Source organism: Tripterygium wilfordii, chromosome 17 (assembly GCF_013401445.1).
Source record: "Tripterygium wilfordii isolate XIE 37 chromosome 17, ASM1340144v1, whole genome shotgun sequence".
NCBI classification, from domain to species: Eukaryota; Viridiplantae; Streptophyta; class Magnoliopsida; order Celastrales; family Celastraceae; genus Tripterygium; species Tripterygium wilfordii.
In genome coordinates this window covers 11207826-11278779 of record NC_052248.1, presented here as the reverse complement: position 1 = coordinate 11278779, position 70954 = coordinate 11207826, and the positions used below count along the sequence as shown (strand labels likewise).

General features: G+C 36.3%; 9 protein-coding genes and 2 long non-coding RNA genes across 12 annotated transcripts in view; 3 read left to right on the top strand and 8 right to left on the bottom strand.

Annotated features, from left to right (window-relative positions):
• LOC119983043 overlaps positions 1-420 on the bottom strand; it is a 2946-nt gene extending 2526 nt beyond the window's left edge. For both annotated transcript variants that reach the window (XR_005464539.1, XR_005464540.1), the window contains exon 1: positions 129-420. This is a non-coding gene — a long non-coding RNA (uncharacterized LOC119983043). The remainder of the gene's footprint in view (positions 1-128) is intronic.
• A 673-nt stretch (positions 421-1093) lies between these two features.
• Positions 1094-2033, bottom strand: LOC119981936 (anti-H(O) lectin 1-like). The gene is made up of 2 exons (XM_038825074.1): positions 1577-2033; positions 1094-1473 (listed from the first exon to the last, which is right to left on the bottom strand). The coding sequence occupies exons 1-2, from the start codon at positions 2031-2033 to the stop codon at positions 1094-1096; spliced, it is 837 nt and encodes a 278-aa protein (XP_038681002.1).
• Positions 2034-7589: 5556 nt separating this feature from the next.
• LOC119981935 (lectin-like) lies at positions 7590-8211 on the top strand. The gene is made up of 2 exons (XM_038825073.1): positions 7590-8016; positions 8117-8211. Exons 1-2 carry the CDS (start codon positions 7590-7592, stop codon positions 8209-8211), a joined length of 522 nt encoding a protein of 173 aa, XP_038681001.1.
• Positions 8212-11779: 3568 nt separating this feature from the next.
• On the bottom strand, positions 11780-12689 carry LOC119981934 (agglutinin-2-like). The gene is made up of 2 exons (XM_038825072.1): positions 12263-12689; positions 11780-12108 (listed from the first exon to the last, which is right to left on the bottom strand). Exons 1-2 carry the CDS (start codon positions 12687-12689, stop codon positions 11780-11782), a joined length of 756 nt encoding a protein of 251 aa, XP_038681000.1.
• Positions 12690-14356: 1667 nt separating this feature from the next.
• On the bottom strand, positions 14357-15295 carry LOC119981933 (anti-H(O) lectin 1-like). The gene is made up of 2 exons (XM_038825070.1): positions 14839-15295; positions 14357-14736 (listed from the first exon to the last, which is right to left on the bottom strand). Exons 1-2 carry the CDS (start codon positions 15293-15295, stop codon positions 14357-14359), a joined length of 837 nt encoding a protein of 278 aa, XP_038680998.1.
• A 5522-nt stretch (positions 15296-20817) lies between these two features.
• LOC119981932 (anti-H(O) lectin 1-like) lies at positions 20818-21475 on the top strand. Its single transcript, XM_038825069.1, has 2 exons — positions 20818-21280; positions 21381-21475. The coding sequence occupies exons 1-2, from the start codon at positions 20818-20820 to the stop codon at positions 21473-21475; spliced, it is 558 nt and encodes a 185-aa protein (XP_038680997.1).
• A 3612-nt stretch (positions 21476-25087) lies between these two features.
• LOC119981931 (anti-H(O) lectin 1-like) lies at positions 25088-35445 on the bottom strand. The gene is made up of 4 exons (XM_038825068.1): positions 35232-35445; positions 28492-28725; positions 25571-25663; positions 25088-25467 (listed from the first exon to the last, which is right to left on the bottom strand). The coding sequence occupies exons 1-4, from the start codon at positions 35443-35445 to the stop codon at positions 25088-25090; spliced, it is 921 nt and encodes a 306-aa protein (XP_038680996.1).
• Positions 35446-41169: 5724 nt separating this feature from the next.
• Positions 41170-42115, top strand: LOC119981929 (lectin beta-1 and beta-2 chains-like). Its single transcript, XM_038825067.1, has 2 exons — positions 41170-41632; positions 41733-42115. Exons 1-2 carry the CDS (start codon positions 41170-41172, stop codon positions 42113-42115), a joined length of 846 nt encoding a protein of 281 aa, XP_038680995.1.
• Positions 42116-45456: 3341 nt separating this feature from the next.
• LOC119981928 (seed lectin alpha chain-like) lies at positions 45457-46366 on the bottom strand. The gene is made up of 2 exons (XM_038825066.1): positions 45940-46366; positions 45457-45836 (listed from the first exon to the last, which is right to left on the bottom strand). The coding sequence occupies exons 1-2, from the start codon at positions 46364-46366 to the stop codon at positions 45457-45459; spliced, it is 807 nt and encodes a 268-aa protein (XP_038680994.1).
• Positions 46367-48715: 2349 nt separating this feature from the next.
• On the bottom strand, positions 48716-49411 carry LOC119981927 (anti-H(O) lectin 1-like). Its single transcript, XM_038825065.1, has 2 exons — positions 49198-49411; positions 48716-49095 (listed from the first exon to the last, which is right to left on the bottom strand). The coding sequence occupies exons 1-2, from the start codon at positions 49409-49411 to the stop codon at positions 48716-48718; spliced, it is 594 nt and encodes a 197-aa protein (XP_038680993.1).
• A 15392-nt stretch (positions 49412-64803) lies between these two features.
• LOC119982891 lies at positions 64804-66683 on the bottom strand. Its single transcript, XR_005464525.1, has 3 exons — positions 66384-66683; positions 65970-66072; positions 64804-65203 (listed from the first exon to the last, which is right to left on the bottom strand). It is a non-coding gene; the product is annotated as an uncharacterized LOC119982891 (long non-coding RNA).
• Between the last annotated feature and the right edge of the window lie 4271 nt (positions 66684-70954).

The following is a 70954-nucleotide window of genomic DNA, read 5'->3' as shown; positions in this document are numbered from 1 at the left end:
ATACCCTACACTTGGGGTAAGTACACACACACTTTGGTGTCAGTCACACATCAATTCACACGCATGTAGCACTTCCCATCTTGTACAGGTCAAAACAAATTCAGAGTTTAATTGATCCCAGAACTTACCCGAACCAAGTAGCACATGAAATCCAACTTTAGCTTTGACCATCCAAGTTTCCTTGTACAAGCACAAATTAACGTAGACAATCTCTCCCCAACCTTCAATCTAAATTTCTTTCGCAAACCGAACTTAAGCTTTGTAGACCCACTTTCAAAGCCTCCCAAAACAATCTTCTTTCTTCATTACCTAGGCAACCATGAGAGAATCTATGCGATTTACACTCCACTACTCTCCTTGTTTCACGTCTTCCCTTTAGATTCTTCTTCTCCCCCTGTTTAGTTCTCTCTACCTTATCACTTGTCTTTCTAGATTCTTCTTGTAACTTCCCGTAAAGCCAAAGCTTGTTAAAAGGCTAGCTGAAATTGACTTGGGCTAAGCCCACCTTCTACATCTTGAAGCTTATATGTTTAGGACAACTTAGTATGGGCCAAGCTACATCCCATATTGGGTCTTAATGAAAGACTTTGGTCCAAATGACTTACATTTGTCTTACATTTCCTCTACAAATATACATAAATATATATATTTTATATATATTTTTTTTAAAAAAAACACCGGATATTACATGCAACTAGTAAGAACGTCCAACTCATGACTTTGTCACAAGTCAGCATAATTTAGAAATGATATTTTCAGCCATTCCAAACCATTTAGGTCCAAAAACAATTTCTTCCTCGATCTGCCTTTGATAAACAAAAAATCTATTTCCATCACACGAACACATTCTGAATATATTTATAGTTTCTATTCAAATACACAGAGTCATCCACGAAAGAAATTGTAAAAATGAATAGTAGGACGTCACCATTCCTTATTGCATCTTATATTTTTTGAATGGATTACATTGTCTTCCTCATTTATTTTTGCAAGTTTAAGAAATTAAAATTTGCATGGAATTTGACAGCCTTGACTATTGTGTGATGTATATCCCAAGAAGAGTACTACATCACACTGGTTGTGCATATTCTCCTCATTTATTGATTGGAAATGATGCTAAATTCCAGTTGAGAATCTGATGACGCTCAGTGAGAAGCCCTGTTGATGCTGTGAATCCCACATAGATGAAGCTTGGCAGGGTATTTGGGATGTCAATAGGCACCTCAAGAAAAGTCTCACCTATTGGATCAGATGCATATCCAACGTGAACTCTAATGGACTTTGTCCTCCCATCCAATACTATTAGAACCTTGATGTCTCTTCCACTTTTCAGGTCAATTCCGGTATCATTGAGACTCCTAGCTTGAATCGGATGTATTACACTTTTTGTGACAACCGCAATGTGATTTGCATCCAAATCACCTGTATTCTTGTAAGTGTCAAACTCCACAGCTAATTGACCACCAGCATGGCCTGCATTTACCTCAAAATGTATTGGTTTAGTTGAACATATAATGTATGTATGAATGTTTTATCATATAATAAAGATAGGAACCATAGCTTCACATTATATTACCGTCTTGTGCTGGTTCCATTATTCCAAGATAGGAACCAAAGCTGTCAGCTGGCGAGGGACTACTGTTGGGTGCCATAATAAATGTTAGTCCATCTGCAGATTCGGTTGAATAAGGGGAGGTAAGAATCCTGAACGTGAACGTAGAATAGATATATGCTGGCCACGCAAACACAGGGTATTTGTATAGAACCCTGCCAACTTGATTTAGTTGCATGGTTGGATTGCCTGGACGTGGCTCTGGGGTTAGGCTTAAGTAGCCGTCGCGACTGGTTACTGAACCCGTGCAAGTTAAGTTACCATCACTGCAACTTGTTGGGGTGAATGAAGGGAAGTTGAAACGGGTGATTGTAGGGAATGGAAAAGATACTGGGCTAGAAGAGGCTTGGTCACTGGTAACTGACACTGGGCTAGAAGAAGCTTGGTTAAGAAAAGCGAAGAGAAACAAGAACAGAAACATGGTTGGGTAGTTATATTTATGTGTGAGACTACTTCACTTATAAGTTATAACTCATTGCAAGCAATCAGACTTGCTCAACTATATATAGTGTGGTTTGATGATAGTAGTCGATGAAGTTTATGCTGCATTGTTGAAGGAAAATTAAGTCAGCTTCAACAAGAAAAAAGTTGACTCTGTAATCAGTGTACTTTACAAAGTTTTTGTTTCTATTTGCCATCTGGATTCGAAGATTACAGTTGTTATGTAATAACCCTAGTTTCCAATATTCTTGTTTGTATTAATTTCCTATCTGGATCTGAATTTTCTCTCTATTGAGTTATCCTAACAGCTCAAGATCTTGTATTCTCAGATTGGCTTTCTTGAGACTCACGAAGATTAAAGACAAAAGGTATAGTCCAGAAAGAACAATACATATCAATCTGTCTTTTCTAGTTTCACTAGTTATGCCTACAAATGGTAGCTAACATACTTCTATTGTGCTCTCAACAATAGCATGGTTCATGTTACGAATCCCACATCTAAAATATGTGAGGATTCCATTGGTTTATAAGAGCAAGCCCATCTCCTTACAATCAATTAGGCATTTTCTCCTTACTTGCAAGTGTACAAGTTGCACAAATAATAAAGTGATGAATAGAGTATTGTTCCCACGAGAATCTATTGACAATTCAATCAAATACTAATTATGGCTAATCCTACACTATTCGGAGAATCGACGTTTGAGTTTTTTTGTTAGCTAACACAAAAACAATAAATTTAACAAATAGCTAAACAATTGACAAGAGAAATTAAGCAATCCAACAATCAAATTAATTACACAAAAACAATAAATTTAACAGATAACTAAACAATTAACAAGAGAAATTAAGCAATCCAACAATCAAACCAATTACTGAGTAATTAATTCAAGAGAGCAAACACTAGGGCACCTAATGTCACCACCACCTATCCAATTAAACTACATTGGTTCGTTAATCCCTAATTCACAATTCAATTGTTGACAACCGATTTCCCTTCCTATTGAATGCTCCATTCCTGATTACACCAAAAGTGTTTTCAATACCAATCCCTATTATTCCTAGCAATCGGATTTAAATATCAAAAACCCATTAAGTATAGTGAATAATCGTGTAGCAATTGCATAAGTTATTTACCTATATTCCTATGGTTCATGCAATCTATGTCATCTATGGTGAGTGCAACCCTAGGTATCTCCTTCCGGTCTCAACCTAGGCAGAACATCATTGGAATGGTGATGAGGCATTCAAAAGCATTAACAGCATTCATAGATAATCAACAATTAAAGAGGAAATTAAGAACGACAAACCAAGTTCATTAAATATTCAAAGTGGGGCTTCATTAGGACCCTAGCTAGAGGATTAGTTCCTTATATCATCCAAATACATAATCAACCCACAATAGCAATCATAATTACAAAAAATAGGGAGAGATACTATAAAATCCCTAAAATCCTCCTCCTCTTCCTTGCTCCTATGCTGCCTTCCAATAGTTCTCAAAACCCTAACCTCCAAGAATGAGGCACAAACCTAATTTCGACCCTTTTATAGTACTCCCCAAAACCCATAGTCGTTTTTATAACAAGCTTGTGTTGTTTTGGAATGTACCCACTTGAGTTTGGGGGTATTAATTTTCGTGAAGTTTGAAGTGCATAATCGTGAACAAGGAGAAGTGTGAACGATCGGTAATATCCTTTGATCCATTGGAAAAGTCACTAGGATGCAGCTGCAACTTTGAAAATCAAGGCCCGATCGATCGAAAATGGGGCACGATCGATTGAGAAAGTCACTGTTTCCAAAATTTTTCATTTTCGTTCATTTTGGATCCCTTCTTTCTGGTTCGCGTCTTTATACTTGAAAATGCACAAATGAGACTAATTAGGCAAAATCTATCCTTAATCGGCTCAAAATGACACAAAGATCAATGAAAAGGGTGCACAATTGTATGTATATAATTTGCACATCACACACACGTGAAGAGAATTATAGTAGAAGTACAAATGAGATGTATAAAACAATTTGAATGTATCTGCCCTCCCTAAACCCCCACTAAGGCAATAGGGACTGGAGCTACAAGGGGTCTTGGAGATATTGTGTCGAAAACTTTGCCTATAATTCGGAGTTGATTACAACATCTGGATAAAAGGAGTTGAAATTGTTAAATAAAGTGCCTCATATTGGAAGTATTACTTATGTGAGTTGATTATTTTTAGTATGGGGGTTATAATTATATTTTGGGTACCCGGATAACTTGCTATAAAAGGGGGAAACCCTAGTCGCAATTGTACCACTGAAATTGTCTTATTGAAAACAGTCGTAAATTCCGTGGATGTAGGCACTCTTACCGAACCACGTAAATCTTGTGTTCTTCTTCTTTCTCTTCCCTGCTTTAATTGCTCTCCTTGTTTATTGCCCTATTATCTGTTGTTTATGAAGGACCTGATTCACAGCAGAAGTCGTGTATGAAGAATCAGACATGCACACTACCTATTTACCACTCCAGCATCATTATACTCTTTATTATTTATACTGGCAGACTCCTATTACTCCTATGATATCAATTATCACAAGTTAATTATGTTATCCTAGAACTATATAGGTTGCTGGTCTAGCACTAGTAATAATATTGCAATAAACCATAATCAGGTGGCTCAAGCCTTGTGCAAGACTGCGAGTGAAATTTCTACAGTTATGATAATCATGTAACTATTGTGGCTTCTCAGTTAAAATGTTTTTCCATTTCTACATAGTTTCTTCCATTTTTGGCCTCAAAAACAGATGTTTCGAAGGGTTTCAGACCCTTTTTGCATATTTTGGTATTTTCGGTGTGTTTTTAGGATTTTCCTTATTGGTTGCTTTATTATATTATTTTCCTTTTATACTTATGTCACAATTAGGGTTACGATTTATTATATAAGGTATTGTAACCTCCTTTGAGATGTAACTTTGAAATAAAATAAACATACCGTTTCAGGATTTCTCTGAGTTTACTTGTTCTTCAAGGTATTGACGATGATCATACCTTTTACCAGTTTCCATTTTTATGATGGAGTATGACGGTTCTCGGTGTAGAGAGTTGTGACTGTCGATGAAGATGGTGGTATATGTGAACACCAATATAGGTACTAAAAAATAACTCAATTTAATCCTTGCAATTTAAGAAAAAGGTTGTTGAGTATAGTGAGAAGCAAGGGTATGTCCCGCAGAGGATTGGAATATAATTACAAATAAAATCTAATTGTGACTCGAGCTAAACAGTTAATTCAGAATAATTGGTAAGAATTAGAAAACATTTTTGATTCTCATAAGAGAAAGAGTAAAGGGAAAGTTATCCACCACTAACAATCATGTACTGCTGCAACCTTCATTTGTATTTCTTAATTCACGAATGACGATGTTTAAGATAAAACAATGGCATGTTGATTTTATCTTATTGCTCTCTCTTAATTTGTATGTCATGTGCATGGCATGTACTCCTTAACTTAGTTCTTAAGATGCAATCTAGAATGGCATGTTCATAGATTCAACACTCGAGAATCATTAAGCACAAAGAAGGCAAACATCACTAAATTCATAAGATGTGTCATGCATCTTATATCACCTAGAAATCAATTCACATGAATTAGAGCTATCTTATTCATTGGCTACTTGAGACTTTATGAAGATAAGGGTGATCAAGCGTATCGTCCTAGCAATATAATCCTAAAACATGCATCTAAGCGTGCACTCAAAGAAACATATATCAGATTTCATCAACAAGTAATATAGTGAAAAGATTTTCATTCGATCTCAAGAAATAAAATTAAAGGTAAACAAAGCATCAGTACAGTCATATTCGGGCTTCAACCAGCCCCTTAACTGAAGGAAAATTAGCCACACATCATCTGTTTTGAAGACTAAAATACATAAGAGAAAGAGGAAACCAAATAGTATATCTCGCCTTGCTTGCTGTTGGTTTCACCTTCTCTCCTCTATTCGTTCGTGTGTGTCCTCTTTGATGACTGTTACATCCCTTTTATAATTCAACAATAGGGCCCCATCGACTGAGACTTTTCAGACAATATAGGAATTAAGTTCAATTATCACAAGGAAGTGTTTCTCCTAATAGATATAGAACTTGACTACCAATACACTTCTCCTTATGGAAACTGAACTTAAACTGACTGAGAGAGTTGTCATTGACTTCTAACACAAGATTCGAGTGCCCCGTAATCTCCCAAGATTTGTTCCGTGTCTTGAATACCAAGAATAGTAACTTGAGGTATCAAATCTTCTAAATTCGCATATAATTTCTGCACTGAACCACTGATGCTAAAACTGATGCAACTTCCTCTAGGAAACTCCAAATCATGAACCGTAAAATTCTATGGAAACTATACTTCTAGATCTTTCCAACGGTATACCATCAGTTATCCAGTTCTTCCAGAGAACATCCAGTTTATTATGTGAAGTTGACAAATCTATTTAGGAACCTGACTTCGCTTCAAAATTATGAACATATTCATCTTCTATCATTTCACCATATTTTTGCCTATTTAGCTCTCAATCACTGTTAGGGACATATTTCTTCAAAACTTACCCAAAACACATCAAAACCAACCAATTTCGCAAAGGAAACTAGTGCAAAGTATTGGGATAAGGGATGCAAAATGTGCATAAATATGTGTTATCAGTATAGCGAAAACTATGCAATTTTTTTATCAAGGTGGAGATTGTTGGAATTGATCAATAAAATTGGACTCTAGTTTGATTAGAATTAGTAATTCGAGTTTAACTACAATTAGATTTTCTACAACCTTATACATATAAGACGTTTTTAGGGTTGTAACTAAGTTACTACTGTTTTGTTTTCTCTAAACATGGGTTAGAGAGGCGGCTACACCTAGTGAGAGAGAGGGCAAGGTGCGGAAACTTTGTGATTTATCTTTTGGTGTAATTGGGTTTTGGGTATGAGACAATGAGAGATTCAAGATGTAGGGTATTAGAGATATAGGCTGGATTGGTGGCATATGATAATCTCTTGAGCTCCTGGGTATTTTTAGATTTCTTGGTGAGAGAAAAATCTCGATGTGTAGTTGTATAAATTTTTTACATAGTGAAAATTTCTCTTGATTATCTTTTGGCAACACCTGTGATTTTTTTCTTTGGTTTTAAAGTTTTCCATGTAAATTCTTGTCTTGTTGAATGTTGTTATTCTCAATTTAAATTTCTCTACTGTCGTATGATAATGTCTTAGTCTTACAAGATGGACTTTACCTTCTGTCTTTATATCTTTGTGAGTCTCGCATACGTCAATTTACAAATACAATGTGGCCATGGAGATGTTAATACAACCCAACAACATAATCTTGTAAGATACGCTAACTACAGAGCCAACTTTTTCTTGTTGAAGGTGACTTAATTTTCCTTCAACAATGCAGCTAGCATAAATTTCATCGACTACTATCATCAAACCCCACTATATATAGTGGAGTATGTACGATTGCTTGCTATGAGTTATAAGCGAAGTAGTCTCACATATAAATATACCCAACCAACCATGTTTCTGTTTCTGTTTCTCTTTGCTTTTCTTAATCAAGCTTCTTCATTCACCCAAGCTCCCTTTCCAGTCCCTCAAATCACCACTGGTTTCAGCTTTCCTTCATTCACCCCAGCAAGTTGCAGTGATGGTAACTTAACTTGCACGGGTTCAGCTACCAGTTACGACGACTACTTAAGCCTAACCCCAGAGCCACAACCAGGTTATCCAACCTTGCAACGAAATCAAGTTGGCAGGGTTCTATACAAATACCCTTTGTTTGCGTGGCCAGCACGTTTCTATACTAGGTTCACGTTCAGGATTCTTACCTCCCCTTATTCAACCGAATCTGCAGATGGACTAACATTTATTATGGCACCCAATAGTAGTCCCTCGCCAGCTGACAGCTTTGGTTCCTATCTTGGAATAATGGATCCAGCACAAGACGGTAATATAATGTGAAGCTATGGTTCCTATCTTTACTATTGATGTAATATCGATACATACATTATATACAACTAAACCAATTAATTTTGAGCTAAATGCAGGTCGCGCTGCTGATCAATTAGCAGTGGAATTTGACACTTACAAGAATACATTTGATTTGGATGGCAATCATGTATCGATTGACACAAAAGTGTGATAAACCCAATTTCTACTACGAGTCTCAATGAAACCGAAATTGACCTGAAAAGTGGAAAAGACATCAAGGTCTCAGTAATATTGAATGGCGGAACAAATTCACTTACAATTTACGTTGGATATGCATCAAAACTAAGCCGTCGGGTTCTTCTTAACAGCTTCAACAGGGTATCTCACTGGAAGCCATCAGATTCTCAGCTGGAGGTTATCATCATATCCAATACCCAAGAAATGAGGAGAATCAATCAGCAAACCAGTATGATGTAGTGCTTCATGCATGGGATATACATCACATTATACTACTGAAGGCTTCAAATTCTATGCAAATTTTCAAAATTTCAAAATAAATGAGGGAGGCTATGTAATCCATTCATATATCAGGTGCAATAAGGAATGGTGATGCCCTATTCTTCTTTTAGTCTTTGCCATGAAATATAGACACGTAATTTATTTTCCACTGGCTGGACTACACCGACTAAGAGACCCGGAAGCCAAACAATTTCTGGGGAAGATTTGGAAACCATATATATCTTGTTTCTTGGCCTTCTAAGAAGTTTGAGCATAACCTCAAAAAATACACCAATCAGTAGTTTCTAGGCAATTACTGATTGCCAAACAACAAAGGCAACGTCAGGGCGATCAATAATCAAATAAACTAAACTCCCAACTAATTTGTGGTAAAGAATGAGGTCAAAAAGAATATCCCCTCCTTCCTTACGCAACTTGAGATTCACCTCCATATGTGTACCAACAGGCGTAGCATCTGAAAAACCTGCTATGTTTATAGTATCTGTACTTATGTTGATTCAAAGAAGTAACCTTCGGAGTTAGATGAACTTCCAAATAGTGTTTTACATACCAATTTGGACCGGTCGGTTCAAGCGATTGAATTGGGTACTGTTCAGTTAATTGGTATGATTCAATTTAAATATAGGATTAAACCATGACAGTCAAAAGGCGATTGAACCTGACGGCTTTACCATTATTGATTCGGTGTTAAACCCGTTTTATACACATTTTTTTTAAAGAAAATTTAATTTTTCAAAACCAAAATTAACTTTTTCCGTTTATAGATAAATAAAAATAAAAAATTATCTAATACCCGAAGTCTCCAAAAAGAGTCCTCAAGTGGATTTTTTAAACACTTCGATGAGAACCTAAGACATTATTTATAAGAGTTGTGGTTGTACCTCAAGTGGAGTTTTTTAACAAAGGCTTTGATGAGAACCTAAGACTAGACTTTATTTATAAGAGACGTGGTTGTACCTCAAGTAGATTTTTTTAACAATGGCTTTGATGTGAACCTAAGACTTTATTTATAAGAGCCGTGGTTGTAAATTTCTTTCAATTTTTCAATGAGAGATGTTTGTTGTATGGGTTGAAAAAATATGTGAAAAATACTATTAATGAGAATTAAACTTGGACACTCAATTAGGAAATCATAAGTTTAAACCATTAAAGCAACATGATTTTTGTTACTGTTATCCTCTGCAATATAAATAGATATATTTGTGACGCTCGACCGATTGAACCGGCTATATCACATACCAGTAGCATCACCGGTATAATTCCAATACCACTATCTAAAATAGTGCTTCCAAAATCCAAAAAATATATGTATGGACCACGAAAATTATATTGTCGCTTCCCGGTTAAAAATATTTTCCATTTTTTTTTTCAGCATAGTTTCTTGGAAACAATGTGAAAACAATGTGGAAACAATGTAGTAAGACAATATCCTACTGGGATGCTCTACCTCAAATGGATACGGTTCCTTATTAAGCTGTCCGAATGGATAGTGTAACTAATTATATTGATAGTGTAATTAGTTAAGTTGGTGTGTAATAAGAAGTCAGAGCATAAAATCCCATAAAAATTCTATCTAAAATTAATTTCAATCCATACCAGTGGATTCACAATGACATTATTACAACTTACATGAAAACAAAAACGAAAATCTCAAACACCCATGAAAGGAGAGCTCTTCAATTCTTGCAACTATAAGCACCAACATAAATTAAAACTATTTAGTCCCTCTTTGTCATCAAACTCATTGAGACATTTTTCAATTCTTTTTCACAGAAATGGTTGTGCAAATGCAGAAAATTTTCAATTCTTTTTCCTTGAACAATCTCACGATCCTAGTCCAACAACTCTGTCTAATATTTCTTCGTGGAATATTTGCTTCTATTCTCCAACCAACTCACTGGGTCCATCCCAACTCAGCTTGGCTCGCTTACTAGACTCCGAGTTTTGAGAATTGGTGACAATGGATTTCCGGCAAACCATCGACTAGTGATGAAAGGCTGGGTTTACTCCTAGGGTCGGACGTTTCCATTGGTGATTAGATTGGTGGCTGACGGTGGAGATCCGTCGTTGGCCATGAGAGAGAAAAAGAGAATGTCGTTTGTTGTGAGAGAGAGGGGAGAGGGCGAGAGAGAGGATATAGTGATTTTACTTTTAGGGATAAGTGGTGGCAGGTTTTGGTATTTTTTGAAAAAAAATGAATTTGAAATTGCCTTGTTAGCATGCCTATGTGGCATGACACATAGTCATTTTAAGCTAAATGCAGGTCGTGCTGATAATCAATTAGTGGGTGGAGTTCGACACTTACAAGAATACAAATGATTTGGATGCAGATCACATTGCGATTGTCACAAAAGTGTAATACATCCGATTCAAGTTAGGAGTCTCAATGATACCGGAATTGACCTGAAAAGTGGAAGAGATATCAAGGTTCTAATAGTATTGGATAGCAAGACAAGTTCCCTTAGAGTGCACGTTGGATATGCATCTAATCCAATAGGTAAGACTTTTGTTGAGGTGCATATTGACATCCCAAATACCTTGCCAAACTTCATCTATTCGGTATCTACAGCATGAACATGGTTTCTCACTAAGCGCCATCAGATTCTCAAATGGAGGTTATCGTCATTTCCAATCAATAAATGAGGAGAATCAATGTGCAACCAGTGTGATGTGCTTACTTCCAGGGATATACAATGCACAATAGTAAATGCTTTGAAATTCTATGCAATTTTTAAATTCTTAAGCTTTTGCAAAAATAAATGAGGAAGGCTATATAATCCATTCATATATCAAGTGAAATAAGGAATGGTGATGTCCTACTCTTCTTCATGCATAATTTATTTATTGTGTGAGCAGAACAAAATTGGTGCATATCATATTATTTTAATAAATGAGAATTTGATGGATTAATATTGGAAAGAAAATCAAATTGCCCCCCATTCAAATGTTTGCAAGAGAACCTCACTCCATGCCCTCCTGTGGAGAAAAATCAAACAAATGAATGTCATCATCATTTTCACCCATACTTATCCAAACAACAAACACATTTTGCACCAAACATCTCTATAAACAAACACTTTTCGCACCAAACATCTCCTTATAAACGTCATCATCGTGTCGTGTAAGACTTTACATAGTCTTCCTCATTTATTTTTGGAAGTTTAAGAAATTAAAATTTGCATAGAATTTGAAAGCCTTGACTATTGTGTGATGCATATCCCAAGAAGAGTACTACATCACACTGGTTGTGCATATTCTCCTCATTTATTGATTGGAAATGATGCTAAATTCCAGTTGAGAATCTGATGGCGCTCAGTGAGAAGCCCTGTTGATGCCGTGAATCCCACATAGATGAAGCTTGGCAGGGTATTTGGGATGTCAATAGGCACCTCAAGAAAAGTCTCACCTATTGGATCAGATGCATATCCAACGTGAACTCTAATGGACTTTGTCCTCCCATCCAATACTATTAGAACCTTGATGTCTCTTCCACTTTTCAGGTCAATTCCGGTATCATTGAGACTCCTAGCTTGAATCGGATGTATTACACTTTTTGTGACAACCGCAATGTGATTTGCATCCAAATTACCTGTATTCTAGTAAGTGTCAAACTCCACAGCTAATTGACCACCAGCATGGCCTGCATTTACCTCAAAATGTATTGGTTTAGTTGAACATATAATGTATGTATGAATGTTATATCATATAATAAAGATAGGAACCATAGCTTCACATTATATTACCGTCTTGTGCTGGATCCATTATTCCAAGATAGGAACCATAGCTGTCAGATGGCGAGGGACTACTGTCTGGTGCCATAATAAATGTTAGTCCGTCTGCAGATTCAGTTGAATAAGGGGAGGTAAGAATCCTGAACGTGAATTTAGTGAGGATCACCGCTGGCCACGCAAGCAAAGGGTATTTGTATAGAACCCTGCCAACTTGATTTAGTGGTAAGGTTGGATAACCTGGTTGTGGCTCTGGGGTTAGGCTTAAGTAGCCGTCATGACTGGTAACTGAACCCGTGCAAGTTAAGTTACCATCACTGCAACTTGCTGGAGTGAATGAAGGAAAGCTGAAACCAGTGGTGATTTGAGGGAATGGAGAAGGAGCTGGGGTGAATGAAGAAGCTTGGTTAAGAAAAGCAAAGAGAAACAGAAACAGAAACATGTTTGGGAGGTTATATTTGTATGTGAGACTACTTCACTTACAACTCATAGCAAGAAATCGGACTTACTCAACTATATATAGTGGGGTTTGATGATAGTAGTCGATGAAGTTTATACTGCATTGTTGGAGGAAAATTAAGTCACCTACAACAAGAAAAACAAAAAGTTAGCTTAACTTTGTGGTTAGCGTACTTAACAATATTTTTGTTCGCATTTCCCATCTGGATCCAATTATCCAAATATATATTATGCTATTGAGTTACATAATTAACATCTCCAAGACCTCATTGTATTCGTAGATTAACCTTTGTGAGACTCAGAAAGATATAAAGACACAAGGTAAAGTCCATACACCAAAAGAAACATAGTTTCACATGTTTTACAAGAAACTAAGCAGAAATGGCACCATGACAGGCCTGCGTCTAAACAAATATTCTTTATGGTCTTTTGTATTATGTATTGTTTCTCTCTCTTATGAATCAAATCCTCTCTGACACCAAGAATTCTGTTAATTTTGAAGAGAACTAGTACTTATCTACACAAGATTGAAGAGCCTTAATTAGTCGATAATTAAGGCTATCGATAATACATCAGCAGTTCCGTAAAAGCTATCGATAATTGAACCACAACATATAAAGAATAAGCCAACTGTAGTCTGTAGCTGTCTCATGTCCTCTAATTAAATTTTTTTTATGTAGTGTTGTTCAATATTATTGAACTCATGTAGAAAGTAAATGAGAAATGTAATCATTGTCATATTAATTCATATATATTCAAGGGCATTTTCACAAGTACTCTTGGAACACACCAAAGCCACAAGTCCCATAGTCGAAAAACAAGGGTATGTGTCTGCAAGTATATAGCTATAGCTTTTGAGTTCAGATGGGTCACCATCCATATGTGTCCGAAAGTATATTTTAGGGTCATGTAATGTGGGTTCACCCTCAATCTAATTTGTTTAACAAGTACAGTATCAAATTTCAAAGAGTCTTCAGTCTTCAACACACTAGTTCTATATTAGTCACTTCATACATTCCTTTCTATGCTTGACTTGCAAGGGAGGACTAGTAGTGATGCTTAAATCTCGGCCGACCTACCACAGTGTCAGTGGGGTGGCAAAAAATCGGTTTTGGGTCGGACAACATCACATGTTTATGAAATATTTACCTGTCCAGACCCTAACTCAGATTGGGTTTCGGACCACACCCAGATTGGTTTAAATCCATACAAGTAAATCATACAATAACTTAATCCGTGTTAGGGCCTGAACAACTAAACTGGACAAGATTTATATGTTTGGACCCGGACCTGATTTTGGACAAAAATTTTATGTTTAGACCCAGATTTTAGACATATAACTTATTTCCAAACTTGGTTTCATCCAGATTGGATAAATTTGATCATCCGGATCGGACAGTGTTTTGTCACTCCTATCCACTCATAATCGTTAGGGTTGCCAATGTTGATGTTGGAAAATAAATGGCAAGGACTATAAGAAGAGTACACCATTCCTTATTGCATCTGATATTTGAATGGATTACATAGTCTTCCTCATTTATTTTTGCAAGCTTAAGAATATAAAATTTGCATATAATTTGAAAGCCTTCGCTATTGTGTGATGTATATCCCCAAAGGAGTAAAACATCACACCGGTTGCGCAGATTCTCCTTATGAATTGATTGGAAATGATGTTAACTTCCAGTTGAGAATCTGATGGCGCTCAGTGAGATGCCCTGTTGATGCTGTAAAACCCACAAAGATGAAGCTTGGCAGGGTATTTGGGATGTCAATAGGCACCTCAAGAAAAGTCTCACCTATTGGATCAGATGCATATCCAATGTGAACTCTAATGGACTTTGTACTCCCATCCAATACTATTAGAACCTTGATATCTCTTCCACTTTTCAGGTCAATTCCGGTATCATTGAGACTCCTAACTTGAATTGGATATATAACACTTTTTGTGTCAATCGATACATGATTGCCATCGAAATCAAATGTATTCTTGTAAGTGTCAAATTCCACCGCTAATTGATCAGCAGCGCGACCTGCATTTAGCTCAAAATTAATTGGTTTAGTTGTATATATAATGTATGTATCGATATTACATCAATAGTAAAGATAGGAACCATAGCTTCACATTATATTACCGTCTTGTGCTGGATCCATTATTCCAAGATAGGAACCAAAGCTGTCAGCTGGCGAGGGACTACTGTTGGGTGCCATAATAAATGTTAGTCCATCTGCAGATTCGGTTGAATAAGGGGAGGTAAGAATCCTGAACGTGAACGTAGAATAGATATATGCTGGCCACGCAAACACAGGGTATTTGTATAGAACCCTGCCAACTTGATTTAGTTGCATGGTTGGATTGCCTGGACGTGGCTCTGGGGTTAGGCTTAAGTAGCCGTCGCGACTGGTTACTGAACCCGTGCAAGTTAAGTTACCATCACTGCAACTTGTTGGGGTGAATGAAGGGAAGTTGAAACGGGTGATTGTAGGGAATGGAAAAGATACTGGGCTAGAAGAAGCTTGGTCACTGGTAACTGACACTGGGCTAGAAGAAGCTTGGTTAAGAAAAGCGAAGAGAAACAAGAACAGAAACATGGTTGGGTGGTTATATTTATGTGTGAGACTACTTCACTTATAAGTTATAACTCATTGCAAGCAATCAGACTTGCTCAACTATATATAGTGTGGTTTGATGATAGTAGTCGATGAAGTTTATGCTGCATTGTTGAAGGAAAATTAAGTCACCTTCAACAAGAAAAAAGTTGACTCTGTAATCAGTGTACTTTACAAAGTTTTTGTTTCTATTTGCCATCTGGATTCGAAGATTACAGTTGTTATGTAATAACCCTAGTTTCCAATATTCTTGTTTGTATTAATTTCCTATCTGGATCTGAATTTTCTCTCTATCGAGTTATCCTAACAGCTCAAGATCTTGTATTCTCAGATTGGCTTTCTTGAGACTCACGAAGATTAAAGACAAAAGGTATAGTCCAGAAAGAACAATACATATCAATCTGTCTTTTCTAGTTTCACTAGTTATGCCTACAAATGGTAGCTAACATACTTCTATTGTGCTCTCAACAATAGCATGGTTCATGTTACGAATCCCACATCTAAAATATGTGAGGATTCCATTGGTTTATAAGAGCAAGCCCATCTCCTTACAATCAATTAGGCATTTTCTCCTTACTTGCAAGTGTACAAGTTGCACAAATAATAAAGTGATGAATAGAGTATTGTTCCCACAAGAATCTATTGACAATTCAATCAAATACTAATTATGGCTAATCCTACACTATTCGGAGAATCGACGTTTGAGTTTTTTTGTTAGCTAACACAAAAACAATAAATTTAACAAATAACTAAACAATTGACAAGAGAAATTAAGCAATCCAACAATCAAATTAATTACACAAAAACAATAAATTGAACAAATAACTAAACAATTAACAAGAGAAATTAAGCAATCCAACAATCAAACCAATTACTGAGTAATTAATTCAAGAGAGCAAACACTAGGGCACCTAATGTCACCACCACCTATCCAATTAAACTACATTGGTTCGTTAATCCCTAATTCACAATTCAATTTTTGACAATCGATTTCCCTTCCTATTGAATGCTCCATTCCTGATTACACCGAAAGTGTTTTCAATACCAATCCCTATTATTCCTAACAATCGGATTTAAATATCAAAAACCCATTAAGTATAGTGAATAATCGTGTAGCAATTGCATAGGTTATTCACCTATATTCCTATGGTTCATGCAATCTATGTCATATATGGTGAGTGCAACCCTAGGTATCTCCTTCCGGTCTCAACCTAGGCAGAACATCATTGGAATGGTGATGAAGCATTCACAAGCATTAACAACATTCATAGATAATCAACAATTAAAGAGGAAATTAAGAACGACAAACCAAGTTCATTAAATATTCAAAGTGGGGCTTCATTAGGACCCTAGCTAGAGGATTAGTTCTTTATATCATCCAAATACATAATCAAACCCACAATAGCAGTCATAATTACAAAAAATAGAGAGAGATACTATAAAATCCCTAAAATCTTCCTCCTCTTCCTTGCTCCTATGTTGCCTTCCAATAGTTCTCAAAACCCTAACCTCCAAGAATGAGGCACAAACCTAATTTCTACCCTTTTATACTCCCCAAAACCCCATAGTCGTTTTTATAACAAGCTTGTGTTGTTTTGGAATGCACCCACTTGAGTTTGGGGGTATTAATTTTCGTGAAGTTTGAAGTGCATAATCGCGAACTGGGAGAAGTGTGAACGATCGGTAATCTCCTTTGATCGATTGGAAAAGTCACGAGGATGCAGCTGCAACTTTGAAAATCAAGGCCCGATTGATCGAAAATGGGGCATGATCGATTGAGAAAGTCACTGTTTCCAAAATTTTCCATTTTCGTCTCATTTTGGATCCCTTCTTTCTGGTTCACGTCTTTATACTTGAAAATGCACAAATGAGACTAATTAGGCAAAATCTATCCTTAATCGGCTCAAAATGACACAAAGATCAATGAAAAGGGTGCACAATTGTATGTATATAATTTGCACATCACACACACGTGAAGAGAATTATAGTAGAAGTACAAATGAGATGTATAAAACAATTTGAATGTATCTGCCCTCCCTAAACCCCACTAAGGCAACAGGGACTGGAGCTACAAGGGGTCTTGGAGATATTGTGTCGAAAACTTTGCCTGTAATTCGGAGTTGATTACAACATCTGGATAAAAGGAGTTGAAGTTGTTAAATAAAGTGCCTCGTATCGGAAGTATTACTTAACACTTAAGAGTTAGCAAAGGGGAAGTTGTGCGAGATGGGAGCAAGCATACCAGTCAAACGTTTGCATGATATAGTATTACTGATGTGAGTTGATTATTTTTAGTATGGGGGTTATAATTATATTTTGGGTACCCGGATAACTTGCTATAAAAGGGGGAAACCCTAGTCGCAATTGTACCACTGAAATTGTCTTATTGAAAACAGCCGTAAATTCCGTGGATGTAGGCACTCTTATTGAACCACGTAAATCTTGTGTTCTTCTTCTTTCTCTTCCCTTCTTTAATTGTTCTCCTTGTTTGTTGCCCTATTATCTGTTGTTTATGAAGGACCTGATTCACAGCAAAAGTCGTGTATGAAGAATCAGACATGCACACTACCTATTTACCACTCCAGCATCATGATACTCTTTATTATTTATACTCGCAGACTCCTATTACTCCTATGATATCAATTATCACAAGTTAATTATGTTATCCTAGAACTATATAGGCTGCTGGTCTAGCACCAGTAATAATATTGCAATAAACCATAATCAGGTGGCTCAAGCCTTGTGCAAGACTGCAAGTGAAATTTCTACAGTTATGATAATCAGGTAACTATTGTGGCTTCTCGGTTAAAAATTTCTTCCATTTCTACATAGTTTCTTCCATTTTTGGCCTCAAAAACAGATGTTTCGATGGGTTTCGGACCCTTTTTTTGCATATTTTGGTATTTTCGGTGTGTTTTTAGGATTTTCCTTATTGGTTGCTTTATTATATTATTTTCCTTTTCTACTTATGTGGCAATTAGGGTTACGATTTATTATGTAACGTATTGTATCCTCCTTTGAGATGTAACTTTGAAATAAAATAAACATACCGTTTCAGGATTTCTCTGAGTTTACTTGTTCTTCAAGGTATTGACGATGATCATACCTTTCACCAGTTTCCATTTTTATGGTGGAGTATGACGGTTCTCGGTGTAGAGAGTTGTGACTGTCAATGAAGATGGTGGTATATGTTCAGCTATTTTTGAACACTAATATAGGTACTGAAAAATAACTCAATTTAATCCTTGCAACTTAAGAAAAGGTTGTTGAGTATAGTGAGATGCAACGGTATGTCCCGCAGAGGATTGGAATATAATTACAAATAAAATCTAATTGTGACTCGAGCTAAACAGTTAATTCAGAATAATTGGTAAGAACTAGAAAACATTTTTGATTCTCATAAGAGAAAGACTCAAGGGAAAGTTATCCACCACTAACAATCATGTACTGCTGCAATCTTCATTTGTGTTTTTTAATTCCCGAACGACGATGTTTAAGATAAAACAATGACATGTTGATTTTATCTTATTGCTCTCTCTTAATTTGTATGTCATGTGCATGGCATGTACTCCTTAACTTAGTTCTTAAGATGCAATCTAGAATGGCATGTTCATAGATTCAACACTCAAGAATCATTAAGCACAAAAAAGGCAAACATCACTAAATTCATAAGATGTGTCATGCATCTTATATCACCTAGAAATCAATCCACATGAATTAGAGCTATCTTATTCACTGGCTACTTGAGACTTTATGAAGATAAGGGTGATCAAGCATATCATCCTAGCAATATAATCCTAAAACATGCATCTAAGCGTGCACTCAAAGAAACATATCTCAGATTTCATCAACAAATAATATAGTGAAAAGATTTTCACTCGATCTCAAGAAATAAGATGAAAGGTAAACAAAGCATCAATACAGTCATATTCGGGCTTCAACCAGCCCCTTAACTAAAGGAAAATTAGCCACACATCATCTGTTTTGAATACTAAAATACATAAGAGAAAGAGAAAACCAAATAGTATATCTCGCTTGCTTGCTGCTGGTTTCACCTTCTCTCCTCTATTCGTTCGTGTGTGTCCTCTTTGATGACTTTTACATCCCTTTTATAATTCAACAATAGGGTGCCACCAACTGTGACTTTTGAGACAATATAGGAATTAAGTTCAATTAACACAAGGAAGTGTTTCTCCTAATTGATATATAGAACTTGACTGCCAATACACTTCTCCTTATGGAAACTAAACTTAAACTGACTGAGAGCATTGTCATTGACTTCTAACACAAGATTCGAGTACCCCGTAATCTCCCAAGATTTATTTTGTGTCTTGAATACCAAGAATAGTAACTTGAGGTATCAAATCTTCTAAATTCACATATAATTTCTGCACTGAACCACTGATGCTAAAACTGATGCAACTTCCTCTAAGAAACTCCAAATCATGAACCGTAAAATTCTATGGAAACTATACTTCTAGATCTTTCCAACGATATACCACCCGTTATCCAGTTCTTCCAGAGCACATCCATTTTATTATGTGAAGTTGACAAATCTGTTTAGGAACCTGACTTGGCTTCAAAATTGTGAACATATTCATCTTTTATCATTACACCATATTTTTGCCTATTTAGCTCTCAATCACCGTTAGGGATGTATTTATTCAAAACTTTCCCAAAACACATCAAAACAACCAATTTCGCTAAGGAAACTAGTGTAAAGTATAGGGATAAGGGATGCAGAATGTGCATAAATATGTGTTATCAGTATAGCGAAAGCTATGCAATTTTTTTATCAAGGTGGAGATTGTTGGAATTGATCAATAAAATTGGACTCTAGTTTGATTAGAATTAGTAATTCGAGTTTAACTACAATTAGATTTTCTACAACCTTATACATATAAGACGTTTTTAGGGTTGTAACTAAGTTACTATTGTTTTGTTTTCTCTAAACATGGGTTAGAGAGGCGGCTACACCTAGTGAGAGAGAGGGCAAGGTGCGGAAACTTTGTGATTTATCTTTTGGTGTAATTGGGTTTTGGGTATGGGACAATGAGAGATTCAAGATGTAGGGTATTAGAGATATAGACTGGATTGGTGGCATATGATAATCTCTTGAGCTCTTGGGTATTTTTAGATGTCTTGTTGATTGTTGTTATTCTCAATTTAAATTTCTCTATTGTCGTATGATAATGTCTTAGTCTTACAAGATGGACTTTACCTTCTGTCTTTATATCTTTGTGAGTCTGGCAAACGTCAATTTACAAATACAATGTGGCCATGGAGATGTTAATACAACCCAACAACATAATCTTGTAAGATACGCTAACTACAGAGCCAACTTTTTCTTGTTGAAGGTGACTTAATTTTCCTTCAACAATGCAGCTAGCATAAATTTCATTGACTACTATCATCAAACACCACTATATATAGTGGAGTAAAGCCGATTGCTTGCTATGAGTTATAAGTGAAGTAGTCTCACACATAAATATAACCAACCAACCATGTTTGTGTTTCTGTTTCTCTTTGCTTTTCTTAACCAAGCTTCTTCTAGTCCAGTTTCAGTTTCAGTTACCAGTGACCAAGCTTCTTCTAGCCCAGTATCTTTTCCATTCCCTACAATCACCCGTTTCAACTTCCCTTCATTCACCCCAACAAGTTGCATTGATGGTAACTTAACTTGCACGGGTTCAGCTACCAGTTACGACGACTACTTAAGCCTAACCCCAGAGCCACAACCAGGCAATCCAACCTTGCAACTAAATCAAGTTGGCAGGGTTCTATACAAATACCCTTTGTTTGCGTGGCCAGCACGTTTCTATACTAGGTTCACGTTCAGGATTCTTACCTCCCCTTATTCAACCGAATCTACAGATGGACTAACATTTATTGTGGCACCCAATAGTAGTCCCTCGCCAGCTGACAGCTTTGGTTCCTATCTTGGAATAATGGATCCAGCACAAGACGGTAATATAATGTGAAGCTATGGTTCCTATCTTTACTATTGATGTAATATCGATACATACATTATATACAACTAAACCAATTAATTTTGAGCTAAATGCAGGTCGCGCTGCTGATCAATTAGCAGTGGAATTTGACACTTACAAGAATACATTTGATTTGGATGGCAATCATGTATCGATTGACACAAAAGTGTGATAAACCCAATTTCTACTAGGAGTCTCAATGAAACCGGAATTGACCTGAAAAGTGGAAAAGACATCAAGGTCTCAATAATATTGAATGGCGGAACAAATTCACTTACAATTTACGTTGGATATGCATCAAAACTAAGCCGTCGGGTTCTTCTTAACGTGCCTATTGACATCCCACATACCCTGCCAAGCTTCATATATGTGGGATTCACAGCTTCAACAGGGTATCTCACTGGAAGCCATCAGATTCTCAGCTGGAGGTTATCATCATATCCAATACCCAAGAAATGAGGAGAATCAATCAGCAAACTAGTGTGATGTAGTGCTTCATGCATGGGATATACATCACATAATACTACTTAAGGCTTTCAAATTCTATGCAAATTTTCAAAATTTCAAAATAAATGATGGAGGCTATGTAATCCATTCATATATCAGGTGCAATAAGGAATGGTGATGCCCTATTCTTCTTTTAGTCTTTGCCATGAAATATAGACACGTAATTTATTTTCCACTGGCTGGACTACACCGACTAAGAGACCCGGAAGCCAAACAATTTCTGGGGAAGATTTGGAAACCATATATATCTTGTTTCTTGGCCTTCTAAGAAGTTTGAGCATAACCTCAAAAAATACACCAATCAGTAGTTTCTAGGCAACTACTGATTGCCAAACAACAAAGGCAACGTCAGGGCAATCAATAATCAAATAAACTAAACTCCCAACTAATTTGTGGTAAAGAATGAGGTCAAAAAGAATATCCCCTCCTTCCTTACGCAACTTGAGATTCACTTCCATATGTGTACCAACAGGCGTAGCATCTGAAAAACCTGCTATGTTTATAATATCTGTACTTATGTTGATTCAAAGAAGTACCCTTCGGAGTTAGATGAACTTCCAAATAGTGTTTTACATACCAATTTGGACCGGTCGGTTCAAGCGATTGAATTGGGTACTGTTCAGTTAATTGGTACGATTCAATTTAAAATATAGGATTAAACCATGACAGTCAAAAGGCGATTGAACCTGACGGCTTTACCATTATTGATTCGGTGTTAAACCCGTTTTATACACATTTTTTTTAAAGAAAATTTAATTTTTCAAAACCAAAATTGACTTTTTTCGTTTATAGATAAATAAAAATAAAAATAAAAAATTATCTAATACCCGAAGTCTCCAAAAAGAGTCCTCAAGTGGATTTTTTAAACACTTTGATGAGAACCTAAGACATTATTTATAAGAGTTGTGGTTGTACCTCAAGTGGAATTTTTTAACAATGGCTTTGATGAGAACCTAAGACTAGACTTTATTTATAAGAGACGTGGTTGTACCTCAAGTAGATTTTTTTAACAATGGCTTTGATGTGAACCTAAGACTTTATTTATAAGAGCCGTGGTTGCAAATTTCTTTTAATTTTTCAATGAGAGATGTTTGTTGTATGGGTTAAAAAAATATGTGAAAAATAATATTAATGAGAATTGAACTTGGACACTCAATTAGGAAATCATAAGTTTAAACCATTAAAGCAACATGATTTTTGTTACTGTTATCCTCTACAAATAAATAGATATATTTGTGATGCTCGACCGATTGAACCGGCTATATCACATACCAGTCGCATCACCGATATAATTCCAATACCACTATCTAAAATAGTGCTTCCAAACCGAAAAAATATATGTATGGACCACGAAAATTATATTGTCGCTTCCCGGTTAAAAATATCTTCCATTTTTTTTTCAGCATAGTTTCTTGGAAACAATGTGGAAACAATGTAGTAAGACAATATCCTACTGGGATGCTCTACCTCAAATGGATACGGTTCCTTATTAAGTTGTCCGAATGGATAGTGTAACTAATTATATTGATAGTGTAATTAGTTAAAGTAGGTGTGTAATAAGAAGTCAGAGCATAAAATCCCATAAAAATTCCATCTAAAATTAATTTCAATCCATACCAGTGGATTCACAATGACATTATTACAACTTACATGAAAACAAAAACGAAAATCTCAAACACCCATGAAAGGAGAGCTCTTCAATTCTTGCAACTATAAGCACCAACATAAATTAAAACTATTTAGTCCCTCTTTGTCATCAAACTCATTGAGACATTTTTCAATTCTTTTCACAGAAATGGTTGTGCAAATGCAGACATTTTTCAATTCTTTTTCCTTGAACAATCTCACGGTCCTAGTCCAACAACTCTGTCTAATATTTCTTCGTGGAATATTTGCTTCTATTCTCCAACCAACTCACTGGGTCCATCCCAACTCAGCTTGGCTCGCTTACTAGACTCCGAGTTTTGAGAATTAGTGACAATGAATTTCCGACAAACCATCTACTAGTGATGAAAGGCTGGGTTTACTCCTAGGGTCGGACGTTTCCATTGGTGATTAGATTGGTGGCCGACGGTGGAGATCCGTCGTTGGCCATGAGAGAGAAAAAGAGAATGTCGTTTGTTGTGAGAGAGAGGGGAGAGGGCGAGAGAGAGGATATAGTGATTTTACTTTTAGGGATAAGTGGTGGCAGGTTTTGGTATTTTTTGAAAAAAAATGAATTTGAAATTGCCTTGTTAGCATGCCTATGTGGCATGACACATAGTCATTTTAAGCTAAATGCAGGTCGTGCTGATAATCAATTAGTGGGTGGAGTTCGACACTTACAAGAATACAAAAATGGATGCAGATCACATTGCGATTGTCACAAAAGTGTAATACATCCGATTCAAGTTAGGAGTCTCAATGATACCGGAATTGACCGGAAAAGTGGAAGAGATATCAAGGTTCTAATAGTATTGGATAGCAAGACAAGTTCCCTTAGAGTGCACGTTGGATATGCATCTAATCCAATAGGTAAGACTTTTGTTGAGGTGCATATTGACATCCCAAATACCTTGCCAAACTTCATCTATTCGGTATCTACAACATGAACAGGGTTTCTCACTAAGCGCCATCAGATTCTCAACTGGAGGTTATCATCATTTCCAATCAATAAATGAGGAGAATCAATGTGCAACCAGTGTGATGTGCTTACTTCCAGGGATATACATTGCACAATAGTAAATGCTTTGAAATTCTATGCAATTTTTAAATTCTTAAGCTTTTGCAAAAATAAATGAGAAAGGCTATATAATCCATTCATATATCAAGTGAAATAAGGAATGGTGATGTCCTACTCTTCTTCATGGATAATTTATTTATTGTGTGAGCAGAACAAAATTGGTGCATATCATATTATTTTAATAAATAAGAATTTGATGGATTAATATTGGAAAGAAAATCAAATCGCCCCCCATTCAAATGTTTGCAAGAGAACCTCACTCCATGCCCTCCAGTGGAGCAAAATCAAACAAATGAATGTCATCATCATTTTCACCCATACTTATCCAAACAACAAACACATTTTGCACCAAACATCTCTATAAACAAACACTTTTCGCACCAAACATCTCCTTATAAACATCATCATCGTGTCGTGTCAGACTTTACATAGTCTTCCTCATTTATTTTTGGAAGTTTAAGAAATTAAAATTTGCATAGAATTTGAAAGCCTTGACTATTGTGTGATGCATATCCCAAGAAGAGTACTACATCACACTGGTTGTGCATATTCTCCTCATTTATTGATTGGAAATGATGCTAAATTCCAGTTGAGAATCTGATGGCGCTCAGTGAGAAGCCCTGTTGATGCTGTGAATCCCACATAGATGAAGCTTGGCAGGGTATTTGGGATGTCAATAGGCACCTCAAGAAAAGTCTCACCTATTGGATCAAATGCATATCCAACGTGAACTCTAATGGACTTTGTCCTCCCATCCAATACTATTAGAACCTTGATGTCTCTTCCACTTTTCAGGTCAATTCCGGTATCATTGAGACTCCTAGCTTCAATCGGATGTATTACACTTTTTGTGACAACCGCAATGTGATTTGCATCCAAATCACCTGTATTCTTGTAAGTGTCAAACTCCACAGCTAATTGACCACCAGCATGGCCTGCATTTACCTCAAAATGTATTGGTTTAGTTGAACATATAATGTATGTATGAATGTTATATCATATAATAAAGATAGGAACCATAGCTTCACATTATATTACCGTCTTGTGCTGGATCCATTATTCCAAGATAGGAACCATAGCTGTCAGATGGCGAGGGACTACTGTCTGGTGCCATAATAAATGTTAGTCCGTCTGCAGATTCAGTTGAATAAGGGGAGGTAAGAATCCTGAACGTGAATTTAGTGAGGATCACCGCTGGCCACGCAAGCAAAGGGTATTTGTATAGAACCCTGCCAACTTGATTTAGTGGTAAGGTTGGATAACTTGGTTGTGGCTCTGGGGTTAGGCTTAAGTAGCCGTCGTGACTGGTAACTGAACCCGTGCAAGTTAAGTTACCATCACTGCAACTTGCTGGGGTGAATGAAGGAAAGCTGAAACCAGTGGTGATTTGAGGGAATGGAGAAGGAGCTGGGGTGAATGAAGAAGCTTGGTTAAGAAAAGCAAAGAGAAACAGAAACAGAAACATGTTTGGGAGGTTATATTTGTATGTGAGACTACTTCACTTACAACTCATAGCAAGAAATCGGACTTACTCAACTATATATAGTGGGGTTTGATGATAGTAGTCGATGAAGTTTATACTGCATTGTTGGAGGAAAATTAAGTCACCTACAACAAGAAAAACAAAAAGTTGGCTTAACTTTGTGGTTAGCGTACTTAACAATATTTTTGTTCGCATTTCCCATCTGGATCCAATTACCCAAATATATATTATGCTATTGAGTTACATAATTAACATCTCCAAGACCTCATTGTATTCGTAGATTAACCTTTGTGAGACTCAGAAAGATATAAAGACACAAGGTAAAGTCCATACACCAAAAGAAACATAGCTTCACATGTTTTACAAGAAACTAAGCAGAAATGGCACCATGACAGGCCTGCGTCTAAACAAATATTCTTTCTGGTCTTTTGTATTATGTATTGTTTCTCTCTCTTATGAATCAAATCCTCTCTGACACCAAGAATTCTGTTAATTTTAAAGAGAACTAGTACTTATCTACACAAGATTGAAGAGCCTTAATTAGTCGATAATTAAGGCTATCGATAATACATCAGCAGTTCCGTAAAAGCTATCGATAATTGAACCACAACATATATAAAGAATAAGCCAACTGTAGTCTGTAGCTGTCTCATGTCCTCTAATTAAATTTTTTTTATTTAGTGTTGTTCAATATTATTGAACTCATGTAGAAAGTAAATGAGAAATGTAATCATTGTCATATTAATTCATATATATTCAAGGGCATTTTCACAAGTACTCGTGGAACACACCCAAGCCACAAGTCCCATATTCGACAAACAAGGGTATGTGTCTGCAAGTATATAGCTATAGCTTTTGAGTTCAGATGGGTCACCATCCATATGTGTCCGAAAGTATATTTTAGGGTCATGTAATGTGGGTTCACCCTCAATCTAATTTGTTTAACAAGTACAGTATCAAATTTCAAAGAGTCTTCAGTCTTCAACACACTAGTTCTATATTAGTCACTTCATACATTCCTTTCTATGCTTGACTTGCAAGGGAGGACTAGTAGTGATGCTTAAATCTCGGCCGACCTACCACAGTGTCAGTGGGGTGGCAAAAAATCGGTTTTGGGTCGGACAACATCACATGTTTATGAAATATTTACCTGTCCAGACCCTAACTCAGATTGGGTTTCGGACCACACCCAGATTGGTTTAAATCCAGACAAGTAAATCATACAATAACTTAATCCGTGTTAGGGCCTGAACAACTAAACTGGACAAGATTTATATGTTTGGACCCGGACCCGATTTTAAATTGGACAAAAATTTTATGTTTAGACCCAGATTTTAGACATATAACTTATTTCTGAACTTGGTTTCATCCAGATTGGATAAATTTGATCATCCTGATCGGACAGTGTTTTGTCACTCCTATCCACTCATAATCGTTAGGGTTGCCAATGTAGATGATTTAGAGGATGAAAGTATTGGTTATGCAACCTCGAAAAAAAACAAAGGAGAAAAAAAAGGCTGAGATACAAATATAGGCTTTCAACATCAGCAGAAGAGAAGATTATGACTTGCTTTCGTCAAATCTTGTTGTTCTTTTCATTCTCTTCGTTTACTTTTGTTTCAAAATGTCAATAAAAATAACTACATGCAATCAGAAGATTATGACTTACTTTCTTCAAATCTTGTTGTTCTTTTAATTCTCTTTGTTTACTATTGTTTCAAAATGTCAATAAAAATACCTACATGCAATGATAAACGTTATAATGTTGCTGTTTTAAAAATTAATATTTTGACTGACTTTCTTCAGCAGAAGAGACGATTATGACTTATTTTCTTCAAATTTTACTCATTTAATTCTCTTTGTTTACATTTTTTTTCACAATATCAATAATAATACTTACATGCAATGACAAACGTTATAATGTTATTGTTTTGAAAAGTAATATTTTGATTTATAGCGTTGAGGCTTATACATGTTCGTCGTATTGTGATGACAGTTGAATAAGTAGAGTAATGATTTTGGTCATTATAGCTACCAATAGGCTGCAAGCTATTTTTTTTAGACAATTTGTTGAGTAATAATTAATTTAAATAAAAAAGATTGACAATCTTTTGAAAGTCAGTGTCGATGTTGGAAAATAAATGGCAAGGACTATAAGAAGAGTACACCATTCCTTATTGCATCTGATATTTGAATGGATTACATAGTCTTCCTCATTTATTTTTGCAAGCTTAAGAATTTAAAATTTGCATATAATTTGAAAGCCTTCGCTATTGTGTGATGTATATCCCAAAAGGAGTAAAACATCACACCGGTTGCGCAGATTCTCCTTATGAATTGATTGGAAATGATGTTAACTTCCAGTTGAGAATCTGATGGCGCTCAGTGAGATGCCCTGTTGATGCTGTAAAACCCACAAAGATGAAGCTTGGCAGGGTATTTGGGATGTCAATAGGCACCTCAAGAAAAGTCTCACCTATTGGATCAGATGCATATCCAATGTGAACTCTAATGGACTTTGTACTCCCATCCAATACTATTAGAACCTTGATATCTCTTCCACTTTTCAGGTCAATTCCGGTATCATTGAGACTCCTAACTTGAATTGGATGTATAACACTTTTTGTGTCAATCGATACATGATTGCCATCGAAATCAAATGTATTCTTGTAAGTGTCAAATTCCACCGCTAATTGATCAGCAGCGCGACCTGCATTTAGCTCAAAATTAATTGGTTTAGTTGTATATATAATGTATGTATCGATATTACATCAATAGAGTTAGGCCCACGCCATCAATGTGGTATCGGAGCAGGTTTGCTAAAACATAGGATTAACACCCTTATTAGCATTTTTATGACTTACACAAATTTGCATGTTGAGGCCGAAAGCCTTTCTATGGATATTCCACCTATCTTTGATCGTGACTATCCATTTTGGAAGAATAGAATGAGAATATTTATTAAATCTAGAGGCATAGACGTATGGAGGGTAGTAAAGGATGGTCCTCATTGTCCTAGTAGGAGTAGAGGAGATGAATGGACAAATAAGGACATTGAATTAATGTGCTTAAATGTTTATGCTATTAATCTCTTTCATATCTCTCTTAGTAGGTGTGGACTTGACCACATTTCCGGATGTACAAATGCAAAGCAAATTTGGGAAATGATGGAAAGAAAGTATGAAAGGTCAAATGGCAATGTGTGCCTAGAGACCACAGTGGAGGAGACCTCTAGTGATAAAGAGGAAGAAATCAAGGCTAACCTTTGCTTGGTGGCAAAGGAAGAAGAGTTATCATCCATTCCGGATGATATGGTAAATGATTCTACACTACCCACTTATGATGAATTGAGTAATGTGTATGATGAATTATGTGATGCTCATGGTGACTTAATTTCTAAATACAAGCATGCTACAAAAGAAATATCTAGGCTTGTGAAAATTGAGAAATCACATGTGGATGGGATTAATGACTTGAATGATAAGTATGTTGATCTAAATGCAAAGCATGATAATATATATTTATCTCTTGATGCTTTGATGAAAGAAAATGAAAATCTTAGAAATGAATTATCTATGCATGCTTCTAGTGGTAACATGGCAAATTGTAATACTTCAAAGATTCATGATTTGGATGCCTTGCATGCTAGAGTGAATGAGTTAGAACAAGAGTTGAGAACACAGGATGAGCATGAATGTATAATTTTGAACAACTCTACTTCTTTGCAACTTGAGCTTGATGATGTGAAAGAAAAGTATAGGATGTTAGAAATTCAATTTTCTAAATTCTCTATGAGTTCATCAAAGCTTGATGAGTTGCTTGCCTCTCAAAGACACTACCTTGATAAGAGTGGACTTGGATTTGATCCTACGAAACTCAAAGAAACCTTGAGTAGTGTTAGTACCATAGCCAAGCCTTCAAAAGGCAAGGCCAAGCTAGCTCATCCCATGGGTGAGACTAGTACCTCTAGGGAAACTCATCCTAGACTAAGGAGAGTTCACCTAAGGAGGTCGTGGGTGCCAAAGGGTTTGTGTGATATTGATGTGAAAGCATATGTGAAGAATTCTTTTAATATTAATGTATATGCAATTGTGGCCACTAACCCTAAAGGATCCAAGGTTTGGATACCTAAAACGTCTTGATCACACTTTATTTAGATGTGCTATGTATTAGTTTGGGATACTAGGCTTTATTGATTTGTTTCTCTTTAAAAAAAAAAAAAAAAAAATTGAATGCTAGTACCTAAATGAAGGGGCTGCCCAAATATGATTTTTAATGATTGTCATTGAAAACGATTTTATTAGGTTATATGATGCTTGGATGTTTTATGAGAGTTATGAATTTATACTATTTTTAATCTTTATTGAAAAAGATTGCAAATTAAGCATGAAATGCATGATATGTATGACAAAGGTTGAATATGAGGAAATCATTGAACAAATTATTTTCGTAATTTTTGTATGAAGAGAAAACCTAAAGTTATCCACTTTAGGAGTTTTAATTTAAAGATGCTTTTTCTTGAATACAAAAGAAAATCTAGAGAAGTTTGATGATAAAAGTGATATTTGTATTCTTCTTGATTACTTATCTCTTTCTAGTGCACACAATGCTTTTGATGCTAAGCCTAGAATGGTTAAGGAAAGTGTTTGTGTTAATTTTTATGATATAACCACACTTGAGGTCAATGTGCTTGTAGAGAAATAATTTTCAGATTTGAAGGACCTTGGACATCCCAAGGAGTTAATCTCAAATGGTACCCGTGGGGTACTTATCTTGGATGAGGATGCACCATTGGTGAAGAGCTCAAAAGAAGATGAAGATCTCAAATGATGAAGCAACACCAATTGGTGAGGAAAGTGTGCAACCCTTGGGGGAGCAACTTTAAATCAAGGAAAATATATTCAAAACATGGACAAGCACAAACACTCTAAGGAAGGAACAAATATTAAAAGAATATCATCAAGATGCTCAAACAAAAAGCTAGGAGGATTTCGACGGTCATTTCTTAAACCTTTAAACTCCTTTGCATTATTTTTGTTAGATGCTTAACTTTAACTCAATTGCATTTGGAATGTTTGATTTTGGATGATATATGCCTTAGACATGATTAAATGATGATGATACGTGCATTAAGTTTGAATGAAGCATCATGGGTGCATATTTGCTTAATTGGTATCTCTTGTTGTTTTTTTTATTGGAATACATTGATGATATGTGGTATGCATATTTTCTCAAATATTCATTGGTATGCATGATTGAAGGGGGAGCATGCCCTAAGTCTAGAAATTCATGTTTTATCATTAATTGAAAAAGATAGAACGTATGTTAAGTTTCTTAAGTGAACTTGTTGCATCTCTATAATTTGGAAGCAATATGTGGAATACATGACTTCTAGTGTGCTTTTATTACTATTCATAAACGCATGTATTTGGTTGGTGTGAACTCCTCTCCCTATTCCCTCTTGATTGATTACATTATGGGGAAGAGATAATGATTAGAAAAGATGCATTAAAATGACATATTCTAAATTGGCATACTTTCATGTGATATTTAGTAACGAAACATACTTATCTTGTATCAAGCATGGTGCATCCTTAAACTAGTACTTGAACTGACATATGAAATGGTTTATAGACCAAAGTTTAAGAGGGAGTGCATTTGCCATGTTTTGGTGAGAAGTATGTATGCTACTATACTTGAAGTGAGGGGGAGCTAATATGAACATTACTTTGTACTCGATCTATAGCTCACTTCATTTGCATGATTGGAAACAATTAAGAATTTGAGTATAAAATGAGAAGTTCAATTAAACCTTAGGATCTTTTTGATAATTACAAAAAGGGGGGAGAAAGAATATAGTTTTTGGATAAAGATTGTAGTTCTTGGAAAAAATGGTACATCTTTAGAAAACTACATTGCACATTTTGAAATCATCAAAAAGGGGGAGATTGTTGGACCAAGACTTAGTGTCTAGTCAACATTGTGTTTTTGATGATTGTGTATGATTGTATACTAAAATGTGTGTGGGCATGCTTGACTTGAACATATCCTAAAATGCTAGAAAACATGCTTAAATGGTTATTTGGTTAATTGTTTAATATCTTAATTGTGCATATACACTTAAATTAAGGCTTATGCATATCTCTATGTGAATTTGATATCTATATATTTTTGAGATAGTGCTGGAAATTCAGTTTTGAAAACAAACATACATGGACTAAGTTAGGGCATCAATCTTCTAATGATCATAATTTATCTTAACCAACTTAAGTCCAAATGACTTGAAACTTGAACCACATGCACATAAAGGTCTAATATATGTTCTAGGACTATAATCATGATAAATTAAGTGCATCACATATATATTTGGTCATATGCTTAAATTCCGCCAAAACTAGGTTTTACCTAATTTCGTGCATATGTGTTCTTTGTGAACGTGGTGAACCAAATGAACTCCGATTTAAATGAAATTTCGTGTGCATATTAGTTTTATCACTATGAACATATTTGACTTAGAAAAGTTCAAGAGAAAAAGTCATTTACACTGAGTTTGCAAAATGACATTGAATTTACACTTAGAATTTATCGGTTTCACTATTAGTGACTTATTTGCTTGGTTGAGTGACCAAACGATTTCCGATTGTTATGAAATTTTATTTGGACATTCTAATATATATAAAATGATTTATCATGCAGTAATATGAATTTTCTGGGTTGTTTTTCTAATGTAATTAACCTATGCGCTCTATATGAAGCTCTTTGAGCTTACATGCAATTGGGGAGTTCTACCTCCTATTTCTTTGTAGGTTATCATCATGAGGATGTTATATCACTCAGAATTCAGTTTGCTCAAGTAATTTGAAGTCCGGTTTTCCAGTATGAGCTTGGATCTCTAGAAAACCAAGAAAAACCTATGTTCATCAACCTTCCACTAAGGCATTTTGATTGATGATTGGAATTAGCCTTGGAGCTGTATAATATGGATATATTGGTGCTGTCAAATTCAGAGTTTGAAGTCAAGATTCAGACATGGACATTAAATGTTACAAAAGGTGTCCGATTTAAGCAATATATGCCACATGAAGACATTTGTGCATAAAGGCTATATGGACCAAGTATATGAAGTCTAGAGCAGTTGAAATTAATTGATTTAATGTTCTAGAAGATGTCTCAAGCTTTGGAAAATGTCTCTACACATTTGAAATCAAGATACCAAGCTTGCTTAAAGATTGGAGGGAATGTTAAAGAGCTCATTTGAATTCAAGAGAGATACATGTTTAAATTTGCTTGGCTATGAAGTTGCCAACAAGGTCTTTTCAAGAATGTTATTGCAAACACGTGTGAAGGGTCAGCCTTGCTATTGGGACATGTTTGGTCACGTGAAGGATCTCTTGTCTTCATCAAACAAGATCTTGCACATGCTTCCTTTATTGAGGTCAATGATCATATTTTTGTGAGAAGACAATTGATGAAGCTAAAGGACAAATGCAATGGTTGAAATTTGTAAGAGATGGAAAGTATATTTTGCAACTAGACAAGACTTAGATTATGAAGATATTCTTGAAGACTACAAGCTCCAACGGTACACTAATCTATGGCCGAGATTGAATTATTTTGAATTATGAATGGATCAGATTACAACAAGACTTGAAGGGTTAAGATGACCATTTAAAAGGTGAATCCAATGATTGTGCATAAGACCATATTCTTGCTTGCAATTTTTGACTTAAAAGAAGATCTTACTTGATTTTTGGAGTCAAAGATGGCTGCAAGTTGCTACACATTTTGTAAGAAATTGTTGGAGATACCAAGGCTAAGATTTGGTGTAAGTTTGATCAAATGGTCAAAGATGACAAAATTGTTGGAGATACCAAGGCTAAGATTTGGTGTAAGTTTGATCAAATGGTCAAAGATGACAAAATTGTTGGAGATACCAAGGCCAAGATTTGGTGCAAGTTTGATCAAATGGTCAAAGATGGCTGCAAGTGCACATGACAACTCAAATCTTGCAAAGCTAGACTTGGAAAAAGATGCAAGTGCAACGGCTATGTATTGCAAGGTTGAGATTTAATGATCTATTCATTCAATGGCCGAGATTTGCACATGTAATTGAAGGTCGAGATTTGAAGATGGAAAAAGATCCAATGGTGGAAATCACAAGAGCTTGGTAAATTATAAAGAGGGGTTCTTCCTCATTCCAACTTGGAGAAGCCAAAATTATATTGAAGAAATTATTGCTCTCAAAGCATTCAAGCTAGTTTGTGCCATTGAATCCAAGCTTCTACCCAAGCCACTCAAAAGGCTTCCTCACTATCTTGCTTTTGCAAAGAGGGAGTGCTTCTCATTTGGCTTCTTATTTTCAGATTCGAAAATCCTCATTATTCTTCATTTTCTATCCAACCCGTGAGGTGATATTGTGATTCTTGAGTGTTCCTCAACCCCATTTGCTTAGTGCAAACCTTGAGTGAACCATTTATACCGAACACTTGTAAAAGTCCCTTCATTGGGCAAAAACCTTGTTGAGGTTGAGTTTAAGGGAGTGCTTGAAACCCTTGGTTGTAAAGTTTGAAGATTGTCTTGAAATCTTCAGTTTTAAGGGTGACCTAAAAACCTTTGTGAGTTTTGTGGAGCTCTTGAGAAAACCACATCCTTAGTGGAGGTTGGAAAATCCTAGGTTGGTGAACCTAGGTAGTAGATGTAGGAGAAGAGTCTCCGAACTACTATAAATTGCTGTGTGGACTTTCTTGATTGCATTGCTTGCTTGTTGATTGATTAAGTGTTTTGATTGCAGAATTTTCTGAACAACTAGTCTGTCCGTGCACTGTTCACATAGCTAAACTTTGAATTTTAATCTGAATTTTTGATATAGTATTCATTAGGGTGTTGTGATACTGCATACCAAATTTCATTGAATTCTGACTTGATTTGCTAGGTGAAATTTGAGTTGTAAAATCTGTGCGCAGTGTGTTGTTTAAAAAATCTGTTTTTGCAATTCCTTGATTATTTGATAATTGATCATTCACCATATTGTATCACATCTTGCATTGAAATGAATATTGATTAAGATAATCATTAGAGTCCAAATTTGTGTGCTAATTGTTAATTGACATTGATTTCCTTTTAAATTATAAAAAGAGATTCCTATCGGAATTTGGGGACACAATTCACCACCCCTCTTGTGTTAAGTACGATCCGTCAAGCTTCACATTATATTACCGTCTTGTGCTGGATCCATTATTCCAAGATAAGAACCAAAGCTGTCAGTTGGCGAGGGACTACTCTTGGGTGCTATAATAAATGTTAGTCCATCTGCAGATTCGGTTGAATAAGGGGAGGTAAGAATCCTGAACGTGAACGTAGAATAGATATATGCTGGCCACGCAAACACAGGGTATTTGTATAGAACCCTGCCAACTTGATTTAGTTGCATGGTTGGATTGCCTGGACGTGGCTCTGGGGTTAGGCTTAAGTAGCCGTCGCGACTAGTTACTGAACCCGTGCAAGTTAAGTTACCATCACTGCAACTTGTTGGGTGAATGAAGGGAAGTTGAAACGGGTGATTGTAGGGAATGGAAAAGATACTGGGCTAGAAGAAGCTTGGTCACCGGTAACCGACACTGGGCTAGAAGAAGCTTGGTTAAGAAAAGCGAAGAGAAACAAGAACAGAAATATGGTTGGGTGGTTATATTTATGTGTGAGACTACTTCACTTATAAGTTATAACTCATTGCAAGCAATCAGACTTGCTCAAGTATATATAGTGTGGTTTGATGATAGTAGTCGATGAAGTTTATGCTGCATTGTTGAAGGAAAATTAAGTCACCTTCAACAAGAAAAAAGTTGACTCTGTAATCAGTGTACTTTACAAAGTTTTTGTTTCTATTTGCCATCTGGATTCGAAGATTACAGTTGTTATGTAATAACCCTAGTTTCCAATATTCTTGTTTGTATTAATTTCCTATCTGGATCTGAATTTTCTCTCTATCGAGTTATCCTAACAGCTCAAGATCTTGTATTCTCAGATTGGCTTTCTTGAGACTCACGAAGATTAAAGACAAAAGGTATAGTCCAGAAAGAACAATACATATCAATCTGTCTTTTCTAGTTTCACTAGTTATGCCTACAAATGGTAGCTAACATACTTCTATTGTGCTCTCAACAATAGCATGGTTCATGTTACGAATCCCACATCTAAAATATGTGAGGATTCCATTGGTTTATAAGAGCAAGCCCATCTCCTTACAATCAATTAGGCATTTTCTCCTTACTTGCAAGTGTACAAGTTGCACAAATAATAAAGTGATGAATAGAGTATTGTTCCCACGAGAATCTATTGACAATTCAATCAAATACTAATTATGGCTAATCCTACACTATTCGGAGAATCGACGTTTGAGTTTTTTTGTTAGCTAACACAAAAACAATAAATTTAACAAATAACTAAACAATTGACAAGAGAAATTAAGCAATCCAACAATCAAATTAATTACACAAAAACAATAAATTTAACAAATAACTAAACAATTAACAAGAGAAATTAAGCAATCCAACAATCAAACCAATTACTGAGTAATTAATTCAAGAGAGCAAACACTAGGGCACCTAATGTCACCACCACCTATCCAATTAAACTACATTGGTTCGTTAATCCCTAATTCACAATTCAATTTTTGACAATCGATTTCCCTTCCTATTGAATGCTCCATTCCTGATTACACCGAAAGTGTTTTCAATACCAATCCCTATTATTCCTAACAATCGGATTTAAATATCAAAAACCCATTAAGTATAGTGAATAATCGTGTAGCAATTGCATAGGTTATTCACCTATATTCCTATGGTTCATGCAATCTATGTCATATATGGTGAGTGCAACCCTAGGTATCTCCTTCCGGTCTCAACCTAGGCAGAACATCATTGGAATGGTGATGAAGCATTCACAAGCATTAACAACATTCATAGATAATCAACAATTAAAGAGGAAATTAAGAACGACAAACCAAGTTCATTAAATATTCAAAGTGGGGCTTCATTAGGACCCTAGCTAGAGGATTAGTTCTTTATATCATCCAAATACATAATCAAACCCACAATAGCAGTCATAATTACAAAAAATAGAGAGAGATACTATAAAATCCCTAAAATCTTCCTCCTCTTCCTTGCTCCTATGCTGCCTTCCAATAGTTCTCAAAACCCTAACCTCCAAGAATGAGGCACAAACCTAATTTCTACCCTTTTATACTCCCCAAAACCCCATAGTCGTTTTTATAACAAGCTTGTGTTGTTTTGGAATGCACCCACTTGAGTTTGGGGGTATTAATTTTCGTGAAGTTTGAAGTGCATAATCGCGAACTGGGAGAAGTGTGAACGATCGGTAATCTCCTTTGATCGATTGGAAAAGTCACGAGGATGCAGCTGCAACTTTGAAAATCAAGGCCCGATTGATCGAAAATGGGGCATGATCGATTGAGAAAGTCACTGTTTCCAAAATTTTCCATTTTCGTCTCATTTTGGATCCCTTCTTTCTGGTTCACGTCTTTATACTTGAAAATGCACAAATGAGACTCTCAAAATGACACAAAGATCAATGAAAAGGGTGCACAATTGTATGTATATAATTTGCACATCACACACACGTGAAGAGAATTATAGTAGAAGTACAAATGAGATGTATAAAACAATTTGAATGTATCTGCCCTCCCTAAACCCCACTAAGGCAACAGGGACTGGAGCTACAAGGGGTCTTGGAGATATTGTGTCGAAAACTTTGCCTGTAATTCGGAGTTGATTACAACATCTGGATAAAAGGAGTTGAAGTTGTTAAATAAAGTGCCTCATATCGGAAGTATTACTTAACACTTAAGAGTTAGCAAAGGGGAAGTTGTGCGAGATGGGAGCAAGCATACCAGTCAAACGTTTGCATGATATAGTATTACTGATGTGAGTTGATTATTTTTAGTATGGGGGTTATAATTATATTTTGGGTACCCGGATAACTTGCTATAAAAGGGGGAAACCCTAGTCGCAATTGTACCACTGAAATTGTCTTATTGAAAACAGCCGTAAATTCCGTGGATGTAGGCACTCTTATTGAACCACGTAAATCTTGTGTTCTTCTTCTTTCTCTTCCCTTCTTTAATTGTTCTCCTTGTTTGTTGCCCTATTATCTGTTGTTTATGAAGGACCTGATTCACAGCAAAAGTCGTGTATGAAGAATCAGACATGCACACTACCTATTTACCACTCCAGTACCATGATACTCTTTATTATTTATACTCGCAGACTCCTATTACTCCTATGATATCAATTATCACAAGTTAATTATGTTATCCTAGAACTATATAGGCTGCTGGTCTAGCACCAGTAATAATATTGCAATAAACCATAATCAGGTGGCTCAAGCCTTGTGCAAGACTGCAAGTGAAATTTCTACAGTTATGATAATCAGGTAACTATTGTGGCTTCTCGGTTAAAAATTTCTTCCATTTCTACATAGTTTCTTCCATTTTTGGCCTCAAAAACAGATGTTTCGATGGGTTTCGGACCCTTTTTTTGCATATTTTGGTATTTTCGGTGTGTTTTTAGGATTTTTCTTATTGGTTGCTTTATTATATTATTTTCCTTTTCTACTTATGTGGCAATTAGGGTTACGATTTATTATGTAACGTATTGTATCCTCCTTTGAGATGTAACTTTGAAATAAAATAAACATACCGTTTCAGGATTTCTCTGAGTTTACTTGTTCTTCAAGGTATTGACGATGATCATACCTTTCACCAGTTTCCATTTTTATGGTGGAGTATGACGGTTCTCGGTGTAGAGAGTTGTGACTGTCAATGAAGATGGTGGTATATGTTCAGCTATTTTTGAACACTAATATAGGTACTGAAAAATAACTCAATTTAATCCTTGCAACTTAAGAAAAGGTTGTTGAGTATAGTGAGATGCAACGGTATGTCCCGCAGAGGATTGGAATATAATTACAAATAAAATCTAATTGTGACTCGAACTAAACAGTTAATTCAGAATAATTGGTAAGAACTAGAAAACGGTTTTGATTCTCATAAGAGAAAGAGTCAAGGGAAAGTTATCCACCACTAACAATCATGTACTGCTGCAATCTTCATTTGTGTTTGTTAATTCCCGAACGACGATGTTTAAGATAAAACAATGACATGTTGATTTTATCTTATTGCTCTCTCTTAATTTGTATGTCATGTGCATGGCATGTACTCCTTAACTTAGTTCTTAAGATGCAATCTAGAATGGCATGTTCATAGATTCAACACTCAAGAATCATTAAGCACAAAAAAGGCAAACATCACTAAATTCATAAGATGTGTCATGCATCTTATATCACCTAGAAATCAATCCACATGAATTAGAGCTATCTTATTCACTGGCTACTTGAGACTTTATGAAGATAAGGGTGATCAAGCATATCATCCTAGCAATATAATCCTAAAACATGCATCTAAGCGTGCACTCAAAGAAACATATCTCAGATTTCATCAACAAATAATATAGTGAAAAGATTTTCATTCGATCTCAAGAAATAAGATGAAAGGTAAACAAAGCATCAATACAGTCATATTCGGGCTTCAACCAGCCCCTTAACTAAAGGAAAATTAGCCACACATCATCTGTTTTGAATACTAAAATACATAAGAGAAAGAGAAAACCAAATAGTATATCTCGCTTGCTTGCTGCTGGTTTCACCTTCTCTCCTCTATTCGTTCGTGTGTGTCCTCTTTGATGACTTTTACATCCCTTTTATAATTCAACAATAGGGTGCCACCAACTGTGACTTTTGAGACAATATAGGAATTAAGTTCAATTACCACAAGGAAGTGTTTCTCCTAATTGATATATAGAACTTGACTACCAATACACTTCTCCTTATGGAAACTAAACTTAAACTGACTGAGAGCATTGTCATTGACTTCTAACACAAGATTCGAGTACCCCGTAATCTCCCAAGATTTATTTTGTGTCTTGAATACCAAGAATAGTAACTTGAGGTATCAAATCTTCTAAATTCACATATAATTTCTGCACTGAACCACTGATGCAACTTCCTCTAAGAAACTCCAAATCATGAACCGTAAAATTCTATGGAAACTATACTTCTAGATCTTTCCAACGATATACCACCCGTTATCCAGTTCTTCCAGAGCACATCCATTTTATTATGTGAAGTTGACAAATCTGTTTAGGAACCTGACTTGGCTTCAAAATTGTGAACATATTCATCTTTTATCATTACACCATATTTTTGCCTATTTAGCTCTCAATCACCGTTAGGGATGTATTTATTCAAAACTTTCCCAAAACACATCAAAACAACCAATTTCGCTAAGGAAACTAGTGTAAAGTATAGGGATAAGGGATGCAGAATGTGCATAAATATGTGTTATCAGTATAGCGAAAGCTATGCAATTTTTTTATCAAGGTGGAGATTGTTCGAATTGATCAATAAAATTGGACTCTAGTTTGATTAGAATTAGTAATTCGAGTTTAACTACAATTAGATTTTCTACAACCTTATACATATAAGACGTTTTAGGGTTGTAACTACGTTACTATTGTTTTGTTTTCTCTAAACATGGGTTAGAGAGGCGGCTACACCTAGTGAGAGAGAGGGCAAGGTGCGGAAACTTTGTGATTTATCTTTTGGTGTAATTGGGTTTTGGGTATGGGACAATGAGAGATTCAAGATGTAGGGTATTAGAGATATAGACTGGATTGGTGGCATATGATAATCTCTTGAGCTCTTGGGTATTTTTAGATGTCTTGTTGATTGTTGTTATTCTCAATTTAAATTTCTCTATTGTTGTATGATAATGTCTTAGTCTTACAAGATGGACTTTACCTTCTGTCTTTATATCTTTGTGAGTCTGGCAAACGTCAATTTACAAATACAATGTGGCCATGGAGATGTTAATACAACCCAACAACATAATCTTGTAAGATACGCTAACTACAGAGCCAACTTTTTCTTGTTGAAGGTGACTTAATTTTCCTTCAACAATGCAGCTAGCATAAATTTCATCGACTACTATCATCAAACACCACTACATATAGTGGAGTAAAGCCGATTGCTTGCTATGAGTTATAAGTGAAGTAGTCTCACACATAAATATAACCAACCAACCATGTTTGTGTTTCTGTTTCTCTTTGCTTTTCTTAACCAAGCTTCTTCTAGTCCAGTTTCAGTTTCAGTTACCAGTGACCAAGCTTCTTCTAGCCCAGTATCTTTTCCATTCCCTACAATCACCCGTTTCAACTTCCCTTCATTCACCCCAACAAGTTGCATTGATGGTAACTTAACTTGCACGGGTTCAGCTACCAGTTACGACGACTACTTAAGCCTAACCCCAGAGCCACAACCAGGCAATCCAACCTTGCAACTAAATCAAGTTGGCAGGGTTCTATACAAATACCCTTTGTTTGCGTGGCCAGCACGTTTCTATACTAGGTTCACGTTCAGGATTCTTACCTCCCCTTATTCAACCGAATCTGCAGATGGACTAACATTTATTATGGCACCCAATAGTAGTCCCTCGCCAGCTGACAGCTTTGGTTCCTATCTTGGAATAATGGATCCAGCACAAGACGGTAATATAATGTGAAGCTATGGTTCCTATCTTTACTATTGATGTAATATCGATACATACATTATATACAACTAAACCAATTAATTTTGAGCTAAATGCAGGTCGCGCTGCTGATCAATTAGCAGTGGAATTTGACACTTATAAGAATACATTTGATTTGGATGGCAATCATGTATCGATTGACAAAAAAAGTGTGATAAACCCAATTTCTACTAGGAGTCTCAATGAAACCGGAATTGACCTGAAAAGTGGAAAAGACATCAAGGTCTCAATAATATTGAATGGCGGAACAAATTCACTAACAATTTACGTTGGATATGCATCAAAACTAAGCCGTCGGGTTCTTCTTAACGTGCCTATTGACATCCCACATACCCTGCCAAGCTTCATGTATGTGGGATTCACAGCTTCAACAGGGTATCTCACTGGAAGCCATCAGATTCTCAGCTGGAGGTTATCATCATATCCAATACCCAAGAAATGAGGAGAATCAATCAGCAAACTAGTGTGATGTTGTGCTTCATGCATGGGATATACATCACATAATACTACTTAAGGCTTTCAAATTCTATGCAAATTTTCAAAATTTCAAAATAAATGATGGAGGCTATGTAATCCATTCATATATCAGGTGCAATAAGGAATGGTGATGCCCCATTCTTCTTTTAGTCATTGCCATGAAATATAGACACGTAATTTATTTTCCACTGGCTGGACTACACCGACTAAGAGACCCGGAAGCCAAACAATTTCTGGGGAAGATTTGGAAACCATATATATCTTGTTTCTTGGCCTTCTAAGAAGTTTGAGCATAACCTCAAAAAATACACCAATCAGTAGTTTCTAGGCAACTACTGATTGCCAAACAACAAAGGCAACGTCAGGGCAATCAATAATCAAATAAACTAAACTCCCAACTAATTTGTGGTAAAGAATGAGGTCAAAAAGAATATCCCCTCCTTCCTTACGCAACTTGAGATTCACTTCCATATGTGTACCAATAGGCGTAGCATCTAAAAAACCTGCTATGTTTATAATATATGTACTTATGTTGATTCAAAGAAGTACCCTTCGGAGTTAGATGAACTTCCAAATAGTGTTTTACATACCAATTTGGACCGGTCGGTTCAAGCGATTGAATTGGGTACTGTTCAGTTAATTGGTACGATTCAATTTAAAATATAGGATTAAACCATGACAGTCAAAAGGCGATTGAACCTGACGGCTTTACCATTATTGATTCGGTGTTAAACCCGTTTTATACACATTTTTTTTAAAGAAAATTTAATTTTTCAAAACCAAAATTGACTTTTTCCGTTTATAGATAAATACAAATAAAAATAAAAAATTATCTAATACCCGAAGTCTCCAAAAAGAGTCCTCAAGTGGATTTTTTAAACACTTTGATGAGAACCTAAGACATTATTTATAAGAGTTGTGGTTGTACCTCAAGTGGAATTTTTTAACAATGGCTTTGATGAGAACCTAAGACTAGACTTTATTTATAAGAGACGTGGTTGTACCTCAAGTAGATTTTTTTAACAATGGCTTTGATGTGAACCTAAGACTTTATTTATAAGAGCCGTGGTTGCAAATTTCTTTTAATTTTTCAATGAGAGATGTTTGTTGTATGGGTTAAAAAAATATGTGAAAAATAATATTAATGAGAATTGAACTTGGACACTCAATTAGGAAATCATAAGTTTAAACCATTAAAGCAACATGATTTTTGTTACTGTTATCCTCTACAATATAAATAGATATATTTGTGACGCTCGACCGATTGAACCGGCTATATCACATACCAGTCGCATCACCGATATAATTCCAATACCACTATCTAAAATAGTGCTTCCAAACCGAAAAAATATATGTATGGACCACGAAAATTATATTGTCGCTTCCCGGTTAAAAATAGCTTCCATTTTTTTTTCAGCACAGTTTCTTGGAAACAATGTGAAAACAATGTGGAAACAATGTAGTAAGACAATATCCTACTGGGATGCTCTACCTCAAATGGATACGGTTCCTTATTAAGTTGTCCGAATGGATAGTGTAACTAATTATATTGATAGTGTAATTAGTTAAAGTAGGTGTGTAATAAGAAGTCAGAGCATAAAATCCCATAAAAATTCCATCTAAAATTAATTTCAATCCATACCAGTGGATTCACAATGACATTATTACAACTTACATGAAAACAAAAACGAAAATCTCAAACACCCATGAAAGGAGAGCTCTTCAATTCTTGCAACTATAAGCACCAACATAAATTAAAACTGTTTAGTCCCTCTTTGTCATCAAACTCATTGAGACATTTTTCAATTCTTTTTCACAGAAATGGTTGTGCAAATGCAGACATTTTTCAATTCTTTTTCCTTGAACAATCTCACGGTCCTAGTCCAACAACTCTGTCTAATATTTCTTCGTGGAATATTTGCTTCTATTCTCCAACCAACTCACTGGGTCCATCCCAACTCAGCTTGGCTCGCTTACTAGACTCCGAGTTTTGAGAATTAGTGACAATGAATTTCCGACAAACCATCTACTAGTGATGAAAGGCTGGGTTTACTCCTAGGGTCGGACGTTTCCATTGGTGATTAGATTGGTGGCCGACGGTGGAGATCCGTCGTTGGCCATGAGAGAGAAAGAGAGAATGTCGTTTGTTGTGAGAGAGAGGGGAGAGGGCGAGAGAGAGGATATAGTGATTTTACTTTTAGGGATAAGTGGTGGCAGGTTTTGGTATTTTTTGAAAAAAAATGAATTTGAAATTGCCTTGTTAGCATGCCTATGTGGCATGACACATAGTCATTTTAAGCTAAATGCAGGTCGTGCTGATAATCAATTAGTGGGTGGAGTTCGACACTTACAAGAATACAAATGATTTGGATGCAGATCACATTGCGATTGTCACAAAAGTGTAATACATCCGATTCAAGTTAGGAGTCTCAATGATACCGGAATTGACCGGAAAAGTGGAAGAGATATCAAGGTTCTAATAGTATTGGATAGCAAGACAAGTTCCCTTAGAGTGCACGTTGGATATGCATCTAATCCAATAGGTAAGACTTTTGTTGAGGTGCATATTGACATCCCAACTACCTTGCCAAACTTCATCTATTCGGTATCTACAACATGAACAGGGTTTCTCACTAAGCGCCATCAGATTCTCAACTGGAGGTTATCATCATTTCCAATCAATAAATGAGGAGAATCAATGTGCAACCAGTGTGATGTGCTTACTTCCAGGGATATACATTGCACAATAGTAAATGCTTTGAAATTCTATGCAATTTTTAAATTCTTAAGCTTTTGCAAAAATAAATGAGGAAGGCTATATAATCCATTCATATATCAAGTGAAATAAGGAATGGTGATGTCCTACTCTTCTTCATGGATAATTTATTTATTGTGTGAGCAGAACAAAATTGGTGCATATCATATTATTTTAATAAATAAGAATTTGATGGATTAATATTGGAAAGAAAATCAAATCGCCCCCCATTCAAATGTTTCCAAGAGAACCTCACTCCATGCCCTCCTGTGGAGCAAAATCAAACAAATGAATGGCATCATCATTTTCACCCATACTTATCCAAACAACAAACACATTTTGCACCAAACATCTCTATAAACAAACACTTTTCGCACCAAACATCTCCTTATAAACATCATCATCGTGTCGTGTCAGACTTTACATAGTCTTCCTCATTTATTTTTGGAAGTTTAAGAAATTAAAATTTGCATAGAATTTGAAAGCCTTGACTATTGTGTGATGCATATCCCAAGAAGAGTACTACATCACACTGGTTGTGCATATTCTCCTCATTTATTGATTGGAAATGATGCTAAATTCCAGTTGAGAATCTGATGGCGCTCAATGAGAAGCCCTGTTGATGCTGTGAATCCCACATAGATGAAGCTTGGCAGGGTATTTGGGATGTCAATAGGCACCTCAAGAAAAGTCTCACCTATTGGATCAAATGCATATCCAACGTGAACTCTAATGGACTTTGTCCTCCCATCCAATACTATTAGAACCTTGATGTCTCTTCCACTTTTCAGGTCAATTCCGGTATCATTGAGACTCCTAGCTTGAATCGGATGTATTACACTTTTTGTGACAACCGCAATGTGATTTGCATCCAAATCACCTGTATTCTTGTAAGTGTCAAACTCCACAGCTAATTGACCACCAGCATGGCCTGCATTTACCTCAAAATGTATTGGTTTAGTTGAACATATAATGTATGTATGAATGTTATATCATATAATAAAGATAGGAACCATAGCTTCACATTATATTACCGTCTTGTGCTGGATCCATTATTCCAAGATAGGAACCATAGCTGTCAGATGGCGAGGGACTACTGTCTGGTGCCATAATAAATGTTAGTCCGTCTGCAGATTCAGTTGAATAAAGGGAGGTAAGAATCCTGAACGTGAATTTAGTGAGGATCACCGCTGGCCACGCAAGCAAAGGGTATTTGTATAGAACCCTGCCAACTTGATTTAGTGGTAAGGTTGGATAACCTGGTTGTGGCTCTGGGGTTAGGCTTAAGTAGCCGTCGTGACTGGTAACTGAACCCGTGCAAGTTAAGTTACCATCACTGCAACTTGCTGGGGTGAATGAAGGAAAGCTGAAACCAGTGGTGATTTGAGGGAATGGAGAAGGAGCTGGGGTGAATGAAGAAGCTTGGTTAAGAAAAGCAAAGAGAAACAGAAACAGAAACATGTTTGGGAGGTTATATTTGTATGTGAGACTACTTCACTTACAACTCATAGCAAGAAATCGGACTTACTCAACTATATATAGTGGGGTTTGATGATAGTAGTCGATGAAGTTTATACTGCATTGTTGGAAGAAAATTAAGTCACCTACAACAAGAAAAACAAAAAGTTGGCTTAACTTTGTGGTTAGCGTACTTAACAATATTTTTGTTCGCATTTCCCATCTGGATCCAATTACCCAAATATATATTATGCTATTGAGTTACATAATTAACATCTCCAAGACCTCATTGTATTCGTAGATTAACCTTTGTGAGACTCAGAAAGATATAAAGACACAAGGTAAAGTCCATACACCAAAAGAAACATAGTTTCACATGTTTTACAAGAAACTAAGCAGAAATGGCACCATGACAGGCCTGCTTCTAAACAAATATTCTTTCTGGTCTTTTGTATTATGTATTGTTTCTCTCTCTTATGAATCAAATCCTCTCTGACACCAAGAATTCTGTTAATTTTAAAGAGAACTAGTACTTATCTACACAAGATTGAAGAGCCTTAATTAGTCGATAATTAAGGCTATCGATAATACATCAGCAGTTCCGTAAAAGCTATCGATAATTGAACCACAACATATATAAAGAATAAGCCAACTGTAGTCTGTAGCTGTCTCATGTCCTCTAATTAAATTTTTTTTATGTAGTGTTTTTCAATATTATTGAACTCATGTAGAAAGTAAATGAGAAATGTAATCATTGTCATATTAATTCATATATATTCAAGGGCATTTTCACAAGTACTCTTGGAACACACCCAAGCCACAAGTCCCATATTCGAAAAACAAGGGTATGTGTCTGCAAGTATATAGCTATAGCTTTTGAGTTCAGATGGGTCACCATCCATATGTGTCCGAAAGTATATTTTAGGGTCATGTAATGTGGGTTCACCCTCAATCTAATTTTTTTAACAAGTACAGTATCAAATTTCAAAGAGTCTTCAGTCTTCAACACACTAGTTCTATATTAGTCACTTCATACATTCCTTTCTATGCTTGACTTGCAAGGGAGGACTAGTAGTGATGCTTAAATCTCGGCCGACCTACCACAGTGTCAGTGGGGTGGCAAAAAATCGGTTTTGGGTCGGACAACATCACATGTTTATGAAATATTTACCTGTCCAGACACTAACTCAGATTGGGTTTCGGACCACACCCAGATTGGTTTAAATCCAGACAAGTAAATCATACAATAACTTAATCCGTGTTAGGGCCTGAACAACTAAACTGGACAAGATTTATATGTTTGGACCCGGACCCGATTTTAAATTGGACAAAAATTTTATGTTTAGACCCAGATTTTAGACATATAACTTATTTCCAAACTTAGTTTCATCCAGATTGGATAAATTTGATCATCCGGATCGGACAGTGTTTTGTCACTCCTATCCACTCATAATCGTTAGGGTTGCCAATGTAGATGATTTAGAGGATGAAAGTATTGGTTATGCAACCTAGAAAAAAAACAAAGGAGAAAAAAAAGGCTGAGATACAAATATAGGCTTTCAACATCAGCAGAAGAGAAGATTATGACTTGCTTTCGTCAAATCTTGTTGTTCTTTTCATTCTCTTCGTTTACTTTTGTTTCAAAATGTCAATAAAAATAACTACATGCAATCAGAAGATTATGACTTACTTTCTTCAAATCTTGTTGTTCTTTTAATTCTCTTTGTTTACTATTGTTTCAAAATGTCAATAAAAATACCTACATGCAATGACAAACGTTATAATGTTGCTGTTTTAAAAATTAATATTTTGACTGACTTTCTTCAGCAGAAGAGACGATTATGACTTATTTTCTTCAAATTTTACTCATTTAATTCTCTTTGTTTACATTTTTTTTCACAATATCAATAATAATACTTACATGCAATGACAAACGTTATAATGTTATTGTTTTGAAAAAGTAATATTTTGATTTATAGCGTTGAGGCTTATACATGTTCGTCGTATTGTGATGACAGTTGAATAAGTAGAGTGATGATTTTGGTCATTATAGCTACCAATAGGCTGCAAGCTATTTTTTTTAGACAATTTGTTGAGTAATAATTAATTTAAATAAAAAAGATTGACAATCTTTTGAAAGTCAGTGTCGATGTTGGAAAATAAATGGCAAGGACTATAAGAAGAGTACACCATTCCTTATTGCATCTGATATTTGAATGGATTACATAGTCTTCCTCATTTATTTTTGCAAGCTTAAGAATTTAAAATTTGCATATAATTTGAAAGCCTTTGCTATTGTGTGATGTATATCCCCAAAGGAGTAAAACATCACACCGGTTGCGCAGATTCTCCTTATGAATTGATTGGAAATGATGTTAACTTCCAGTTGAGAATCTGATGGCGCTCAGTGAGATGCCCTGTTGATGCTGTGAAACCCACAAAGATGAAGCTTGGCAGGGTATTTGGGATGTCAATAGGCACCTCAAGAAAAGTCTCACCTATTGGATCAGATGCATATCCAATGTGAACTCTAATGGACTTTGTACTCCCATCCAATACTATTAGAACCTTGATATCTCTTCCACTTTTCAGGTCAATTCCGGTATCATTGAGGCTCCTAACTTGAATTGGATGTATAACACTTTTTGTGTCAATCGATACATGATTGCCATCGAAATCAAATGTATTCTTGTAAGTGTCAAATTCCACCGCTAATTGATCAGCAGCGCGACCTGTATTCAGCTCAAAATTAATTGGTTTAGTTGTATATATAATGTATGTATCGATATTACATCAATAGTAAAGATAGGAACCATAGCTTCACATTATATTACCGTCTTGTGCTGGATCCATTATTCCAAGATAGGAACCAAAGCTGTCAGCTGGTGAGGGACTACTGTTGGGTGCCATAATAAATGTTAGCCCATCTGCAGATTCGGTTGAATAAGGGGAGGTAAGAATCCTGAACGTGAACGTAGAATAGATATATGCTGGCCACGCAAACACAGGGTATTTGTATAGAACCCTGCCAACTTGATTTAGTTGCATGGTTGGATTGCCTGGACGTGGCTCTGGGGTTAGGCTTAAGTAGCCGTCGCGACTGGTTATTGAACCCGTGCAAGTTAAGTTACCATCACAGCAACTTGTTGGGGTGAATGAAGGGAAGTTGAAACGGGTGATTGTAGGGAATGGAAAAGGTACTGGGCTAGAAGAAGCTTGGTCACTGGTAACTGACACTCGGCTAGAAGAAGCTTGGTTAAGAAAAGCAAAGAGAAACAAGAACAGAAACATGGTTTGGTGGTTATATTTATGTGTGAGACTACTTCACTTATAAGTCATAACTCATTGCAAGCAATCAGACTTGCTCAACTATATATAGTGTGGTTTGATGATAGTAGTCGATGAAGTTTATGCTGCATTGTTGAAGGAAAATTAAGTCACCTTCAACAAGAAAAAACTTGACTCTGTAATCAGTGTACTTTACAAAGTTTTTGTTTCTATTTGCCATCTGGATTTGAAGATTACAGTTGTTATGTAATAACCCTAGTTTTCAATATTCTTGTTTGTATTAATTTCCTATCTGGATCTGAATTTTCTCTCTATTGAGTTATCCTAACAGCTCAAGATCTTGTATTCTCAGATTGGCTTTCTTGAGACTCACGAAGATTAAAGACAAAAGGTATAGTGCAGAAAGAACAATACATATTAATCTGTCTTTTCTAGTTTCACTAGTTATGCCTACAAATGGTAGCTAACATACTTCTATTGTGCTCTCAACAATAGCATGGTTCATGTTACGAATCCCACATCTAAAATATGTGAGGATTCCATTGGTTTATAAGAGCAAGCCTATCTCCTTACAATCAATTAGGCATTTTCTCCTTACTTGCAAGTGTACAAGTTGCACAAATAATAAAGTGATGAATAGAGTATTGTTCCCACGAGAATCTATTGACAATTCAATCAAATACTAATTATGGCTAATCCTACACTATTCGGAGAATCGACGTTTGAGTTTGTTTGTTAGCTAACACAAAAACAATAAATTTAACAAATAACTAAACAATTGACAAGAGAAATTAAGCAATCCAACAATCAAATTAATTACACAAAAACAATAAATTTAACAAATAACTAAACAATTAACAAGAGAAATTAAGCAATCCAACAATCAAACCAATTACTGAGTAATTAATTCAAGAGAGGAAACACTAGGGCACCTAATGTCACCACCACCTATCCAATTAAACTACATTGGTTCGTTAATCCCTAATTCACAATTCAATTGTTGACAACCGATTTCCCTTCCTATTGAATGCTCCATTCCTGATTACACCGAAAGTGTTTTCAATACCAATCCCTATTATTCCTAACAATCGGATTTAAATATCAAAAACCCATTAAGTATAGTGAATAATCGTGTAGCGATTGCATAGGTCATTCACCTATATTCCTATGGTTCATGCAATCTATGTCATCTATGGTGAGTGCAACCCTAGATATCTCCTTCTGGTCTCAACCTAGGCAGAACATCATTCGAATGGTGATCAAGCATTCAAAAGCATTAAGAGCATTCATAGATAATCAACAATTAAAGAGGAAATTAAGAACGACAAACCAAGTTTATTAAATATTCAAAGTGGGGCTCCATTAGGACCCTAACTAGAGGATTAGTTCCTCATATCATCCAAATACATAATCAAACCCAAAATAGCAATCATAATTACAAAAAATAGAGAGAGATACAAGAAAATTCCTGAAATCCTCCTCCTCTTCCTTGCTTCTATGCCGCCTTCAAATAGTTCGCCAAACCCTAGCCTCCAAGAATGAGGCAAAAACCTAATTTCTACCATTTTATACTCCCCAAAACCCCATAGTCGTTTCTCTAACAAGCTTGTGTCATTTTGGAATGTACCCACTTGAGTTTAGGGGTATTTTCGTGAAGTTTGAAGTGCATAATCACGAACTGGGAGAAGTGTGATCGATCGGTAATCTTCTCCTATCGATTAGAAAAGTCACTAGGACGCAGCTGCAACTTTGAAAATCAAACCCAATCAATCAGAAATGGGGCACGATTGATTAAGAAAGTCACTGTTTTCAAAATTTCCCATTTTTGTCTCATTTTGGATCCCTTCTTTCTGGTTCACGCTTTTATACCTAAAAATGCACAAATGAGACTAATTAGGCTGAATCTATCCTTAATCAGCTCAAAACGACACAAAGATCAATGAAAGGGGTGCATAATTGTATGTATATAATATGCACATCACAAACACGTGAAGAGAATTATTGTAGAAGTATAAGTGAGATGTATAAAATAATTTGAATGTATCTGCCCTCCCTAAACCCCACTAAGGCAATAGGGATTGGAGCTACAAGGGGTCTTGGAGATATTGTGTCGAAAACTTAGCCTGTAATTCGGAGTTGATTACAATATCTGGATAAAAGGAGTTGAAGTTGTTAAATAAAGTGCCTCATATCGGAAGTATTACTTAACACCTAAGAGTTAGCAAAGGGGATGTTGTGCAAGATGGGAGCAAGCGCACCAGTCAAAAGTCGGTATGATATAATATTATTGATGTGAGTTGGTTATTTTCAGTATGAGGGTTATAATTATATTTTGGGTACCCGGGTAGCTTGCTATAAAAGGGGGAAACCCTAGTCGCATTTGTACCACTGAAATTGTCTTATTGAAAATAGTCGTAAACTCCGTGGACGTAGGCACTCTTACTGAACCACGTAAATCTTGTGTTCTTCTTCTTTCTCTTCCCTGCTTTGATTGCTCTGCTTGTTTATTGCCCTATTATCTGTTGTTTATGAAGGACATGTTTCATAGCAGAAGTCGTGTATGAAGAATCAGACATGCACACTCCCTATTTACCACTCTTGCATCATGATACTCTTTATTATTTATACAGACTCCTATTAATCCTATGATATCAATTATCACAAGTTAATTATGTTATCCTAGAACAATATAGGTTGCTAGTATATCACCAATAATAATATTGCAATAAACCAAAATCAGGTGGCTCAAGCCCTGTGCAAGATTACGAGTGAAATTTCTATAGTTATAATAATCAGGTTACTATTGTGGCTTCCCGGTTAAAAATTTCTTGCATTTCTACATAGTTTCTTCCATTTTTGGTCTAAAAAATGGACGTTTCGATGGGTTTCGAACCCTTTTTCATATTTTGGTATTTTTCGGTTTGTTTTTAGGATTTTCCTTATTAGTTGCTTTATTATCTTATTTTCCTTTTCTACTTATGTCGCAATTAGGGTTACGAGTTATTATATAAGGTATTGTAACCTCCTTTGAGAGGTAACTTTGAAATAAAATAAACACACCGTTTCAGGATTTCTCTGAGTTTACTTGTTCTACAAGGTATTGACGACGATCATAACTTTTACCAATTTCCGTTCTGTGTTAACTTTTTATGCTGGAATATGACGGTTCTTGGTGTAGAGAGTTGTGACTGTCGATGAAGATGGTGATATATCTATGCAATTTTATTTTTTTATCAAAGTGGAGATTATTGGAATTGATCAATAAAATTAGACTCTAATTAGATTAGAATTAGTAATTCGAGTTTGACTGAGATTATATTTTGTACAACCTTATAAATATAAGACGTTTTTAGGGTTGTAACTAAGTTCTATTGTTTTGTTTTCTCTAAACATGGGTTAGATAGGTGGCTAGATCTAGTGAGAGAGAGAGCAAGGTGGGGAAACTTTGTGATTTATCTTTTGGTGTAATTGGGTTTTGGGTATGAGACAATGAGAGATTCAAGATGTAGGGTTGAAGGACTTAGGCCACACAAGAGGTGAGTGAATTGTGTCCCCAAATTCCTATTAGGAATCCTCTAATACAAAATCTTCACACAAAAGCACAACACACACAAAGACTTGGTCTCTAGTAGGATATCCTAAGCCAATTCAAGCAAATTTCAATGAGGCCTTCAATCAAGTCAACCAAATCATTTGTAGTACAAGTATGAAGTTCCAACAATATATAGAACAAAGTCAAGACAATGTATATAATATTAGATTTTAGATAATCAACAAATATTCAAGTTTTAATCTATGCATAATTTGTATGATAAGCGGAAGCAATTTCATCAATTAATAAAATAATTTCAAATCAATGCAAACTTGACTTTCTCCAACTAGACCCGTATGTATCAATCAAACAAATATATTAGTTTTTGATCATATAAAACAATCACATATAATAACACAATATATATTAAACAGTGAACAATATAAAACATATAAAACCAGATTAAAGCAATAAAACAAAACTATAAAAGAGTAGCGTTATGAGACATGCAAACATTAATTTATAGTGGTTCGGCGACTTCACCAAGTCCTCCTACTCCACTCCCTAAGCACCCTTGCTTAGGAGTTCAATCCACTACGGTGATTTTCTGGAGTTCACCACCAAAAATCAGAAGTTTTCACAAGTAAACCCTCCTAACTTATACACACGTGGCTTTTAAGACAAACCACAAAATTCTCACAATCCTCACAAGGATGGTATACCCAATTAAGAGTTTTTACAAGTTTTGGCTCAGGTTCTCTCAACGTTTATAGCTGCAAACTAGGAGAACAAATATGATAGCTCACGGGTAAGATGTTTGAGTGAAGAATATAAGAGCTTTTTGTGATAAGAAAGTAGATGTAGAACAATTGCTTGCTCACGGAAGAATGAGAGAAAGCTAGTGTGATATTGGCTCAAGAGAATGCATGCAATTCTTCCACTTTTCTTTGATGTGCACAGCTAGACTTATAGGATGGCAATTGATGATTTCCTTTTTAAAGTTTGGCAGTCCCTTAGTCTTGCTCTCTATAACTTCGGAAATCACTCTATGAATGACTTGAAACTCAGCTCCTCAATCTCACCCTTGAATTCAGCAATCAAACCTTGAGAAATATCTTCATGAAATAGGAAACTATAATTCCATTTGAATGTAGAGAGTAATTGGCGCGTAGTACCTCCATATGAGCCTTTGAGATCAATTTGTAATTAGAGATATAATAGTCCTGATTCACCTCTATCTTCGTGCCTCTTATATCTTCGTGCCTCTTATAATTTCAAAAATTATGCCTCTTTAATTTTTGAAAATCAGCTTCAAGATCTTCTCTTGACAAAGTTCAAAAATGGCTCCTCATTGAATCCGGAAATAAAGCTCCATAATTTTCTGGTCTTCACATAATCAAAAGTTAGTCCTTTGACCGTTGCCTTTTAATCAGCTTCTTTCCATCTTGATTTTCTCTTGATTTTTGTTTCCTTCAATAGCCAACTTTGAATCTCCTCATTTTCAAATCACATAAGGAAAGTAGAACTTCACATTTATCTCCAGAATATTCTCCAAGTCAAATAACACCATATGGTCAGTAAATCTTCTTCTTTGCACACCTCTCGGTCAAGTAAATAAGGACGTGAAAATATATTGCATTAATGTTGAAATCATCTCCATGAAATCAGCTTCCAAAACGATTCTCATCTCCTTTCAAAATTCAAACGGCTATCACTCTCAAGGCTTTGAATTTTGGTTGCATATAAGGTAAATAAATCTCGCACTTGATTCTTGCTCATTTATTTTCAGGTAAATTTTCATTCCTTCTTCACTTTGTCTCCATATGGCAACCTTGAACAATAATTTAAACGTGCCATGTCATCCACACAAATATAGCATGCTCGGCCACCTTACTTGCCAATATGGCATTTTCCAAATTTACTCCATTTTGCATCTAGTAGATTGTCAAGGGTACTTCAGAATTTCTTAGCAAACCCTAGGTCTTCCAAGACCATTCTTAGACCATTGGATAGCTCACATATTCATTGGAGTATTTAGACTTAACCTGAAATATTCTTAAAAATGCTTGTAAGCTCGTTTGAGCTTCATGCTTGAAACATAGGTTAGTTATGATAAAATAATTAAACTTCTAACATATATACCATTATAAGCATAAGCAATTCGCACATGAATCATTTAGTTAAGATATAATCATAGTTCACACTCAAGATCAGGTATTCAACATGTATTTTGGTGAACAATCTTCAAAACATGCTTTTCCACATTTTAAGACATATTCAAGTAGATTATGCTCACACACATTTTGGCACACAATCATCAAAACACAATGTTGACCTAGACACTAAGTCTTGGTCCAACAAGTGTGTTAGAAATATAGGTTGGATTGGACACTTATGATAATCTCTTGAACTCTTGGGTATTCTTGGATTTCTTGGTGAGAGAAAATTCTCAGTGTGTAGTTGTACAAATTTTCTACATTGTGAAGTTTTCTCTTGACTGCCTTTTGGCAACAACCGTGGTTTTTTCTCCTATTTTAAAGTTTTCCACGTAAATTATTGCGTTGTTCATTGTTGTTATTTTCACAATTTCAATTTCTCTACTGTCGTATGATAATTCTGTCAAGGAGGATCGAATTTACTTTCCCAACAAAACTATGTTAATTGGCATATACATAGTGAACAATGTGCACGTAGGGTACGTCCCACAATATTTTTCAGTCTGGCTATTTCAAGACCAGAATTATAAAGAACACAAAATTAAGTACCTTAGCTTCCATTCATTTTCTTATGTGGGCAGTTTCCCTGTTGACAGACGGATTGAAATGTCTTAGTCTTACTAGATGGACTTTACCTTCTGTCTTTATATCTTTGTCAGTCTCACACACGTCAATTTCCAAATACAATGCGGCCTTGGAGATGTTAATATAACCCAACAACATAATCTTGTAAGCTACGCTAACTACAGAGCCAACTTTTTCTTGTTGAAGGTGACTTAATTTTCCTTCAACAATGCAGCTAGCATAAATTTCATCGACTACTATCATCAAACCCTACCATATATAGTGGAGTAAGTCCGATTGCTTGCTATGAGTTATAAGTGAAGTAGTCTCGCACATAAATATAACCAAGCAACCATGTTTGTGTTTGTGTTTCTCTTTGCATTTCTTAACCAAGCTTCTTCTAGCCCAGTATCTTTTCCATTCCCTACAATCACCCATTTCAACTTCCCTTCATTCACCCCAACAAGTTGCATTGATGGTAACTTAACTTGCACGGGTTCAGTTACCAGTAACGACGGCTACTTAAGCCTAACCCCCGAGCCACGACTAGGCAATCCTGTTGGAAATTCATGTCTTTGACCATGAATTGATTTGAGAGCCAATTATTGGATATGTTGGAACTAAACATGAATCTATCGAGTTTCATGTGGAGAATAATTATGTGTATTCACCTGTTCAAAGCCATGAATATAGTGAACGAAATGTTATTTCAAAGCAAGCCATTTGGGCATGACTAAGTTTGAGGAAGAATAAAAGTCCCACATTGGAGAATTAGGTGAACCAACTCTTGTTTATAGGAGTGAGGGTTGAACTAATGGCTTAGGCCCAAGGGCACCCAAGCTTTTGTGGGAGGGAAAAAATACACTTTATGCAAAAAAGACCACCCGCACGCGGGCGCCGCCACCACCTGGCCGGTCCGGTTTGATTTGCGCGTGTGTGTGATGGGCCGGCTCAGTCCAAGTCTTTCCTTGTTTGGCCCACAGCCCAGCTCGTGGGGCTCAAACAGATTAAAAATTTATCTTTGTAGAACAAACATATCAAATTTTATCTGTGTTTTGATTATTCTCAATTAATGTTGGAATTATCTGTGTAGATTAGCTTCCAATCCACTTTCGTTCCAATCCTTGATACCTCCCAAGCACTATAAATAGAGGCCTCCATACCATTCACAAAACACACCTTAAAAGCATTTGCATTTGTTCTTAGAGAGAGTTGAGAGCTGCCGTTGTTGTTTCCGAAAGTTGCCCGGTGTGAAGCTTCCATTCCGTGCAGAGCTGTGGCCATTCTATCCTGGGAGACTGTCTTCTGTATTCCTCGAAGCAAACCGGCTGTGGGGAGGCGATTTAGTCTTAAAGAGACAGAGACTACTCTGGGCTTGGCTTTTTACATTCAATCTCTTTTTCTGTTCCTCATTGGTAATGTATTATCCAATTGATCGGTAATATGGTAATGTTGTTTCTTCATATTGATTTCATTGTTACAAGTTTCAATTCTTAATGTTCCATAAACACTCACTTATTTCACAACAATCTTAAGACTAAATCGTTTTTGTTGTTTACGGTTCATTCCTCGAATTGAAACTATTACTAATTTTTGGTGTATTAATTTTGTAGTTATCACTATGACTAACGTGGGAGAAAACATGGCTACCAACGTGGTTGGAGGAAACATTCCTGTCGTGCCAACACTGAACTCTGCTGGAGTAAATGGTGGGAATGCTGCTGGTGGCATTCAGCAAGTTACCGTTGTTGTTCCAACAACGTTCCATGTCGACCCGCATGGTGAAAAGCCTGGGAAATTTGGTGGGGCAGATTTCAAGAGGTGGCAACAAAAGATGCACTTCTACCTAACCATCTTGAATCTGGCCAAATTTCTCAAAGAGGACGCACCCAAGTTGGATGATGTAGAGGTCAACACTCAGAATGTTGCTGCTGTAGCTGCGGTGGATGCATGGAAGCATTCAGATTATCTGTGCAAGAACACCATCCTCAATGGTCTGACCAACAGTCTGTACGGTGTGTACAGTACTTTCCCCACTTCTCAAGAACTCTGGGCGGCTTTAGAGAAGAAGTATAAAACAGAGGATGCTGGCTCAAAGAAGTTCTTGGTGGTGCATTTTCTGGAATACCAGATGGTGGATTCTAAGAAAGTGGTAACTCAGACAGAGGAGTTAGAGGTCATCATCAATGAGATCCTGGCTGAGAGGATGATGTTGAGTGAGTCATTCCAAGTGGCTGCGGTTATTGAGAAGCTGCCTCCTAGCTGGAAAGAGTTCAAGAGTTATCTCAAGCACAAGACAAAGGAGATGAACTTTGATGACTTGACTCTGAAGTTAAGGATTGAGAAAGACAATCGCAACAATGAGAAGAAGGGGTACAAGCATCAGGAGGCAAAGGCCAATGTGGTGGAGACAAGCAAGCCCTCTAAGAGGAAGTTCAATGGAGTCAACAAGAATGGCTCTAAAAGGTTCAAGAGCAAGTGCTTTGTGTGTGACAAGGAGGGGCATCGAGCCAAGGATTGCCGCTCAAGGAAAGGCCAGAAAACTGATCAGAAAAGGAAGGCACAGGCACACCTTACTGGAGTTGAACAGGATCTGAAAGAGATGAACCTCTGTGCAATGATCTCTAAGTGCAATCTGACTGGAAATCCCAGAGAATGGTGGGTGGATACTGGAGCTACTCGCCATGTGTGTGCTAGTAGGGAGATGTTCTCCTCATACCATCCCATAGTGAATCAGGATATCTGCATGGGAAATGCTGCTACCGCTAGAGTTAATGGTGTTGGTGATGTGGTTCTGAAGATGACCTCGAAAGGAGCTGAATCTCCTTGGCGTGCTGCATGTGCCTGAAATTCGCAAGAATTTAGTGTTAGGGTCACTGCTTAGCAAGAGAGGATTCAAACTTGTTTTTGAATCGGAAAAATTTACTCTTATTAAGAATGGGATATATGTGGGGATGGGTTATCTGGTTGATGGTCTGTTCAAAATGAATGTAATGACGGTGAATCGTGCTAATAATATTGCATCTTCTACTTACTTGCTTGAGTCGTGTAATGTATGGCATGGCAGATTAGGACATGTTAATTATGGGACTTTACGTCGATTAATTAACATGAACCTAATACCTAAATTTAGCTTAGACATGAATAAAAAATGTGAAACATGTGTAGAAGCTAAATTGGCAAAGGCACCATTTCACTCAATTGAAAGAAATAGTGAACCTTTGAATTTAATTCACACAGATATATGTGATTTAAAATTTGTGCAAACAAGAGGTGGAACAAAATATTTCATTACATTCATCGACGATTGTACAAGGTATTGTTATGTATTTTTGCTAAGAAGCAAAGATGAAGCTATAAAAGCATTCAAGCAATACAAACTTGAGGTTGGGAACCAACTCAACAAGAAAATCAAAATGTTAAGAAGTGATAGAGGTGGTGAATATGAGTCACCATTTCAATCACTGTGTGCCGAAAATGGAATCATTCATCAAACTATAGCGCCGTACACTCCCCAACAAAATGGGATAGCTGAACAGAAAAATAGAACGTTAAAAGAAATGATGAATGCAATGTTAATAAGTTCTGGATTACCCCAGAATTTGTGGGGGGAAGCTTTGCTTTCTGCAAATTACGTTCTGAATAAGATACCTCACAAGAAGATGGATAAAACTCCATATGAATTGTGGAAAGGTCGAGCACCTTCCTACAAATTCTTAAAAGTGTGGGGCTGTCTGGCAAAGGTTGCAATCCCTGATCCGAAAAAGATCAAAATGGGACCTAAAACAGTTGACTGCGTGTTTATTGGATATGCTCACAACAGTAGTGCATATCGATTTCTAGCTCATAAATCAAAAAATTTTGAAATACGTGAGAATACGATTATTGAATCTAGAAATGCTTCATTCTTTGAGAATGTGTTTCCTCACAAAAGTACACATGAAATGAGCACCCTTAAACGAACTCATATATTTGTGACTCAAAATGAGGGAGAAGGAACTTCACATCAAAATGTTGAAGAAGAACCAAGATGAAGTAAAAGAACAAGGACTTCTACTTCTTTTGGTCCTGACTTTCTATCATTCTTGGTAGAAAAGGAACCTCAAAGCTTCAAGGAAGCAATGTCTACCCCTGAAGGTCCATTATGGAAGGAGGCAATAGACAGTGAAATTGAGTCTATCATTCAAAACCACACCTGGGAACTAGTGGATTTACCTCCTGGAAGTAAACCATTGGGTTCGAAGTGGGTCTTTAAAAGAAAGATGAAGGCTGATGGATCAATTGATAAATACAAGGCTCGACTTGTAGTTAAAGGCTACAAACAAACAGAGGGAGTAGATTATTTTGATACTTATTCCCCTGTTTCAAGAATAACGTTTATAAGGCTTTTAATAGCCTTTGCGGCATTACACAATCTTGAAATCCATCAAATGGATGTGAAGACGGCATTCTTGAATGGTGATTTAGATGAGGAAATCTACATGGAGCAACCCAAAGGGTTTGTGGTTCCAGGAAAAGAGAAGAAGGTCTGCAAACTTGTGAAGTCTCTATATGGACTAAAACAAACTCCAAAATAATGGCATGAAAAATTTGACCAAGTAATGATGTCAAATGGCTTTGACATTAATGAATGTGACAAATGTGTTTATATGAAGAACACATCATCAGATTATGTCATTATTTGCCTATATGTGGACGATATGATTATCATTGGTAGTGATAATAATATTGTTAAAGCTACTAAGAAATTACTAGCAAGCAAATTCGACATGAAAGACTTAGGTCTTGCAGATGTCATCCTTGGAATCAAGATTACCAAAACAATGGATGGTTACGCGTTATCTCAGTCACACTACATTGAAAAGGTGCTCAATAGATTTGACAAAGATAACAGTACCACAGCGAGAACGCCTGTAGATGTGAATCTTCATCTCAAAAAGAATGAAGGTCCTAGTGTATCTCAATTTGAGTACTCACGGATCATTGGTAGCCTAATGTACCTAATGAATTGTACTCGTCCGGACATTGCTTACTCAGTTAGTAAGCTAAGTCCGTATACTAGTAATCCTGGAGAGGATCACTGGAAAGCAATAGCTAGAGTCATTAATTATCTAAGGTACACAACTAATTATGGACTACATTACACAAGATATCCACCTGTAATTGAAGGTTACAGTGATGCAAATTGGATTTCAGATTCAGAAGATGCTAAATCCACTAGTGGATACGTCTTCACACTTGGTGGTGCAGCTATATCATGGAAATCCTCGAAACAAACGTGTATAGCTAGATCTACTATGGAATCTGAGTTTATAGCACAAGATCGAGCTGGAGAAGAAGCCGAATGGCTTCGTAATTTTTTGGAGGATATTCCTTTGTGGCCAAATCCTATGTCGGCTATTTGCATACACTGCGATAGTCAGTCTGCAATAGGAAGGGCACAAAATCAAATATACAACGGTAAGTCTCGACACATTCGTCGTAGACATAAGACCGTGAGATAGCTTTTGTCAAATGGGATTATATCCATTGATTATGTTAAATCAAAGGACAACATTGCTGACCCTTTGACAAAAGGCTTGACTAGAGATCAAGTATATAATTCATCAAGGGGAATGGGTTTAAAGTCCATAACCTAAAGCTCTGCCACACTGGCAACCCAACCTAGCTTATTGGAGATCCCAAGATCTAGGTTTAATGAGACAACCGAATTGTGGGGGAACTTAAAGTAATCACTAAGGAATTTATTCCTAACTCTTTCCTATGATGAGATAGTGATACCTGTCATGGTTCAGGATAATCTATGATTTTAATGATTCTTGTACGTTGAAAAATTCAACGGAAGTATGGCAGGATACTTCTAACAAGAAATCACCTATATGAGTATGAAGGGGCCGCTTCTATGAGAGTGATAGGACTAAACTCTCTAGAGCACTCATGAATTACCAGAGATGTCCAGGGCCAAAATGGACAGAATGTAAACAGTTAAAGACATCGCGTTCACTAGTTAGCGAATAAACCCGATGATATTTCACTAGGGAAGGTTCAAAGTCAAAAGCTACCTATCCTGATGCGGCTATTTTCCAAAGCTTTCCTTTCTTTTTGGACTACAGACCAATGGGCTTTCAGCCTATTCCAAGTCTTTCCTTGTTTGGCCCACAGCCCAGCAGACTTTCAGCCCAACCCGGAAACTTGTCTCAGCCCAGCTCGTGGGGCTCAAACAGATAAACGAATAACATATTAAAAATTTATCTGTGTAGAACAAAAAGATCAAATTTTATCTGTTTGTTTAATTAATTATCTATGTTTTGATTATTCTCAATTAATGTTGGAATTATCTGTGTGGATTAGCTTCCAATCCATTTTCGTTCCAATCCTTGATACCTCCCAAGCACTATAAATAGAGGCCTCCATACCATTCACAAAACACACCTTAAAAGCATTTGCATTTGTTCTTAGGGAGAGTCGAGAGCTGCTGTTGTTGTTTCCGAAAGTTGCCCGGTGTGAAGCTTCCATTCCGTGCAGAGCTGTGGCCATTCTATCCTGGGAGACTCTCGTCTGTATTCCTCGAAGCAAACCGGCAGTGGGGAGGCGATTTAGTCTTAAGGAGACAGAGACTACTCTGGGCTTGGCTTTTTACATTCAATCTCTTTTTCTGTTCCTCATTGGTAATGTATTATCCAATTGATCGGTAATATGGTAATGTTGTTTCTTCATATTGATTTCATTGTTACACGTTTCAATTCTTAATGTTCCATAAACACTCACTTATTTCACAACAAATCCAACCTTACCACTAAATCAGGTTGGCACGTTCTATACAAATACCCTTTGTTTGCGTGGCCAGCATATATCTATTCTACGCTCACGTTCAGGATTCTTACCTCCCCTAATTCAACCGAATCTGCAGATGGACTAACATTTATTATGGCACCCAACAGTAGTCCCTCGCCAACTGACAGCTTTGGTTCCTATCTTGGAATAATGGATCCAGCACAAGAAGGTAATATAATGTGAAGCTATGGTTCTTATCTTTACTATTGATGTAATATTGATACATACATTATATACAACTAAACCAATTACTTTTGAGCTAAATGCAGGTCGCGCTATTGATCAATTAGTGGTGGAATTTGACACTTACAAGAATACATTTGATTTGGATGGCAATCATGTATCGATTAACACAAAAAGTTTGATAACCCCAATTTATGTTGAAGTCTCAATGAAACCGGAATTGACCTGAAAAGTGGAAAAGACATCAAGGTCTCAATAATATTGGATGGCAGAGAAAATTATCTTACAATGTACGTTGGATATGCATCAGAACTAAGAGATGAGATTTTTGTTGACGTGCCTATTGACATCCCATATACCAAGGTTTTTAAAACCTGACCGGTCATCAAACCGGAAAAGTCTTCGGTTCACGGTTCAAAGGTTCAATCGGGGTTCAAACCGGGTTCGAACCGGTTTTAACGTAATGAATTATTTATATATATATTTATATTATATGTATATAATATATAAGAAAACTTCATAAAAATACAATATATTCAAATAAAGTATCATTTTAAACAAAGAAAATCTCATAGCCTAGTGGTTAAAGCTTTTTTTAATGAATAAAAGGTCATGAGTTCAAACCCTACAAATAACAAAATTTCAAAAATATTTTATTAACTTTAATAAATGACCGAACCGGTCAAAACCTGCGCGGTTCTGATCGGTTCAACCGAAAATATCCCGGTTCATCAATTATCGGTTCTGCCACCTCAACCGGACCGGACAAGTGGCCGGTCACCGGTTGGACCGGTCCGACCGGCCGGTCCGGTCCGGTTTTCAAAACCTTGCCTTATACCCGCCAAGCTTCATCTATATGGGATTCACAGCTTCAACAGGGTATCTCACTGAAAGCCATCAGATTCTCAATTGGAGTTTATCATCATATCCAATACACAAGAAATGAGGAGAATCAATCAGCAAACCAGTGTGATGTAGTGGTTCATGCATGGGATATACATCACAAAATACTACTGAAGGCTTTCAAATTCTATGCAAAATTTCAAAATAAATGAGGAAGGCGATATAATCCATTCATATATCAGGTGCAATAAGGAATGGTGATGCCCTATTTTTCTTTCAGCTTTGTCAAGAAATATAGACACGTAATTTATTTTCCATTGTCTAGACTACACCGACTAAGAGACCCGGAAGGCAAACAAATTTCAACCTTAGTGGAAGATTTGGAAACCATATCTTGTTTCTTGGCCTTCCAAGATGTTAGAGCATAACCTCAAAAAATACACCAATCAGTAGTTTATAGGAGAGTATCGAAAAATCTTGCCCAATCAGCATCACAATAAGATGTCAAGGTTATTAGAGAATCTGATCAAAAAAATAAGCCACATATGGAGGTCCCATGTAGATAGCGAATGATTCAAGAAAGTACCCTTCGTATTTAGATGAACTTCCAAATAGTGTTTTAAATCCCGATTTGGACCGGCCGATTCAACCAATTGAACTGGATTCTGATCAGTTCATCGGTACAATTCAATTTGAAATATACGATTAAATCGTGTCGGTCAAGAACTGATTGAACAGGGGGTATTACAAGTATTGATTCGGTGTTAAATCTATTTTATACCCTTTTTTTTAAAAAAAAAGAATTTTAATTTTTCAAAACTAAAATTAAAATTTTCGTTTATAAATTAATAAAAATAAAAATTTAACTAAGACCCAAAGTCTCTAAAAAGTGTCCTCAAGTGAATTTTTTAACAATGTCTTTGATGAGAACCTAAGACTTTATTTATAGGAGTCATAAAATATGTTAAAAATACTATTAGTGAGAATTGAACTTGGACAATCAATAAGGAAATCATAAGCCTTAAACATTAAAGCAATATGATTGTCACGACCCAAATACGACATGTGACCGGCGCATGACCCCAATGGAACGGATCCACCAAGGTCAAGCAAGCCTCAAACCAAAATAGACGAAACATATAAACAGCATATGATAGGAATGTCTCATAACATTACATGTCCAGTACATTACTGGCCTATTGCCCATATATACAAGAAGTGTCTGAACTGTGTTTAGATGGAGTATCTAATGCTGAAGATGAACCTAAATCCAAAAGATAACATATACAAAATACCCGCACAACAGGTGCTGGAATCACCAAAACAACGGAATGTTCCAATATGCCGAGGACGATCCTAGTACTGCCCAATCAACACTATCTGAAACATATCAACAATGGAGGCATGAGTCACAAGACTCAGTGAATGAATAGAAACTTAAGCAATACAAAGGGGACAAGCAAACTGAAGACCACGAATAATCAAGTAGCATGGAAATCAAGTTCTCTCTCAGGTCACATGAATCAACAGTTTTCCAATTAGCGATAATTAGGCGGGAGGACTTTTGCACATAATCAACAGGCAGCATGCGAAGTGCCGTAACAGGTAGCATACAAAGTGTCGTATCAGGGTAACAGGCAGCACATACAGTACCGTAACAGGCAGCACGCACAGTGCTATAACATACTTGGTGCACCAAGGCTAACGCTTACTGTCGTCAGCATACAATATCCTGATAGAAAGTCACTCCCGCGTAACAAAAGATCAACAATGTCAAATTGTCAATCAGATAGAAATAGAGTCGGATAATCTGAGATAGAAATCAAATATCATGTCGAGTATCGGAATCACAATCAGAGGAACTCATAACCATAGTCAGATTCAACATAGCCCATACGGTACAAAAACAATACCAAAGTCAGAAACAAAACCAAAATTAGAATACCATGAATTCCAGAATTCAAGTCGGTGTATGAATAAAATCGGTATTCAAATAGCTTCAGACTTAGAACCACAATAAGATAAAGTCGTATCAAACACAACGGTTGACTCAGAACTTGTCCAAAAAATATACGAATCGAGAATCACGAAAATGGCAATGTAAATTTTAAGCGGAAAGAATATGCAAGGTTATAGACGCGCGTACAGTGTATTGGATAAGTCCCTATTCACTCACTGGTATCACAGCCAACGTGCCGTTACTCCCAAGTCCCTCGCATAATCATAAAATCCACCAGATAGCAAGTCACCTACGACGCACAAAAACACACTGAGATATCCATCAAGCGTTCCAATTTCTGCTAACACATCTTACAAAAGTTCAGCAACATAATGGTCCCAAATGCTAGAAACCAAAACTAAATAAATATCCAATTCAATTTCGAAAAACTTATATTATTCCATTCGATATACACCAACCAAGCATCAGTAATTCAATTCCAAACATCTTCTCTACCTTACTCAGTCCAACCACTAGCTCAAAAGCAATCCAAACTTAGTGAATCCTTATTAAACCAACTTTACTCAATACCACAATTGGGACCAAAGTATAAATATTTACCTTCTGGAATCTTCAACCTTTAATCTCTTGATTTCCCCCCACTGATCTTCACGAGTTGTTCACTACTTTGGTAGAAAATGAAAGAGTTCCCAAGTCCACTCCTTCCAACATCCATGGGTACAAGTTTCTCCTTCTCAACTCCTCTTAACCTATGACTGTGGTTTCTACATCTACTTAATAGCTTGAAGAAAGAAGGAAATAGTTGACTTCCTTCTCTTAAGATGCTCTTGATATGCCTTGGGAGGAAATGTCACACCATTTCTTCTAGATCCTTCTCGTCTCTACTCTCATACTGTGCTACAGGTGTTTGGCTTCCACGGGAAGCTAAACATAATATTTGTATAACTTTAAACTTTATCCAATTGCATTTCAATTTCATTGTTCATTCATTGCATTTCAATTTCTTTACCCTTCTCAAAGACCGTTATGTCCTCCAACTTTATCAGAAGTTACCATTCATATATTTACAATTTTACCATTATTTGTTAATTCCAACATTTTTTTACACCGGGTATTACACAAATCACCTGTATTCTTGTAAGTGTCAAACTCCACAGCTAATTGACCACCAGCATGACCTGTATTTACCTCAATGTATAGGTTTTGTTGAATATATAATGTATGTATGGATGTTACTGCATATGATAAAGATAGGAACCATAGCTTCACATTATATTATTATCTTGTGCTGGATCCATTATTCCAAGATAGGAACCATAGCTGTCAGATGGCGATGGACTACTGTCTGGTGCCATAATAAATGTTAGTCCGTCTGTTGAATCGATTGAATAGGGGAAGGTAAGAATCCTGAACGTGAATTTAGTATAGATCATTATTGCTAGCCACGTAGACAAAGGGTATTTGTATAGAACCCTGCCAACTTGATTTAGTTGTAAGGTTGGATTGCCTGGTTGTGGCTCTAGGGTTAGGCTTAAGTAGCCGTCGTGATTGGTAACTGAACCCGTGCAAGTTAAGTTACCATCACTGCAACTTGTTGGGGTGAATGAAGGGAAGTTGAAACGGGTGATTGTAGGGAATGGAAAAGATACTGGGCTAGAAGAAGCTTGGTTACTGGCAACTGAAACTGGGCTAGAAGAAGCTTGGTTAAGAAAAGCAAAGAGAAACACAAACACAAACATGGTTGGTTGGTTATGTTTATGTGTGAGACTACTTCACTTATAACTCATAGCAAGCAATCGGACTTGCTCAACTATAAATATTGTGGTTTGATGATAGTAGTCGATGAAGTTTATGCTGCATTGTTGAAGGAAAATTAAGTCACCTTCAACAAGAAAAAACTTGGCTCTGTAATCAGTGTACTTTACAGAGTTTTTGTTCCTATTTGCCATCTGGATACGAAGATTATAGTTGTTATGTAATAACCCTAGTTTCCAATATTCTTGTTTGTATTAATTTCCTATCTGGATATGAATTTTCTCTCTATTGAGTTATCATAACAGCTCAATATCTTGTATTCTCAGATTGGCATTCTTGACACTCACGAAGATTAAAGACAAAAGGTATAGTCCAGAAAGAACAATACAGATCAATCTGTCTTTTCTAGTTTCACTAGTTATGCCTACAAATGGTAGCTAATGTACTTCTATTGTGCTCTCAACAATAGCATGGTTCATCTTAAGAATCCCACATCTAAAAGATATGAGGATCCCACTGAGTTTATAAGAGTAAGCTCACCTCTTTACAATCAACTAGGCATTTTCCCTTGTGCTTGAACAAGTTCCATTAAGTGAGACGATCTAGGGAGAAACAAAGCCGTATGAACCCGATGTATCCACTGGAATTGGCAAACCCAAAGCGGACAATAAATGTATCTAGTTCACTTCATATCCAAATATGAAAGTCCATATTACCGGCAAAAAGGACATGTATAACAAAAATTTTCATAGGCTTATAAATCTCATGCACAATCTAGTACTAGGCCAAAACCACCTGAATTTCTTTTGTCACATTATTGGTACAAGATAGCAGCCTATAACATTCTAGGACAATCTCATGCCTACAAACCAAGTAAAATTATCATTTTAACATAGCCGAGTCGAACATAGGCTTGTTCAAGCTCGGCTCGTTTAAGTCTTTGCTTGGATTGAAAAATAAAGAATGGAGTAGAGTTAATGGAGGGAGAGTTATGGGAGGGGGAGTTAAGGGAGAGAGACTACATTGACTCGCTATCACTTGGATAGAAAATAGAGTTAGATAGAGTTAAGATATGTGAGTTACAAAAATACCCATATTAAAATTGAAATGATGAAAAAATTTAATAGATGATAACAAACAAACTTTTCTCTCACCTCACAAACCCTTCAAATTGAGAGGTCACAAAATGTAGAGTATGAGACTTAAGTGAGGGGTGATCGGACATCTATTTTGAGGTCCTAATACCATCTAAATAGGGGGTTCTAGTATCTTAAGTAATGTATTTGTGTTTAAATAAGTTAATTTTACTCTTATAGTTGCTTCTCTTTGGTTTTGTAGAAAATATGATTAAACCGACAAAGTTGGAAGCTCTCGGGACTGAAGAAAAGTGCATAGAGACGAAGAATTGTCCGGACACCTTCATTGGATGTTCGGATAGTTGAATCCAAGGGCAAAAAGATCAAAGAATCATGAAGCTACAGCAAAAAAATGAAAATCTGCACAAACTGTCCAAACACCCTATAATCTGTCTGGACAGTTGGAACCAGAAGGTTTAATCGTCCACACAGATTTCAACCGTCCGGACAGTTGCCCGATTTTTGCATTCCGAGAATGATTAATTGAGCTGGGTTTTTGGGTATTTCTCAAATGTAACCAATGGGAGAAAGCTTTGTAAGGGTAAATAGGTCATTATACTTGTAAAAAGAGGGGAAAACCCTGAGATTTGGGTTTTCTTTCTCATTCATTCATTCTCCAACGTCTAGCCTCCATAGTTTTTCTCTCTCTTTCTCTCTCTAGGGTTTTGCTTGGTTCTTGTGATTTTGTTTGTAAACATTGATTTTCATCTATAAAATTGATGTTTATATCCATTATGATGAGTGGCTAAGTTCCCTTTCTAGTTTCTAGTCCCGAACAGTGGGTGCAAGGTTTCGATTACTCAAGGTATGCTCAATGAATCGTAGCTTCGATTTAATTGTTAAATCCATTGCATGATTTCCTTAATTAATTGAGTTTTCCATTGCATAGCTATTAATTATGTGTATTGATGATGGGGTTTTGGGCTAATTTAGGAATGTGCATGGGAGAGTTATGGTTAATTGATCTTTGAGTGTGAAACTAGGGTGTTAGCCAAACCGAGCCCCAAGGGAGAACATTAATCCATAATATCAGGTGCTTATCCCTTTGCGTTCATCGTAGATTAAGAGACCCGATGGGCTACATGTATGAATTGAAGTCTTATATCCCAATTTTCTTTGCATATGCATGATTGATAGTATCACACAATGCATTGTGTATGGTTGTGTGTGTTTGCAATGATACCTTGAGTATGAGAACCAAGTAGCCACCAGGACGGATTAGAGACTAGGTTTTTAATTAATTGTTTTAAATCCATTTCGTGCTTACTTTGATTACAAAATCGCTCATGCTACCGAGTCATTCGGCCCATTTCATTTACTTGCTTTTATTTGATATTCATTGCGTTTATTAGTGTTAGCTAGTCATTTGCATATCATTCACTTCAAATTTGCATTGCTTCCTCGTGGATCGATACAGGACTGACCGGTTTATTACTTGACGATACCCTACACTTGGGGTAAGTACACACACACACTTTGGTGTCGGTCAAGTTTTTGGCGCCATTGCCGAGGAAGCGAGTGTCAAAGACGGAGCTGGGTGGCTTGTAGATGCTAGCTTTATGCTATTAAACACCATCAAATAAGGAAGGAGCACGGTCACGCTTCAAGGGTAACTTCGTTCCTCCCTTTTACTTGCTTTCTAGTGTAGTTGCTGAAAAGAGAGAAAAAAATTGTGAGGGGAACTTGGTGGATGGGGCTAACTTAGATTCCTGTGGGCGATGGATGCCACCTTGTTTGTTGCTTGGTAGTGATATGTTGTTTGAGAGAGCTTTGCGCATTTTTCTTTCTATCACTACTTGCTACATCTTGGTGTGTAATTGTTCCTGAGGTTGATTGTTGTTCTATTCCTATCTTTGCTCTTGTTCCTACTTGATATTGTTCTTGGTTGTTCGTTGATTGAAAAATCTTGTGTTACTTGACTTGGTTGGTTGCCATCTTTTGTGCTACTTGCTATTGTTTTTTGCCATCATGTCTCAACCTAGAGATAATGTTAGTGGGCGTGGATCTAATAGAGATGGGAGAGGTGGTGATATAAATGCGAGTGATGCGGGGAGTGTACGTGGGAGTGATATGAATCTTGATACATTGTGTCATCTTTTGCAACGTGTGAATATTGATGAGTTGATGAATCCGGTGCAAGGGCAAGATGCCCAAAATGTGCAAAATTTGCCAAATGTTCAAGTTGAGCATGCTTTGCAAAATGCGCCTCAACCACTCCAACAAGACAATGTGGCACAATTTGCCCCGCAAAATGTCTATCAACCTCCCAATATGCCTCCT

What these genes read in the sequence shown, in the direction of transcription:
- LOC119981929 (XM_038825067.1), top strand. Translation starts at nt 41,170, where the DNA reads ATGTTTGTGTTTCTGTTTCTCTTTGCTTTTCTTAACCAAGCTTCTTCT. An exon ending in AATGGATCCAGCACAAGACG is followed by an intron (nt 41,633 to 41,732) that starts GTAATATAATGT and finishes AGCTAAATGCAG; the next exon opens with GTCGCGCTGCTGATCAATTA.
- LOC119981931 (XM_038825068.1), bottom strand. Translation starts at nt 35,445, where the DNA reads ATGCAACTAAATCAAGTTGGCAGGGTTCTATACAAATACCCTGTGTTT. An exon ending in AATGGATCCAGCACAAGACG is followed by an intron (nt 28,726 to 35,231) that starts GTAATATAATGT and finishes AGCTAAATGCAG; the next exon opens with GTCGCGCTGCTGATCAATTA. An exon ending in AATGGATCCAGCACAAGACG is followed by an intron (nt 25,468 to 25,570) that starts GTAATATAATGT and finishes AGGTAAATGCAG; the next exon opens with GCCATGCTGGTGGTCAATTA.
- LOC119981933 (XM_038825070.1), bottom strand. Translation starts at nt 15,295, where the DNA reads ATGTTTCTGTTCTTGTTTCTCTTCGCTTTTCTTAACCAAGCTTCTTCT. An exon ending in AATGGATCCAGCACAAGACG is followed by an intron (nt 14,737 to 14,838) that starts GTAATATAATGT and finishes AGCTAAATGCAG; the next exon opens with GTCGCGCTGCTGATCAATTA.
- LOC119981928 (XM_038825066.1), bottom strand. Translation starts at nt 46,366, where the DNA reads ATGTTTCTGTTTCTGTTTCTCTTTGCTTTTCTTAACCAAGCTTCTTCA. An exon ending in AATGGATCCAGCACAAGACG is followed by an intron (nt 45,837 to 45,939) that starts GTAATATAATGT and finishes AGGTAAATGCAG; the next exon opens with GCCATGCTGGTGGTCAATTA.
- LOC119981936 (XM_038825074.1), bottom strand. Translation starts at nt 2,033, where the DNA reads ATGTTTCTGTTCTTGTTTCTCTTCGCTTTTCTTAACCAAGCTTCTTCT. An exon ending in AATGGAACCAGCACAAGACG is followed by an intron (nt 1,474 to 1,576) that starts GTAATATAATGT and finishes AGGTAAATGCAG; the next exon opens with GCCATGCTGGTGGTCAATTA.
- LOC119981934 (XM_038825072.1), bottom strand. Translation starts at nt 12,689, where the DNA reads ATGTTTCTGTTTCTGTTTCTCTTTGCTTTTCTTAACCAAGCTTCTTCA. An exon ending in AATGGATCCAGCACAAGACG is followed by an intron (nt 12,109 to 12,262) that starts GTAATATAATGT and finishes ACTAGAATACAG; the next exon opens with GTAATTTGGATGCAAATCAC.
- LOC119981927 (XM_038825065.1), bottom strand. Translation starts at nt 49,411, where the DNA reads ATGCAACTAAATCAAGTTGGCAGGGTTCTATACAAATACCCTGTGTTT. An exon ending in AATGGATCCAGCACAAGACG is followed by an intron (nt 49,096 to 49,197) that starts GTAATATAATGT and finishes AGCTGAATACAG; the next exon opens with GTCGCGCTGCTGATCAATTA.
- LOC119981935 (XM_038825073.1), top strand. Translation starts at nt 7,590, where the DNA reads ATGTTTCTGTTTCTGTTTCTCTTTGCTTTTCTTAATCAAGCTTCTTCA. An exon ending in AATGGATCCAGCACAAGACG is followed by an intron (nt 8,017 to 8,116) that starts GTAATATAATGT and finishes AGCTAAATGCAG; the next exon opens with GTCGCGCTGCTGATCAATTA.
- LOC119981932 (XM_038825069.1), top strand. Translation starts at nt 20,818, where the DNA reads ATGTTTGTGTTTCTGTTTCTCTTTGCTTTTCTTAACCAAGCTTCTTCT. An exon ending in AATGGATCCAGCACAAGACG is followed by an intron (nt 21,281 to 21,380) that starts GTAATATAATGT and finishes AGCTAAATGCAG; the next exon opens with GTCGCGCTGCTGATCAATTA.